Source organism: Urocitellus parryii, chromosome 15 (genome assembly GCF_045843805.1).
Source record: "Urocitellus parryii isolate mUroPar1 chromosome 15, mUroPar1.hap1, whole genome shotgun sequence".
NCBI lineage: Eukaryota > Metazoa > Chordata > Mammalia > Rodentia > Sciuridae > Urocitellus > Urocitellus parryii.
Window position 1 is genome coordinate 10,588,795 of NC_135545.1, and position 72,089 is coordinate 10,660,883.

General features: G+C 41.4%; 2 protein-coding genes and 1 pseudogene across 3 annotated transcripts in view; all 3 read right to left on the reverse strand.

The window, feature by feature from the left end:
• LOC113193303 (uncharacterized) overlaps positions 1 to 1,134 on the reverse strand; it is an 11,326-nt pseudogene extending 10,192 nt beyond the window's left edge. The window contains exons 1-2 of the transcript XR_013342484.1: positions 1,059 to 1,134; positions 241 to 294 (exon numbers count right to left, since the gene is read on the reverse strand). The product of XR_013342484.1 is annotated as an uncharacterized LOC113193303 (transcript). The remainder of the gene's footprint in view (positions 1 to 240; positions 295 to 1,058) is intronic.
• A 16,443-nt stretch (positions 1,135 to 17,577) lies between these two features.
• Positions 17,578 to 33,662, reverse strand: Znf233 (zinc finger protein 233). The gene is given in 8 exon segments (XM_077792794.1): positions 17,578 to 17,615; positions 17,618 to 18,208; positions 18,211 to 18,293; positions 18,295 to 19,015; positions 20,702 to 20,797; positions 32,247 to 32,308; positions 32,393 to 32,502; positions 33,528 to 33,662. Coding segments are annotated over 8 exon segments (1,836 nt in total).
• A 10,171-nt stretch (positions 33,663 to 43,833) lies between these two features.
• Positions 43,834 to 57,402, reverse strand: Znf227 (zinc finger protein 227). Its single transcript, XM_026403729.2, has 6 exons — positions 56,773 to 57,402; positions 55,970 to 56,042; positions 55,493 to 55,554; positions 52,723 to 52,849; positions 51,406 to 51,501; positions 43,834 to 46,649 (listed from the first exon to the last, which is right to left on the reverse strand). The coding sequence occupies exons 3-6, from the start codon at positions 55,550 to 55,552 to the stop codon at positions 44,518 to 44,520; spliced, it is 2,415 nt and encodes an 804-aa protein (XP_026259514.2). The 5' UTR covers positions 55,553 to 55,554; positions 55,970 to 56,042; positions 56,773 to 57,402; the 3' UTR covers positions 43,834 to 44,517.
• Between the last annotated feature and the right edge of the window lie 14,687 nt (positions 57,403 to 72,089).

Genomic DNA, 72,089 nt, shown 5'->3' on the forward strand with positions numbered 1-72,089 from the left:
CACTCTTTCTGGTTGCGTATGATCAAGTAATAAATACTCCCTGCACTTCAGTCTCCTCATATTTAAATAAGAAAAAAAAAATGTACCTCTCCACAGAGCCATAGGGTGGCCCTACATGTATTTATTTGTCTAGAGTCCTTAAAATAAAGTTAGCAATTAAGGTCAAACTTCAGGCCAGAGCCCATGTCCTATAATAGACTTGCAAATCCCTGTAAGAGAAAAAAGTCAGGTCGCACTCACCAGGAGCTTTGCTGCCAGTTGTCAAGAAGTCGACTACCTCTGCCTCCACTCAGGCTGGGGAGAAAAAGCGTGCTGTTAAATACCGGGATCGTGTCACAGGCTTGGACAAAAAAGTTCAATCACGGCCTCCCTCTGCTCAAGCTGGAGACAACCCCACCCTTCCTAAAAAAGAAGAAAGTAGGCACCAGAATGAACGGGTCCTGCAGAGCCAGACAGGAGCCAGAACCCCCGCAGCAGGAGCTCTCTGACCCCAGCCCGGGGCCTCCCGCCCATTCAGGGACGAGGAAAGCCACCATTCACTAGGAGCTCGTAACTGTTTTAAGTCTTTGCTTTGAAGGCCCTCTTGCAATTCTAAACCATGCTATTAGGATGGTTAATTCTAAAGAACGACAATGAGGCCCCCCGAGATCGGGTGAGGCCCCCAGAGATCGGGTAAGTCCCCAACGTGGGCCATCCGAGGAAGTGGCCGCGCCAGCGGTGGAGGGGGGCGGATTAGGCGAGCCGAGAGCCCCGGAAACCCTCAAACCAGGCGACACACACCCTGACCAGGCCACGAACCCGGGGACTCCACCACAGAGAGCCCCAAACGCGAGCAGGCTTCGGGGAAAACGGAAACTGCGGCCGTCACCGCCCCAAAGCCCTGCTCTCCGCGGAGGCTTCCTTTCCCCTAAACCGAAGGCGGGTCATGGAGGGTGCCGGGGGTGGGGGCCAGGAAATTCAGAAGGGCTCCCAAGAGCCAAGAAACTAATCCTAACTACCGAGGCAAAAAGACAGCAACTTCCCACTCAAGGAGCAGAAGCTTCTATAACTCAGCCCACCTTCTCGAAAACACTTCCCGGAATTCACGGCATTCGCCCTTGTAGGCAGAGACACCCGCAGGCCACAGAGCGTGTGGACTACATTTCCCAGAATTCCCAGGACCCGCCTGTCGGAGCGGAAGTACATGCGTGTCCAGGAGCGTCTGAACTACATTTCCCAGAATACTTAAAGAAGCAGTTTCCTCTTCTGCTAACTTGGCTGCTATACTGTTCTGAGCTCAGGGGAATTTATGTGAACTGAGCTCAGTGCTCATGTTTTCCCTCTTCCTCAAAAAAAATTATTCCATGGAGGGAGTAAATACCTTCAAGCCTTGCAGGGTTATTAAAACAAATTTGATATGATCTTCAAGGAATTGACAGGGAATGACTATGGGGACTCAGTAAAGGACTGAAAAGGTGTTTACCATAATTTACAGAATGAGCCAGGTAGCCTGGTATCTAAAAGTAGTTTTTAACATACATTTTCTGTATTGTAAATGAAATAGGAAACCTTTTGGTTTTCAAAGGTCATTATAACATGTTGGAAATACACGCCCTTAAGTCCTGAGCAAGAGATACTGAACAGTTATTTGCAATAACTTGGGCTTTACCTCTGCTGGGATAATGAGGCGTGGCTCCAGGAGTAAGCATTACACGGTGGAGTTGAGTATACTCACCTGTTCATTTGTAATCCTACCTTTGCCCCCCGCCCTTTTTTTTTGGATAGAATATTCTAAGCGGTAGCATCCCCCAATGAAAGCCATCTCCAGAACATACATGGGGCACACTCTCTGGCGCTGTCTCTCATCAGCCTCTCCTCTTGCCCCACCCCCATGGGAGCCTGAGGCCGGGAGCCTGGGAAGCCATCCTGAAGTTTATAAAAATGTATTCCATGACTGCGTGGTATTTTGTGTCACCCCAAATTTACATGAATGACTTTCGTTCAGTTGCCCGTGTTGGACAGGGGCAGCAATTACATTTTTGATAAATTATCCAAATATTTTGCCCAATTTTATTGGATTTTCCCATCATTTTTCCCTCATCGTTTAAGTATTATTCATATACTCATGATTCTTTTTTCTTGCTAATATTTTCTGCCAGTTTTTTTTCTGATTGTTTCTCTTTTTTGCCATGAAAAGAAAATTTTTAAGGCTATGATTTTTTTTAGCTGTATTTTATATATTATTTTTATGTGGTGCTGAGGATCTAACTCAGTGCCTTATACATGCTACAGAAGCACTCACGGAGCCACAATCCCAGCCCAAGAAAAATATTTATAACATAATGTTTAGAAAATATGTTGAGAGGCTGGGGATGTAGCTCAGGGGTAGCATTCTTTCCTAGCATATGTCAGGCTCTGGGTTCATTCCCCATTACAAAAGAAAAAAAGAAAAATAAAATTTTTGATATGTAACTCACAAAATTAGCTTTTTAAAAATGTGCACAACAGAAGTGACATTGCTACATTCACAGCGTTGTGAAAATAACCTTCTTCTACAACATTTCTAGAGGAGTTGGGACCATCAGCCCCACTCTCCTCTGACATCTAGGAAGTGGCAGAGAGGCCACAAATGGAGCTCAGTCAAAGGGTAAATGTCATTAGCCACACATACATAGTGAAATTTCCATAAAATCCCTTTGAGCATTCAAAGTTGGTGAACACAACACTACACCTTGATAGGTGCTGGGAGGATGATGCAAAGGCAGAGAAACTGCACTGCCTCCCCCACCCCCAGGTGCCTCGCCCTATGCACCTCTTTCTTGTGACTCAAAAGAGTTTTATCTGTAGTTATAGATTGGCAAGAGGAAATATAGTCTTTTCCTGAGTTCTGCAAATCATTCTAGGAAATGATTGCATCCAAGGAGCGAGCTAGTCAGTCAGAACTAAAAGAGGCCTGGGACCTCAAGTTTGGACTTGATTAGGAGCAATCATATGAAAATGAGCCCTTAATCTGTGGGTGTGGGAAGCCATTCTAACACGTGATTGGGTGACTCCCGTTAAGGGCCTGAGGCCCGTTGGCTGTGTCGAAGCTTTCCTGGCCGTTTCCTGATGAGAGAGCCCATCCGTGTGGGGGTGTGCCTGACCACTGACCCCGGGGACCCAATCACTGACCCTGACCTTGGAGTGCAGCCCCCCTTCAACCTTCATTGGATGGAATTCTCCCCTGAATCTCTTGTTCCCTAATAAAAGGCTAGTCCCCGGCGTGTTCGTTCTCTCTCTCTCTCCTGCTAGCCCTGAGTAATCCTTGCTGCCCTGCTGGGCGGTTGGAGGAGGGAACCAGAGAGGGGAGCCGTCTAGGACCTAGCAATAGAAATAAGGTAACTGAGTCTGTGTGTTTTATTTCGATCTCTTCTAACTAACTTTATGCCTAGAACCTCATTAATGAAACCATTGAGCAGGCCGCATGGTAGATGTGGGATCTGGTGCTTAGCATCAGAAATGAAATGAATCATTAGACTGGACCTAAATCTGGAACTCACTGTGGAGTCTGGCTCCCAATCTTTGTCACTAGGCTGCTGCTATGACCCACACATCTTGCCCGTGACATGCCCAGCCAAGATCAGCTGTGTTCCCCCACGAGTAGTGAGCTGGCTGTGAAGTGCAAGGAAAAAAAAAATCACATGACACAGAAATAATTCTGGAATTGAGGGTGGGATGGCTCTGCGACCTTAAGGGTCCTGCTTCCACACTAGAAGGAGAGGACAAGTGAGCCCATTTGGGTTTATTTATAACAGGGACATCAAAGGCAGGGATGAGGCCTCAAGGGTGGAGTCTTGCTTCCTGATGTCTTGTGGTCAGCAGATTGATTGACATCTTGGCATGTCACACCCATCTCAGGTGCTGTGGGGGATCTTAGGCAGAGCTTGAGGGGGAGGTTCACCTGCATCTGGCAATCAATCTCTGAGGGGGGTACTGCCACCTACCAGCATGGGCACCCAAATTAGAGGTCTCTCGAGTGAATTTCCTAAGGTATCAAATGAAACACAGACCCACAATTTACCTTTAATTCAAGCCCCGGGATGACTCCTCTGCCCTAGGCCTCAGGCTCCCCAAATGGGAGAGCGAGGAATGTCACGAGAGCCTGGCGAGAGAGAGTGAGCACGTTCCGGAGTGGTCTTTTATTGGGGGGACTCTGATTCTTAGAAATTTCCATCCAAGAAAGGTCAAGAGGGGCAGGGTTACAAGGACAGGTAAGGTAACTCGATCCCTGGGGATGTAGGAAGGCACACCCATGCATGAAGACACATTTGGTGACATTTTTATGACTCTCAAGATTGGGGCCACCGTCTATGGCCACTTTGATGTGGCCAGATCACGGGAATTGACCAACAGAGCCTCACCAATCAGGAAAGGAAAATGCTGGTCACATGACATGGTGGCCTCCCACAAGGGGCAGCTATAAGGCGTTCACAATGCCAGACCGATCCCCTCAGGAGGCTACTATGAGCCACAATCCACACAGCCCATGGACAGCTTGTGACACACACAGAAGAGGGGAGGGTATTCTCCTGGAGTCCATTTTAAGACAATTGAGAAGTGGATTGGTTCCTGTGGCTACCAGGAAAAAAAATAGCATAAGCTTAGAGCTAAAAAAAAAAAAAAAAAAAAAAAAAAAAAAAAAAGCCTTATCCTGTTCTCTACCGTTTGGGAGGTCAGAAGTCCAAAATGAATCCTAGGCAACTAAAATCAAGGACAGGGCAGGACTGGTTCTCCTAGAGGCTCCAGGGGAGGGTCCCATCCATGCTCCTGACAGTCCACAAGGCCCACGTGGGTAGTCCAGGACCCTGTGCCCTCAAGATCCTGAACTGATGTCACCCCTGCAAATTCCTTTTCCCCAGGTGTTTTTAAGGGAATTTTTAGGACATGGGCATCTTGGGGAGCTGTTGCTCAGCCACTGATGAGAGTCGTGAAGGACTCAGAAAACCCAGAGGACCCTGCTTCCAGGTGGCCTGCTTGAGAGAACGAAATGTAGATGAGGCTGATGGGGTTCCTGGAGCCACATCTTTGATGTTCTTCTGCCCACACCCCCAACTTGTGACCTTTTGGTGCCTCCAGCCTCATCTATATGAGGAACATGAGGCTGAGCATATCAAGTACATGGGGGGCCTCAGGGGCACCAGGTAAGCAGTGGCCTCCTCTGCACAGCACCATGGCACTGACTGTAGGGGTGCTGGTCCCCTGGGAGATGTGTGTGTGCGTTCCTCAGTGCTGCTTGGCCCCTCTTTTGTCTCCAGGAGGGTCATCTCCTGCTCTGGCATGGGGAGTTGCAGATATCAAAGGGACTATGGGGTGGCAGCTCAGTGACACTAGACAGGGCTTCTTCCTGGGTCTGACTTTCCAGGTTGGGCCTTGCTGAGCTCCAGTCCTCCCAGCCTCAGCAGGAGGCCACCTGGGAAAGTCTCAGGCTCTTTTCGCTCTTAAAGAAAATGAAGAGTGAGTGAAAGCTCTCTAAGTAAAGATTTTATTTATTGTATTTAAATAGTCACAGACCGGCTCTCCTTTACCTGCCACCAACTTGCTCTTCAAAGCCCCTCTCAGGTGTTGCCTCACGAAGCCTCCAGATGTCTCAGGATATTTTCTAAGCAGCCTGCTTTGCTGCTCCCAGTGATGAGCCTGGTTTAGCTTCACAAGGCCAGAGGAATGAAGAAACCTGATTGCCCACACCAAGTTTGCACTAGCTGTTGATTGCTATTAGAAAATTCAGTCGGTGCAGTTGTTGCACGCCTGCAATCCCAGCAGCTTGGAAGCTGAGGCAGGATGTTTGTAAGTTCAAAGCCAGCCTCAGCAACATAGCAAGGCCCTAAGCAACTTATTAAGACTCTATCACAAAAGAAAAAAATGAAGGGTCTGGTGTTGTGGCTCAGTGGTAAAGCACCCCTGGGTTCAATCCCCAAGGCTCCCCCCAAAAAATTGCTCAGTCAAGTTTATTGCAGCAAATCAAAACCAATTCATGAATCAGGCAGCTTCCTGACTGCAGCAGATTCTGAGAGCTTCCACCACTCATCAGACAGCATTTATAGGAAAGCAGAAGTTAGTCTTCAAAAACCATGTGATTAGCTACAGCCTAGTCAATCCACCAGACACAGGGGTGTAGCTTAACTAGCTAGTTGTTTACAGCCTACTCAGTTATCTGGCTGCAGGATGTTCTGTGACCAGCCAAAACTCAGTTACTAGGATTAAGCTCCATTGGTTTGGCCTGCTGGGCCCAGGGCAGGTTCCAGTCCAAGTTTAACAGGCCTGATATTCCTAGAGCAGAGGATTTGGGGGCGGGCAGCAGTCTCATTTTCTGGGTTGTTCCTCTGAGTTCCTCATGCATCTTCAAGGACATCTGTGGGACATCTTTGAAGATGCTGAATTTTTCCTGTGAAATCTCAAACTTCAGCCCCTGCTCAACCCAGTGCCTCCCTCACAAAGTACCTGCCTGCTCTCTCGCCCACGTTCTGCGTGGGTAGCAGAATTGGGGTCCCTCTTCATGGAGTAGGCTGGCTGCAGAATAAAAGCTAAAAGAAGGAAATGGAAAAAAAACAACCCAGTACACAGTACACAGGAACTAATTTTAAAGAGCAGGGGCGGACGGATCTTCAATCTTAGGGATTAAGTTTTCTCACTGGAAAGAGATGGAGCCTGGGCTTGCTTTATTTATATGCAATAGATACATCAAAGGTTTTCCATGGAATGCTGTTTGCCAAATAAGGTAGGGGATGGGCTGTCCAGTTCCCAATGGGTTACGCCCAACTGCAGAGCTACAAGAGCTGTCTCACTAGTAGAGCAAAGATCTCATACCTTGGGTGGTCTGATACCACAGGAAAGCCGGGATAGTTCCCAATCATGTATCTCCTGGGTGGCTTCCCCCATGCTCTATAAAAGAAAAGCCCTTTTCTGTTTGAGACACTTGTGTATTTGAGATCAGAGCTTTCTCTTTAATACCCTTTTTGAACAAAGTCTCTCCTGATTCTAAATCTGGACTTGTTATTTCACAGTCCAGGCTCACAAGTGAGGACTGCATCCTCTGTATCAGGCAGGCTGCTGACCCACACTCCTGGCACCCTGCTCTACCCTTCCTGACAGGCCAGCCAGTCGCAGTCACACTGCGGGTCTTGAAGTGGCCCTTAGGTGCAGCGCCATTCCCTACAACATGCTCAGCTGTGGTCTGAGAGCCCGTCCTGACCACCCAGGAACTTGGGGTCATCATGCTCATCTGGCCACCAGAGGCAGCCCGCAGAGCTCCATCTTGGCTGGGGAACGTGGACCATCCCTGTAACTCAATTCCACCCCTCTTGGCCATAGTCCAGAGCCAGTGCTGACTGCCAGGGACTTATCCACTGACCCAGAAGAAGTCCTTTCAGGGCCCTGGAGGAAGCCCCAACCCATCTGCACACCTGGTAACTGGCCCCCTGTTCATGGTTCCTGAAGTGGGCCCTCAACACCAGTGCAGAATACTGCTTACCACTGACATGGAATCCTTTGGTGTCACAGGAATCCCTTGGTGTTCCTCACAGAATATTAAAATCCCTTCATAAGACACATATCCATTATCTCAGAATAGAAAGGTATTTAAGAATGAAAACTCTGTTTTCCTGGATTTCATTCAATGTCTCAGGGCAGGATACTGAGTGTAAGGTCAGGCTCCAGTGACCAAAAGGAGGCAGATTAAAAGGCTGCTGAACAAGGCTTTATTGAGATTCACTGCCAGGTGAGACCCTCCAGTCCAACAGAGCAGGTCTGGGGGAGTTGTGTGCAGGCTCAGCTGTATTGGAGTTTTATGGGGGTTATGGCAGGATAGGAGGAATTGGGACAGGAAAGGGAGGCTTTTAAGAGTCCCTTGTCCTCCTGGGGTTGGTCGGGGCAGCTTGCTGAGATCCAGGATTGGTCAGGAGGCCCCACTGATTAACAGGTGGTTCTGTCAGCACCTGATTAGTGTTTCTTTCATGCACACAGGTTGCCTGGTGCTTTGTTCTGTTAGCCACCTCAAACAGACCTAACATACCAGTCTTTTTCATGATATAGGCTGCCAAATTACATCTGGCTACTTCCTGCTGGCTGGGGCGCTGGGGGGAAGTGGGTGGCTCGGGTGTCAGTTGGATGGAGAGGCGACTATAGGGGTGTAGGGGCATCTGGTTGTAGGTCATTCTGGCAATTTCACCCATGTGCTTTCAGGTGAACCTGAAGTGAGAGGGAGCAATCATTAATAGAAACCCTGTGACTAATATAGGAGTGAGAATGGGAGTCAGCCATGTAATGAGGATTGAGTTTAGCCAGCCTGGCCAGGGGTCATTTGATTGTTGCTGTTTAAGACTTTCACCCAGTTGAAAGGATGGAGGGTGTCGACATTCTTTTCAACCAATTCAGTTTTGCTGATATAGTAACAGCATTCCTCTTTCAGGAATAGACAGGTTCCTCCTTTGTCTGCTGTCAGGAGATCAAGGGCTTGACAGTGCTATGATAAAACTTGGGCAATAGATGTTATTTGCTTTTGTAGAGAAGTGAGAGAGGTGGTCAATGATTCTGTCCCTTCCTAAAGTTGTTGTTCAAGCTTCTGAGGAGCGGTTACTGCAGAACCAAGTCCTCCTGCCCCCAGTCTGGAGGCAGTGAGTGAGGAGGGCAGGGAGAATCCAACTACTCCTGGTAGAAAGACGGCTCATCTTTCCCTGGAAAGGGAGGTGGTGACAAGCCATGTTAATTCAGCCTCACTGTACAGAGTTAATTGGGGGACCAAGGTGGAAGGAACACAAAAAGTGAAGGGCATGCTGAGGCTTAGATTTTTGTTAAGGTACCATTGCACCAGGAAAAGAACCCCGGCAGAGCAAAGGTTGGGAAAGAACTCTAAACGACTGGGTCACAGGCTGCTGAACCAGAGGCAGTGCAGCAGCAGGAGAAATTTTCTGATGAGAATTTCCTCAAAGGCTGGAGAGGGGGGTTCCTTGGGGTCTAGTTGAAGTGTGGAGAGGAAGATCAATGGGAATCACAGTTAACAGTACGATCTAAACCTGCACAGAGGAAACAATCGGAAATGTTATTAACTTTGGGTAAATTGAGAAGCTGAAGGCCCTGACGTATTAGGGCCATCCAGAGAAAGGGTCAGCTTTAGGGTGGGCAACTGCATCCAGCTGGGGTTGGAGTTCCCTCTCTTGCTCCTGGATGGTTATGGGAATTTGAGTGCTCCAGATTCTGATAGAGGCCAAGGAGAACTTGGCAAAAGCCCAAGAATAAATTTACCATAAACACCAGAAGCCCATTTAGAGTCCCATGGGTCCCAAATGTTAATTTGGTATATGCTCTTTTCTCATAGCAAGGCTTATCTAGGAAGCGTTTCTTGCATGAATTATAAGGGCACCCACCATAGGTGTCGGGCCAGCACTTACAAGATTCCTCAGTTTGGTCTGATATGAAGCAGAGCATTGCTGCACATAGCTGGGACCAGGTGGCTCCGTTGAATTCAGTACTGTTAAGGGTGACCGCCTGATTGTAGCCAGTGGAAGGGCAATTGCCTTGACCCATAAACAGAGTGTGTGATGTCATCCTGATGCCATGTCACTTGGGTGTAGAAGTGCCATCTATGGGTTAGGATAGAAGCTTGAGAGAGATTAATGATTAGTAAAAGAAGAAGAGGGTTGGCGAGAAATTTTGAGTTTGGTGGGTCCCAGCATGGTGGAAGTCCAAAGCTGGACATTTGGAACAAGTGCCTTTTTAAGGCAGGAGACATGGTACCAGGGGGAGTGGCCCAAGAGCTTGGCTGCCGTTGGGGTAGTAAGTATGACTGTATGGGGTCCCATCCCTCGAGGTTCCAATGATTGAGGATGCAGCTGTTGAAGTAAGACTGTGTCACTGGGTTGAAGAGGGTCCGATTCAGATCCTGGTGTGGTGCTGGGATAGAGGTAACGGATGGCAAAGGAAGACACTGGTCTGCATGTTCTCTTAGGAGTTTGTATAGAACTGTGAGATAGGGCAGGTAGGACACAGGGGAGGAGGAGTGACTGGAAAGCTTTGGTTGATTGAGGAAGGGCACCCATGGAGTAGCTAAAAGGGGCTAAGGCCTGAGGGGGTTCTAGAGGCTGCGTGAATTCGGGTGAGGGCCAATGGCAGGAGATTGGGCCAGGACAGCCTGAGTTCAATAGTAAGATTAGAGGGATGATCCTTGAGAATGCCGTTAGCTCTCTCAACCTGACCCGAGGATTGGGGTTGGTAGGTGATGTGGAGCCTCCAGTGATGTTGAGGCCTTTGGAGACTAGTTGAACAACCTGAGAAGTGAAGGCTGAACCGTTGTCTGACTGGTTGGAAGCAGGAAGTCCGAACCTGGGAATGATCTGCTCAATGAGGATGGAGGTGACAGTGTCAGCAGTTTCCCTGGAGGTAGGGAAGGCCTCTATCCAACCTGAAGAAGTATCAACCAAAGTAAGTAGGTAGCAAAGATTTTTGTGCCTAGGCATGAGTGAAGTCGATCTACTAGTCTTCACCTGGCTGGTGGCCCCTCATCTGATGCATGAGGAGTTTAGGTGTGAGGCTGCCTTGTGGGGATACTGTAGAGCAGATAGAACAGGCCGAGTGGACCTGCTGGAGAGTAGTTCTCATTCCTGGGAAATAAAAGAGGGATTGTAAAAACTGGAAAAGGGGCTTGGGGCTAATATGAAGAGAGTTATGAATGTCCATCAGTAAGCTATAAGCTTGCTGTTTAGAGAGGGCAATTTGATCCCCCAGGAAGATCCAGCCAGCCTCCTGGAAACGGCCACCTCATGTTCTTAGGTCCTGTCGTTCCTGTGGAGAATAGATAGGTTTAATTGTGGTGGCTAGAAAGAGGATAGGGGCTGCTGAGGATTCGGCCATTAGTTCTCATGCTAAGGAGTCTGCTTTGATGTTGCCTATAGCTATAGGGCCAGAGGAATTTTGATGTCCTCTGCAGTGTATGATGGCCACTCATGATGCAGTTGTAGTGTCTCTAAGAGTCTGGTCATCAGAGAGGCATTTACCACCAGGGATCCTTTTGTTGTCAAGAATCCACATTCAGAGGCCCAGAGTGGTCAGGCAAGACAGAATCAGTAGCCCTGGTGTCCACAAGGAAGGTTATGGACTTACCCACTACCTGAAACGTTAGCCTAGGCTCAGCGAGGGTGATGGGAGTCCTTGAGTCTGGGCTTCTTCAAGCTTTTGTGAACCCCAATAGTTCAAGAGAAGGGACAACTTGGATGGTCATGCCCCCATGTGGAGGTGCTGAGGAAGGGCCAGCCATGGGGCAGTCATTTTTCCAATGTCCTGTCTGCTTCCAGGTGGGGCACAGCCTGGAGGGGGGACCATGGCTTTGGGCATTGGTGATCCCAGTGACCTTTGCATCCACATTTGAAGCCCCTGGTGGAGAGGAATGCTGGGTCCCGGTGGAGCTCTTGCTGGAGTCATAGGCCTGGGTTTGCAGTGTTACTTTTTTCTGCAATTGAGCCTGCCTGCCTAGCTCAGCCGATTCCTCCTGGGCATTAGAGACTTTAAAGGCCATTTTCTTCAGATCTCAGATAGGGGTCTAAGGGCACTCTTCAGCCCATTTGGGCTTTTTTTCTAATATCATGGGCCAATTGAGGAATGAAATGGGTTGATAACACTGTAGCCCTGGAGGGAGACTCAAGATCCAGCTTAGTATATTTGGTGAGGGCCTCTGTAAGGTGGTTGAGAAATAAGGCTGGATTCTCAACTGGATCCTGGGTGATTTCTCTCAGCTTATCAAAGTTAACCACCTTGTTGGAAACCACCTGCATGCCCACTATAAGATTTTGGACCATGTGAGCGCAGTGATGGCAACCTCCTTGGCCATCCTGGTAGCCCCAGTTTGGTTTGGTTAGGGGAACAGCTATTTCACCCGTGGAGAGAGTTATATCTGCTAGACAAATTTGATCAGCATGATCTCATGTGGCCTGCTGGATGCAGATTCACTCATCCAGGGTAAGAGTGGAGGGGAGAACGATATAAACATCATGCCAGGTAAGATGGTAAGTCTGAGAGAGGTATTGGAATTCCTTAATATAAGCAGAAGAGTCAGAAGGGAAGGACCCAAGGCACTTTTCAATCTGGAAAAGATCTTGAAGTGAGAAGGGGACGGGTACTCGGACAATCACTTTGGCACCAGCCACGTCCCTGAGAGGACAAAAAAGCTTTGGGTTAGCTGATAAGAGGGCCTGGTGGGACCAGGTGTGGACACTGACAGGAGAAGAGAGGAGTGAGTGGGTGGAGGGATCCATTGAGGGGGAAGGGGAAGAGTTGTATCAGTAGAGGAGGGGGCAGAGGAATCCTGACTGCAGGAGAGGAGGAGGGAGAGGAGGGGAGAAGGAGGGAGGAGGAGGGTCCTGGAGCAACAGAGGAGGAGCTATGGGGGAGCAGGAGAGGAGGAGCTGTGGTTGCAGGAGGAGGGGGAGGAGAGGAGGGAGAGGATTGGCCTGGGTAGGGAGGGGGAAGACAGGAGGGTGGGGATGAGAGCAGCTGGGGGGGGATCTGGGAATGAGGAAGAAGATGTAGAAGAACAATGGGAAAGGGGTTTGGGATTTTCCTTAGCAAGAAAAACTTGAGAGGACTGGTAGAGCAGAGGGTAGGACGGGAGTGAATCTCAAAAAGTCTCCATGCAAGGGGCTTCTTCCCACTTCTCTGTCCAGTGACAGAAATTGTCCAAATCAGTGAGGATTTGAAAAATCAAAAGTTCCTTCTGGGGGTCATTTTGATCCATTGTCTAAGTCCTACTGGAGCCAGGCCACAGTGGAGTAAAAGACCAGCCACTTATGGTGTAGGTCTTGAGTGAGTTCTAATTTGGCAAAATTGGAATATAAACAACCCAAAGGTGTTTGGGGTCTAAGGAGGACTCAGTGTTTCCCATGACCCTCCAGCACTCTTGGGGGTGGGTGGGAACAGAAAAAGGTGTCCCAAATTTTGATCACCCAAGGAATGGATAAGGGCCGGGTGGGGGTTGAGACATCCCTTCAATCCATGGGGGGGCCTAAATGGATCGAAATGGCTCACAAGAGGACTGGGGCCTCTCCACAGAATGGATGGGTGTCTATGGCACGTGCGTGGATAGACCCCCAGGACAGAGAGGGGCTGGAAGGTCAGGGAAACAAGGGAACTTATACCACTTCTGTCAAACTGGATGAAGGGAGAGGGAAAGAAAGAGCAGCTTTGGAATTTCCTGTTTCATTTGAAGGAGAGGGTGGACTCTACCCCAGATGTAAGGTATGGGGAAGGCCCGAAAAGCCCTCCCGGGTTTCGGCACCAGATGTAAGGTCAGGTCCCAGTGACCAAAAGGAGGCAGATTAAAAGGCTGCTGAACAAGGCTTTATTGAGATTTGGTTTCGGGTGAGGTGAGACCCCCCAGCCCAACAGTGCGGGTCCCAGGGAGTCGGGTGCAGGCTCATCCAGATTTGAATTTTTATTGGGCTTAGGGCAGGAGAGGAGAGCTTGGGACAGAAAAGGGAGGTTTTTGGAGTCTCTTGTCCTACTGGGGTTGGTCGGGGGCAGCTTGCTGAGATCCAGGATTGGTCGGGAGACCCCACTGGTTGACAGGTGGTTCTCTCAGCACCTGATTGGTGCTTCTGTCATGTGTGGGTTGCCTGGTGCTTTGTTCTCTTAGCCTCCTCAAACCGACCTAACACTGAGAGGGCAGATATGACAGTATATGGATTCAGCTTGATGTGATGGCAGCCATCTTGATTTGTAACCACCATGATTGCCCCAGAGTTATCCTAGTCTGTTTTTCCTGCACGGTTTCCCAGCAAACTGGACAAAACCATTCGAGTGGCATGTGGAGCTTTATAACCATAATCTGGCTTTATGCATGTTCCCCTTAGATATTAGTTAGAGATCAACCAGGTACCTTCCAGCCAGGATGAAGTCACTTTTTTCCTAACCAAGCTACCTGCTCCTCCTTCTGACCCAAATTATTGGAATTCAATTGGTTTTACTGTCACCCAGGACAAACCTTCCATCAGTAAGTCCCCCAATAAATCATGCCCTGTGAAATTCTGGATCTGCATGTGTCTTTCTTGGGTCTCAAGCACCTTAGAACTGGTCCTCCTACTCTGAGATAGGCTGAAAAAGAAGGAAACCATGATATCAGGCCTGCCAAAGCACAATGCTCCTGGACTAGTTGGTCTGGACATCACTTTATAGGAAGTGTAACATTTAACCAGCTGTGGCCATCCGTTCCTCCTTCTATCAACCAGTTACTCACAGATTCTTTTCCTTGGGAACAAAACAAAACAATTCGACCTCTTTTCTCCTAGGAACAGAGGGCCATCCCTGAGCCCCCAGGCTTGGGGGTTACTCCCATCGGTCTCCTGATGCTTTTGAGTCAAAACTTCATGTTCCTTTTCTTTTCCAAGTTCCCACAAGTACAGTAAGGCTACCTAGGCACTAATTATCAAAGAAAGAAGATTTCAGATTCAGACTTGGAAAGAAAGCTCAGGAAAGATTCTTACTAACAGGGGTACTTCTTTCACTTTCAAAAATCAAGACTCTTTTGGGGCTATGTCCTGAAGAGGTCCCCAAATTCACTCTCTCCAGAAAGGATCCTTCCTAGAGCCTGGTTTCGGTGAATATTCACAGACTTACACAATCAGGCTGGTTGTCTGCCTGAAGAAGCCCACAGTCAACCTGAGTGCTGCAGGTTTCAGAAAATAACAGCTTATCCACTGTTATTTTGCTTTTAAATGCTAGTGACTGTATTTGTCAAATCGAGGACTATTTGGTTCTTTTTAGATTTCAAATATTTGGTGAAATTCCCCATATTTTCAGTGAATATATTAATAGCACCTATTTTAAATTCATGTCTAGTAACTCCACATCACCTGGAGCCTGTTGATTTTTTTTTTTTTTTTTTTTTTTTTGCTTTTCAGTTAATCTGGGTTTCCTCCCCATTCTTGGAAGGTCTGTTAATGTTGTTTTTAGTATCAGACATGGCTTATAAAAATTTGTAAAGGCTCTGTATGGCACCTTTATCTACAGGGGAGTTTTTCTTCTGGTGAGTGAAGAGAGTTCCAGCAGACCCTTGATATCCAGTTTAGGGTTTACCCCATTACCCACGAGGGTCAGAGACATATGCAACCTCAAGCATATGTTTGGAAGACAGCTGCATATCACTAAGTCTAAAACTGATTATTCTTGGACACAGCACTAATTCTAGTTATTTCTCCCAAGGAAATGATAGTACATGAAGATGAATGTCACCATCCTAAATTTTTCATTGAACTGCTGTTCAGAAGACACAATCTGAGCATTCATCAGGATAAACTGGTTAACACGTAATATATCCATATACTGAAATGCTGTGCAATTTAAAAATAGATCAATATTGATAGAAAATGTTTCTAACATTGCATGAAGAAAAATGTTACAGAATTGTATGCATATTATTGTAAATTTGCTTCATAAAATAGAATGTGTCCATATACCTAGCTTGATACTCGAAAAAATATTCAATTAAATATTCAGTTTATGTTAATCAGTGGAGTTTCCACTCATATTGTAGTAATGTTTTTTGTATTATTTTGCTTGTTTACAAACTTCAAGCATTATTTTTTAATTCTAGGAATAAAAATATAATTTTATTCTGGAAAAAATACAGATAGCTTAAGGTTTACTCTCTTATGTGTGGCTAAAATGGCAAATAATAATTATATATACTTATGTTTAGACATGGTATACTTAGAAAAAAGTCAAGACTCTAAATAACTAAGAGGGACAAAAGGTTCAGAAAATCGGCTGCATTGGAAGTTGACAGAGCATCTACTGAATCATGAGTTGGTGTGAACACATGTGGGAACCCACCAGAAGGGTGGAGATGAGGGAATCACAAATAGTCAAACCTGAGCTGTTTCAGCCAGGCCTGTGCCCTCCCATATCTGTATTCTTTTAAATTATGCATACCAGCAGATCTTCCTTTCGGTTTCAGCTGGTTAAGCTGGATTTTTAAAATCTCTCAAAATTGAAAACACCCTAATATAAACAACCATGAGCCCTGGTGGCCCAGAGTAGCATCTGGTGATGACAAAGCAGAGTACAGCTGGCCCTGGATTTCGGATAGTAACGTGACACTTGAGGTGCCACGGAGCTTCAACACCCATTGTCCTGGAAGGTAAGGTCCAGGGAAAAGATGGTGGGAGACTGTCCCACCTGCACTGGACATACACCTGGCTGTAAACCCTTCAACTGACAAACCTGAAAACTACTAAAGATCTGAGAAGTATGGAGTGGTGTCTAGAATGCTCCGTGGGCTGATGAGCTTAGTCCAGTGTCCAAACTGCATGTTCCATGATTTCCCCTTTCTGCACTCCCTTTCCTCATGAAGCTTATGGAATCAGAAGCCTTTTTGTTTCCGTTTGTTTCTGTCACATAAGACCTAAAGAGGACAGTGAAATTTATACTATCCAGAATTTACGGTACCCTGTACAGAGAATATCTTAAATGTTAAGATCAAAAACTAGTCCATTACTCTTGGAGCTAAGCAGAGAGCAGGAGCCAATTGTAGAAATCTTATACAAAGAGCAGACTTGGGCTTTTAGGTATTTTTATTAAATTATCATTTATCTTGAGTTTATCTTTAAGGCTTTTTATAAGAACTCTTAGCACAATTTACTACAACTAACTGGGGTTGGGTTCACAGTTTTGCAAGTGTTCTCCTTATGATAGGTTTTTCCTCTTGTCATGGTTTGGATATGAGGTGTCCTGTGTTAATGCAGGAGTATTCAGAGGAGAACCATTGGATTATGAGAACTGTGGCCTAATCAGATTATCCTAGTTTGAAGGGCTGACTGGGTGGTGACTGCAGGCAGGTGGGGTGTGGCTGGAGGAGGTGTGTCACTGGGGACAAGCCCTGAAAGGTGTATCTTCTCTGCCACCCCTTCCCCGCGTGTGCTCTCTCTGCTTCTTGACCCTCAAGAGTGAAGCAGCACTTCTCTGCCACACCCTTTGGCCATGATGCATTGCCCCACCTCAGCCCCAGAGCAATGGAACTGGCCAGCCAAAGACTGAATCTCTAACAGTGAGTTCAAATAAACTTTTCTCCTCTACTTTGCCCTGGTGGGGCATTGTGGTCACAGCACTAAAAAGCTGACTAACACACCTCTCAAGGTAAACAACTCTAGGACACCGGCTATTCATTGGGCAATGGTTCAAGGTCATGGTCACAGTGTGGTGCACTTGGAGCTCACCTTCTAGTGGATGTGGATTTGTTAGTTTCGTCATTTTACTCCTGTGAAAGCCCTGGGCTGACTTTTAATTTTTAAGGTCTCTATTGCCTATGAAGGCTCTGGGTGGAACCTCTCTGGTTGCATCCTTCCAAGGTTTCTCTGCTGTGGGTTCCCTTGAAAACTGACATTTTAGTCTCTGCCTCAGACACGGTATTCATGCAAAAAAAATAGATTTTCTCCAATGAAATTTGTAAGACTGTAAAAAATAATTTACTCATGAATTCTTAAAACACATTTAAAAAATACTTTTGCCACAAGGATTTTCTGAGGAAAATGAGAGTCTAAGTCCTGAAGAACACCTTTCCTGAACTGATCGTGTGGGTTGGGTTTATTGCCAGTGTGGACTTTCGGATGAACCTGAAGACATGAACTCTGACTAAAGCCCTTCCCACACACAAAGCATCTGTGTGGTTTCTCACCAGTATGGACTCTCCTATGGGCCTGCAGATGTGAGGTCCGGCTGAAGCTCTTCCCACACAGGGTGCATTTATAGGGCTTCTCCCCTGTGTGGATCCTCTGGTGAACATGGAGATATGAGTTCCAGATGAAGCCCTTTCCACACTCCTCACATCTGTCGGGCTTCTCCCCTGTGTGCACTCTCTGATGGGCCTGAAGATGCGAGCTCCAACTGAAGCCCTTCCCACACACCTCCCACGTGTAGGGCTTCTCTCCCGTGTGGACTCTCTGATGGGCTTGAAGGTGAGAATTCCGGCTGAAGCTCTTGTCACACACATCACATCTGTAGGGTTTCTCTCCAGTGTGAATTCTCTGATGAGCATGAAGGTTTGAGGCCTTACTGAAGCCCTTATGGCCTACCTCACATGTAGATGGCTTCCCTCCAGTGTGGACTCTCGGATGGAGAGCAGGATCCTGGTTATGTCCCCTCTCACATGCCTCCCAACTGCATGTTTTGTCTCTGGGGAGGACTCTCTCACAGGGGTCCAGCTTCTCTCCTGGCCGAGCTCATGACTTGGAAGAGAGGAGTTCTCATTGAGGCTCTGAGCACACACCTGACACTTGGAGGGCTCCTCTCCTGGGTGGACACTGATGAGTCTGTAAGCAGGAGCTCAGACCAAAGCCCTCACCATTCTCATTCCTGCAGTGTCTTCCACCCAGGTGAGTGCTCGGATGCAAGGTCAGCAACAAGCTATGATGCATGGTCCTCCCACACTCAGTACACACAAGGGGCTTCTCTCCCAAGGGCAACTGCTGGGGAAGGTCAAGGTCAGAGCCAACACTGAAGCCTTTTCCATCCTCATGGGAGGTTTGCTCTTGTGAGGGTCTGACCCTATGCTGGGGTGATTTCTTCATGAATTCTTTTCTGCCATCGTTGGGGCTAGAAGCTTCCTCTCCTTTGTGTGCTTCCTGGTCATCACAGTCACATTGACACAGTTTATTTTTTATGTCAGTTTGATGGCATCTTCTCTGGTAATTCTGAGATTCTTCCACATTCATTTTTCTTCAGAAATCCCAGGGGGTCCTAATTGGAAACTCTTGCTTTTTGACACTATTGGAACTCTCCCTGTGAAGCTTCACTACACAGATCTCATCTCCAGGAACTGGAACAGAGGCTCCTGTCCACACCTGGGCATCACCTTTTCTTGGCAACTCAGACCTCTTGCCTTGAAGACTTAGGATAAAGTCCTGATTTCTGGTTAATTTACTTGTCAATTGTTCCCATATTTGCCAGCATGTAAGGTCTTCATGTAAAAGGTATCTTAACCCTACTTCTTGGAGAGTCTCTGTCTCATTTTGACCCCTGCATCCTGGAAGGATAAAGAGATTTGGAGAAGAAAATGAGGACAAATAAGAGTTTGTTCAGAGATTTAAAAAAAAAAAAAACATTTCACAAGCTGACCACACTGGGAGAGCTATTCCCCCACTGGACAGGTGAATGTGACTTTATCCTTGCTCTTTTCATGACTATGGAAACACCAAGGTAATCCTATTACCTCCTTAACCATAAGAATAATTACTTAAAAATCCTGCCCCTGGCTGGGGATACAGTTTGGTAGCAGACTGTTTGTCTAGCAAGCCTGAAGCCCGGGGTTTGGTCCTCAGCACCAAACAACAATAAATACAAACTTCCCCCCAATGCAAACAGAAACAAAAACCCTGTTCTCTTTTCTGCAGCAGGTGTGTAGGATCAGCAGCATCATGGTCACACTGACAACCTACACATCACATGTGGCAAGTGGGCCCAAGGTGACAAGAGGACCTGAATCTTTTCATGTTCACAGGCAGATTACCTCCTGATGCCAAAAGATCCCAAGGAGAGAGAGAGAGGGTGTCCTCCATAGAAGTGAACAGAATTTATCTGCAAAGGGAAATATCTCCTCCATGAGATAGTACATTTATTTCCTTTACTTAGCTATTAAACCTACATCTTAAACAAGCATGATTTGAGAGAATTCCCCTTCATTTTGATGATTTCCTGCTATGTGAACTCAACTGGTGAACATTACATGAGCAAAGCCAGTAGAAAACTGATTCCTATGGCTGATACAACTATGGCAATAAAGTATTGCCACTTAATTTGGCTAACTTTCGTAGTAAATCTGAATAGCCAACATTATCTTCTGGGTTTCACAGGTATGTGTCTACGTATACCACAGGATAGACACTCGGCAGATCTAAGAAACAGCACTGTTGGGGTTTAAGTGTGCAGAGTTTAGCTCCCTCAGCCTGACACTTTGCAAGAGCTGTGGCTGTGATTTAGGTCAGCTGAGGCAAGCCTCAGCTAGGAGGAGGAAAAGTTCTCTTCCCCTTATCGCAATTCACAAGTTCTGCATGGTTTGGCCTAGAGGAAGAAGCTTCCTGCATACTGGACCTGGGAACAGTACATTCTAAAGAAGCAAATGCATCCTCAGGGGATTAGATAATGTCTACAAAGAACTTTGGGAGGGTACTTATCAAATGAACAGGAACAATCTGAATTTAGCTCTGTGTACCCGCTGAGACATGGTATTTGGGCAATGTGGGTGAAGTGTTACTGAAGAATTGCTGGCTTTGTTAGAAGAAGAATATAAAAGGAACTTGCAAATAAAGCTCAGCATGCAGTTGCAATTGCTGCCTTGGCTCTGCATCCCCTGTGTCCCGGTGATTTCGTGACCCTTACCCAGGGACCCGAACGCACTAGACGTTCACACAGCACCTTCTTGCCGCTGGAAGGGGCTGAGAAAAGAACAGATTCATGGAGTAAGTGAGTGGGTGGCCAGGTCATGCAGGACACAGAAGGCCCTTGACGGATTTTGGATTTAATTGAGTGAGACTTAAGTCATGGGAGGGCCCGGAGCACAGGAATGACCTAACTGCCTGACAGATCTGGCTGTGTGACGGCTGCTGCAGAGATGGAGATGATGCCAAGGGGTGGGCTGGGGTAGTCTCCATGGATGGGTGAGAAGGGAAGACCCGGGCTGCCCCTGGAAGCCTCAGAGCTCTGTGGCTCTCACCTGAACTCTCATCTTCTTTGGTTTCTGCCTCCATCATCCAAAGCTTCTCCTCTCTTCCCCATGGCAACATCATACCCAGTTTGAAGGGTTTATAGCCTGTGGAAAAAGATAAGGCAGGGCTGGGATGGGCTCAGTGGTTGTCTAGCAAGTATGAGGCCCTGGGTTCCATCCCCAGCACTGCAAAAACTAAAATGAGAAATACCATACATAGAAGTGAATGTCTTAAATGCAAAAAAATTTAATTCCAAGATTGCAATCCTCATGCACTTTAAGTAGCAATTATTTTTCAAAATTCTATTGTGCCCTATTATTAAAAAATTTTTATAATCCAGTATAGACATGTGTAAATCACTAAATCAAGTGACCAGTGGATCTGATGCTAACCAACACCCACTGTTATTACCTCTCCTTTCCTATTTCATTCACTATTCTTGGATACTGTATGTGATTCCTAACAAGTTGTATTTCTACTCCACTGCATTAAAAAATGGTGTAACTCACCAATAAAGGACCACAAGCAATACAGGTCAACTCAACTTTAGAAGAGGTAATAGCTGCAACAGAGGGAATGTCAGAGAGAGAGTTCAGGATATACATGCTACAGATGATCTGGAGTCTCAAGGAAGACATGAGACAGCAAAATCAGACAATGAAAGATCACATTGACAAACAAATCCAGGAAGTAAAAGATCAATTTCACAGGGAGATAGAGGTAATAAAAAACAAACAAATAGAAATCCTAGAAATGCAGGAAGCAATAAACCAACTTAAAAACTCAAAGGACAGTAAAAGGGGGAAAGTAATCAAAGAGGAAAACAAAACAGGTTTAGTAACATTAATAAACAAATATGGCTGGAAGATCAAACCATATCTCAATAATAACTCTAAATGTTAATGGCTTAAACTCACCAATTAAGAGACACAGGCTAGTAGAATGGATCACAAAACAAGACCCAACAATATGCTGCCTACAGGAGACACATATGATAGAAAAAGATATACATAGACTGAAAGTGAAAGGTTGGGAAAAATCATACCATTCATATGGACTGCAGAAACAAGCAGGAGTATCCATACTCATATCTAATAAAATAGATTTCAAGCCAAAGTTAATCAAAAGGGATAAAGAGGGACACTACATACTGTTCAAGGGAACCATACACCAACAAGACATAACAATCATAAATATATATGCTCCAAATAATGGTGCAGCTATGTTCATCAAGCAAACTCTTCTCAAGTTCAAGAGTCTAATATACCACCATACAATAATCATGGGAGACTTCAACACACCTCTCTCACCACTGGACAAATCTTCCAAACAAAAGTTAAATAAGGAAACTATAGAACTCAATAACACAATTAATAACCTAGACTTAATTGACATATATAGAGTATACCACCCAACATCAAGTAGCTACACTTTTTTCTCAGCAGCACATGGAACCTTCTCAAAAATAGACCATATACTATGTCACAGGGCAACTCTTAGACAATATAAAGGAGTAGAGATAATACCATGCATCTTATCTGATCATAATGGAATGAAACTGAAAATCAAGGATAAAAGAAGGAAGGAAGGAAAAATCAAGTATCACTTGGAGAATGAACAATAGGTTACTAAATGATCAATGGGTTTTAGAAGACATCAAGGAGGAAATTAAAAACTTCTTAGAGTTAAATGAAAACACAGACACAACATATCAGGATCTATGGGACACATTGAAAGCAGTTCTAAGAGGAAAATTCATTGCCTGGAGTTCATTCCTTAAAAAAAGAAAAAACCAACGAATAAATGATCTCATTCTTCATCTCAAAATCCTAGAAAAAGAAGAGCAAAACAACAGCAAAAGAAGTAGAAGGCAAGAAATAATTAAAATCAGAGCTGAAATTAATGAAATCGAAACAAAAGAAACAATTGAAAAAATTGACAAAGCTAAAAGTTGGTTCTTTGAAAAAATAAATAAAATCGACAGACCCTTAGCCATGCTAACTAAGAGAAGAAGAGAGAGAACCCAAATTACTAGCATATGGGATGAAAAAGGTAATATCACAACAGACACTTCAGAAATACAGAACATAATCAGAAATTATTTTGAATCCTTATACTCCAATAAAATAGAAGATAGTGAAGGCATAGATAAATTTCTTAAGTCATATGATCTGCCCAGATTGAGTCAGGAGGATATAGACAACCTAAACAGACCAATGACAATAGAGGAAATAGAAGAAACCATCAAAAGACTACCAACTAAGAAAAGCCCAGGACCGGATGGGTATACAGCAGAGTTTTACAAAACCTTTAAAGAGGTACTAACACCTCTTTAAACTAACTAATACTTTTCAAACTATTTCAGGAAATAGAAAAAGAGGGAGAACTTCCAAATTCATTCTACGAGGCCAACATCACCCTGATCCCGAAACCAGACAAAGACACTTCAAAGAAAGAAAACTACAGACCAATATCTCTAATGAATCTAGACGCAAAAATCCTCAATAAAATTCTGGCGAATCGGATTCAAAAACATATCAAAAAAATTGTGCACCATGATCAAGTAGGATTCATCCCTGGGATGCAAGGCTGGTTCAATATACGGAAATCAATAAATGTTATTCACCACATCAATAGACTTAAAAATAAGAACCATATGATCATCTCGATAGATGCAGAAAAAGCATTCGACAAAGTACAGCATCCCTTTATGTTCAAAACTCTAGAAAAATTAGGGATAACAGGATCATACCTCAACATTGTAAAAGCAATCTATGATAAGCCACAGGCCAGCATCATTCTGAATGGAGAAAAATTGAAGGCATTCCCTCTAAGATCTGGTACAAGACAGGGATGCCCTCTCTCACCACTTCTGTTCAACATAGTCCTCGAAACACTGGCCAGAGCAATTAGACAGAAGAAAGAAATTAAAGGCATAAAAATAGGAAAAGAAGAACTTAAATTATCACTATTTGCAGATGACATGATCCTTTACCTAGCAGACCCAAAAGGGTCTACAAAGAAACTATTAGAGCTAATAAATGAATTCAGCAAAGTGGCAGGATATAAGATCAACACGCATAAATCAAATGCATTCCTGTATAACAGCAACAAATCCTCAGAAATGGAAATGAGGACAACTACTCCATTCACAATATCCTCCAAAAAAATAAAATACTTGGGAATCAACCTAACAAAAGAGGTGAAAGACTTATACAATGAAAATTACAGAACCCTAAAGAAAGATATAGAAGACGATCTTAGAAGATGGAATAATATACCCTGTTCATGGATAGGCCGAACTAACATCATCAAAATGGCGATATTACCAAAAGTTCTCTATAAGTTCAATGCAATGCCAATCAAAATCCCAACAGCATTTATTGTAGAAATAGATAAAACAATCATGAAATTCATATGGAATAACAAAAGACCCAGAATAGCAAAAACAATGCTAAGCAGGAAGTGTGAATCAGGTGGAATAGCGATACCAGACTTCAAACTATACTACAGAGCAAAAGTAACAAAAACAGCATGGTACTGGTACCAAAACAGGCGGGTGGACCAATGGTTCAGAATAGAGGACACAGAAACCAATCCACAAAACTACAACTATCTTATATTTGATAAAGGGGCTAAAAGTATGCAATGGAGGAAGGATAGCATCTTCAACAAATGGTGCTGGGAAAACTGGAAGTCCATTTGCATCAAAATGAAACTGAATCTCTTTCTCTCGCCATGCACAAAAGTCAACTCAAAATGGATCAAGGAGCTTGATATCAAAACAGAGACACGGCGTCTGATAGAAGAAAAAGTTGGCTACAATCTACATACCGTGGGGTCAGGCTCCAAATTCCTCAATAGGACACCCATAGCACAAGAGTTAACAACTAGAATTAACAAATGGGACTTACTCAAACTAAAAAGATTTTTCTCAGCAAAAGAATAAGAGAGGTAAATAGGGAGCCTACATCCTGGGAACAAATCTTTACTCCTCACACTTCAGATAGAGCCCTAATATCCAGAGTATACAAGGAACTCAAAAAATTAGACAAAAAAACAACAAATAACCCAATCAACAAATGGGCCAAGGACCTGAACAGACACTTCTCAGAGGAGGACATACAATCAATCAATAAGTACATGAAAAAATGCTCAACATTGCTAGCAGTCAGAGAAATGCAAATCAAAACCACCCTAAGATACCATCTCACTCCAGTAAGAATGGCAGCCATTATGAAGTCAAATAACAACAAGTGTTGGCGAGGATGTGGGGAAAAGGGTACACTGGTTCATTGTTGGTGGGACTGCAAATTGGTGCAGCCAATTTGGAAAGCAGTATGGAGATTTCTTGGAAAGCTGGGAATGGAACCACCATTTGACCCAGCTATTCCCCTTCTAGGTCTATTCCCCAAAGACCTAATAAGAGCATGCTACAGGGACACTGCTACATCGATGTTCATAGCAGCACAATTCACGATAGCAAGATTGTGGAACCAACCTAGATGCCCTTCAATAGATGAATGGATAAAAAAAATGTGGCATTTATACACAATGGAGTATTACTCTGCATTAAGAAACGACAAGATCATAGAATTTGGAGGGAAATGGATGGCATTAGAGCAGATTATGCTAAGTGAAGCTAGCCAATCCTTAAAAAACAAATGCCAAATGACTTCTTTGATATAAAGGAAGTAACTAAGGACACAGTAGGACAGAGTAGGGACGAAGAACAGGAGAAGAAGATCAACATTAATAGAGATGAGAGGGGGAGGGAAAGGGAGAGAGAAGGGAAATTGCATGGAAAGGGAAGGTGATCCTCAGGGTTATACAAAATTACATACCAGAGGAAGTGAGGGGTAAGGAAAGAATAATACAAGTGGAAGAAGTGTTTTACAGTAAAGGAGGTTGAGAGAGAAAAGGGGAGGGGAGGGGAGGGGAGGGGGGATAGTAGAGAATAGGATAGAGAGCAGAATTCATCAGACACTAGAATGGCAATATGTAAATCAATGGAAATGTAATTGATGTAACTGATGTGATTCAGCAATCTGTATAAGGGGTAAAAATGGGAGTTCATAACCCTTTTGAATCAAACTGTGAAATATATCAAAATAGATGTAATGTTTTGAACTACCAACAATAAAAAAAAAAGAATTTAGTGGTACTTGGGAGGACAAGAGCATCAGGGAGAACAAGAGAATTTAAGAGAGCACACTAAATTCTGTGTCCTCCCAGGGCATATTTCCATATTTCTAGCTCCAATATCCCTGACTCACAGTCATACCAAATATATATATATAATATATTCAGCCAGAGCATCCAACTGATTTAAAATCTTTTGATGACTCAAAGCACAGTTCCAGACATCAGAAATAAAATCTCAATCTGCACCATTTAAATGTTAAATAACTGTATTTCATTATTAATACAAATAATATTTTATTCATTACACATACCAAAGAGATCAGAGTTCCATTAAACACAGCTATGACAGCCTTGCAGTGTCCCCAGGATGGAAGGAAATGAGAAAAATGAATATCATCATTTTTAGTGAGTGAAGTAAGAAATGGAAGCAATTTGGGTGGTCAAATGACTCAGTCCAAGTAACTCTTCCAGTTTCTCTTAGCACCCAATTGATCAGAATTGCTTCAGTTTGGCCTGCTTTTATCTCTAACCAGGCTACTTTCCTTTATACCAGACAGGGCTTGTGAGTCCTGCAGTCACATCTTCTATATTGCTGTTCTTTTGTTGCAGAAGAGGAAATATGCTGGTAGAGGAGACTCAACTACTTGTTCAACTTCTCTTTGGCCCTTTTCAGAGAGTTTTCCAAATCACATTTTGAGTTGTTGTTGTTGTTGTTGTTGTTGTTTTTTAAATACAATAGATATTTCTTGGGGGAATTAAAAAACACCTCCATGTTTAAAATAACAATCTTGACAACCCTCCAAAACACTTATTGAAATAATTTCAATGGGTTTCACTACACTAATGTGATCATAGTGGACACAGAAGTTGGGTATTTGGAAAAGCAATCATGGAAAGCTTAAAAACCAACTGTCAAGAGAGAGGTGGCACCTGTTTCACAAGCTTCTGGCATTTTGTCCTACTCATTTGGGACATTAACCCAGTTATAACTTAAGCAATCATTTTTTAGTTTATGCAACCCCCATAAACTATAATCTCCTTGAAGGCTCCTCTTTTTCACTTCTGTGGGCCAGAGTGAAATGCAGTGTATGGCACAAACATAGATCGGATGAATAGATAATTGAATGGATTTTGATGGGTAGGATAGAATATATATATTTCCCAAATATGTCTGACCAGGGTTCCATTTGTTTCTAGAATATCTGTCAATATTCCATGCTATTTATTTTTCTACTTTATGTTGCAGATACAAAGGCATATAGTCCAAAGTTAAGGAAATTACCCTGAATCCAATACTCAGGTCCTCTTTCATTCCTTGCATTAAGAATAGGACCACCAGGTGTCCAAATCAAAACCTAGGGATCCCTCTTAAGGGCTCTCATTTTCATTCACCTTCCACTAACCCTCAATCCTTTTTTTTCTTCTATTTCTCTTTATTTGCTTTTTTTCAACCCTTTATTATGGCTCTGTTCCAGTTAAAGTGGACTGGAGAGGGCTGAGCTGCCAGGTTCTAAGTAGCCAACAAAGGAAACCGAAACGGCACACTTTCAGTTACTTGCTGCCATGTTATAAGCTAGAGGCTAAGTCAAAGAAATGACAGGGCTTCCCCACTCCCCTGCCCCCTTTTCCTCCTTGTTGCATTTCCCGCATGGAACTCTGCATGACTTGAGGGTCTAGGTAGATTGGCATAGATGCGGAAATTTTTCTCCTTGCTAAAGGAACCTAGAAGGAAATCTTCCTGCAGTTATATGGACCTGGGGGGGGGGGGGCAAAGGAAAGTGTAAGGGGAAAGGACTCAGACTGGAAAGGTACTGAAAATGAGTCAGACTGGAGAGAGTGTCTTTGAAACCCCAGGGCTCACAAGTTCTAGACAGAGGAGATAGTTTCACTGAAGACCTCCAATAAGAAGATCTTGGAATGAAGTTGCTGGGCTAGAAATTTGAATATGCATGGAAACATGTTTGGCCTAGGAGGGGTGTAAGACCTTTGACTCAAGACTTCAGACTGAGATATACCTGCTGCATCATGTACTGCCGTGGGGAGGGAGCTTGCTGCATAGGACCTGGCAGGTGAAATCTTCATGATTGTCCTTGCAAAACCATCAGCAGATCCTTATCCAAAAGCCAGACTCCCCAGTACTGCCAGCAGTTATCCATTTAGCATACCATAAACTACGATGATGTACTTTATGATTTCTTATTCATTTCCATAATAAATAAGCTTCATGAGGGCAGGAGAACTTTTTTGTTTGTTTTCTTATTACTAATGTAAAAAAAAACCCACTTGGTACATGGGAGATGATTAACAAATATGTGTTCAATGACTTTTACTTAATTTAATTCATTTTTGTTTTTGTAATTAAACTGTAAATTTCCTTAAGAATTGATACTTTGTTACATTTCTCTCCATATATCCATCCTACTTCTCAGAGAGGATAGTTTAAATATTAAAAGTATACTTTTCAATATTCATTTTAATTTTTTACCGTGAATTTTAAAACAACACATTAAATTACTGTCCAAAACCTTCCTTATTTTAAAATTTGAAATATTTTTAGACAGGTGCCAAGTATTTCCACAATTTTTCTCTTTTTCAAGTTCAGTCTCTTTCTTCTCCTCAACTGTTTTTTTATGCTAATAAAGTTGTAATGATTAAAAAAAAAAACCCACTGCTCTGATTCTTTATTTAAGGGAGAACATCAAAGGCAGGGATAAGGTTTCAGGGGAGGAGTCTTGCAGTCAACAGGTTGATTGGCATCTTGGCAGGCCACACCCAGGCTGGGTGGCTACAGCAGATCACCCCGTCTCTGGTACTGTGTGGAACCTGGCAGAGCTAAATAGAAATTCACATGTGTCTGGGCAGTCTTAACCAGCGGAATTGCTGCTGGAAGTTTCCAGACACCAAGGGTACCATGCCAGTTTAGTCTACGCATAGTCCACAGATGGCTGTCGACAATTTTGTGATTAGACTTGGGTCCCATCCCCAAGATAGTTCATTATGTGAATATTACAAAATCCCCCAAAGTCTAAAATCAAAAACACTCCTGGTGCCAAGCATGTTGGATAAGGGACACACCTGTGCTGACAAACCATCTTAGAAGTGTCAGGTAAGTTTGGTCTCAGGGGTCTTTCCCCTCTGTTCTCACACATCAACTGAACCTGTGCACTCCTGTTCTGTCACAGTCTAACAAGCACATAGGCCTTCTATGCCCTTCCTGGTACTTGGTGAACTATTTAAAGCCAAATTATTAAGAAAATTCATATGTTGTAATATTTCAGACATAGCTGCAGAGGCTGTAATCATAGTAACAATGAATAAAAGAAAAGTAGCCACTCCAAGGATCAAGAGACCAAGAGCTTACTTGGTCTGTTTAACTGGCATGCACCTGTTGTAAAGCATGAAAACCTACTTCAGCCTATCACTTTTCTGAAATCTTAGCTGGCAACAGGACAAAGGAGGGTTGGTGAATGATGAATGTCCTTTTCCTCTATTATGACTAGTGATACAATTGGTTAAGTTGCATTATTTACAGGCTACAAGATATTTATCATCCTTTCTATTAACACTCACATTTCCAATAAACAAAGCATAAAGAGATTAAACATATGCCTGCAGATCATACAGGAACTTCCTTATAATTCCTGCCTACAAAATCAGGCATAGGTCTGTCAGTTGTGCAAAGATTCTGGGGCAGCAATTAGGCAACAAACATCCTTCTAGATGCCACCTCGCTGAAGGTTAGAATATTACCAATAAAACCTCCAGGTGTCACGGCATCCTTGCATAATTGTCTTTGTCAATTCTAAGAGACCAGTCTAAAATATATCCACTATTTCTAGACATTTTGTTGTATTGGCAAAGCATTTGCACAATTCATCCATTTAGAAAGGTGCCAAATTCTATTGTAGAATGATTAGGGCAATAATATATTGGTGGATATTCTATGTAAATAACTGACCTGTATGGGAAAATTTCATCTCAATACTCTTTCTATTTTGAAAACTGTCCAGATATATCAGTATAGTCTTAAATTCTAAGTACCAGCGTGATTGGCTGGTTTAGGTTCCCCATGTTCCGTCTTTTCCTCAAAAGATACCCTTAGGCAGCCAGCATTCTTACCATGGGATCAACATATAGGTAGCTGACCATTATAGTCAATATCATTAAATATAGATGGATTTTCCAATCCACATTGTAAAGTACATTAAGGGTGGAATGGGAATGGATTGGGGAATGGATCCACAGAAGTCTCTTCATAGATTTTTCTTACCTGGCAGCTTGTGAATCTCACATGGCTGTGAAATCTGTGAAACTAAATTGAATGCTCTAGAAAGTCACTGTCATAAATATTGGTAATGAGCTTTCTGTTCTCAAGTTTAGGAAAGGCTTAAGTGCCATGCTGATTATAAATGTATCTGTGTTACTGCAGCCAAGTACAATACTTCCCAATGGGATTGGGAAAAGGTTAAAAATCATCTAATGAGTATTTGGCAGAGCAATAATAATAGCTAGCCTGGATCTTTTGGAGTTACATCACCATATCCAAGATACTCAAAAAAGTAAAACTGATCTTTTGGATCCTACCTCTCTAGCTGACCATATACTTCAAGAATTAAATGGCTTTAATTCTGGAAACATGATTAAACATTCTCCATGGTATATTATTGCAATGTTATCTATGCTATTAGTTCTCTTTTGTATTGTGATGATAGGATTTTGTGCCCTCAGAACAAGAATACAGGAACTTGAGATAATGGCTCATCATTTACTCTTTCAAAGTAAAAAGGGGGAATATGTGGGTAGCTGCCCATGAGCTGTTAAGAATTCTCTCTCAGCCTTGAGCCAAGGGGGTGTTGGTCTGCCATTGCATGCTGTAGGCTGCATGATACAGGTGGCCTCCACCTTCACTCAGTGAAGAAATAAGTCTGTTTTCTCATAACTCTGGACCTGGGCATTACCCACTGGGGCTAGGTCAGCCCATCCCTGCCTTATTTGAAAAACATTTATCAAAAATTCTTTGTTAATTTCCCTATAAATAAAGGGATTCTGGGTGCACACTCTCTCTTGCTCTCTTGCCTTCCAGTGTGACAGCAGGACTCTTAAGGTTGCAGAGACATCTTACCCCCGCTTTGTGAAAAAATTACTTTTGTGTCCGTGTGGTCTTTTTACCACCAGCCCACACCATGCAGAGGGATCCCGATTCCATCACCCAAGTGGGATGTGGGTGATACACGTGACATGAAAATATAACCATTTGCACATTGACACTTTTACATGGAACAATTTAAGTTGCAAAAAGAATCATGTTTATTCTTCAAAAGAATCATGTTTATTCTTCAAAAGGATAAACTGCTACATACTTATAATACAATTCAGGAATGAGAACAATTGATACATGCAATGACACTGTACTAAGTAAAGAACATCAGACAAAAACATGACTGTATTACACAATTCCACTAAGTATGTCAACTTTGATAACAAGGAAATATACATGATAATGTATCAGAGCAGGGGTAGCCTCTGGGGAGTAAGGAAGTGCCTGTAATGAGACTCAAATGAAGTTTTTATTTAAAAAAATTTTTTTATTTGTCTATGGGTCTTTATTGTCATTTATTTATATGTGGCACTGAGAATCAAACCCAGTGCCTCACACATGCCAGGTAAGTGCTCTACCACTGAGCTACAACTCCAGCCCTCGAAGGAAGTTTTTGGGGAAACACAGATGACTGTATCTTGTTTTGGGTGATGGTCTAATGCAATAACACAGCTGTCAAACGGGTGTATGGTTGTCACTTTCTTATGATCTGTGTGACTTTTGTAATTAAATTATATTTCATTTCAAAGAGTCCCATGTGAAATTCTTACAAATCAAAAACAAATTTATTTAGATGCGTGTAGTGTATATGTTTGTTGGTAGTCTCTGAAAGATTACATTAAAAATGGAAAATTTTGGAGACAGGTACATAAAAAAATGCTGGATCATAACAAACTCAAGTGATGCTATTTTTAAAAAAATTGAAAACTACATACACTGTAACTTAATTACATAAAATATATTTTAAAAGCATACATATATAAAACATACAAGATCTATAAAGGTATGCAAATAGTATGGAGAATAAAGATGATTTGTAACTAATATAGTAATGTGTATTTCCCCCTATTTTTGATATCTATGAGTTTCTGCACTATTATTTGCAGAATAAAGATGATAAAACAATTAAAACTAAAAAGTAAACAAAAGCTAAATACAAAAATTTTAAAAATTGACCCCCCAGAAAAACCCAAGTAACTGGAAGGTCACAAATATATCTTCCTCCTTTGTCCTTCCCAAGGCAGAAAAAAAAAGACATTTCATCTTTGAGAGATGTCATTTTAAGAGATGAAAATCCCAACTCCACTCACCTGAAACTTGATCATCTTCTCCTGCTCCTTCTGGGGAAGGGCAGAGTCCTGGGAAGTCAGAACTGGGAAAGAGGAAAGAAGCCATGAGACAGGCCCCAACCCATTTGCTGCTCTGTGGGAATTTCTAAATGGAGAGTAGCACATACCACTGGCCCCGCATGCTGGGGCCCTTGTACGATGAACAATCTACTCTACTCTCAGCAGCAAGCCTCCCTGGACAGTCCTTGTGGCTCTCAAGGTTTTTAACATTCTCTTCCTGGGTGTTGTTGGAAACAAAAGATAGTGGAATGTACCAAACTCTGGAACCAAAGGATCTGTAGTAAAATCTTGGTGCTGCTAATTTGGTCAAGCTAATTACCTCCCTTTCCCCCAAACTTGTAACCTGTAAAACTGAGAAAAATAGTACTTCCCTCACGGGATTTGAGTATGAGTAGATGGAAAAGTTTACACCTGATTTTCTTAGTCTTTGCCTTCAGTCTGTGAGTCCTGTTGGCTATGTTACTTAGTACTGTGTTGTTGTGTAGTAATATTTAATTGACATCAGTCTGTGGTTTTATAAAAGGTACAAACACTTCTCAATTTTCTTTGTGTAGTTAGGAGGGTCTCAGTGGTGCAGCCTCTTCCTCCTACACTCTCTGTGATGAAGAAAAACTACAACTAGGACTGTTGATTTTTTTTCATTTTAAACAAATGTTCAGCAGTCACTTTTTAAAACTTTTCAACAGCTACTTTTTTAAAAAAGCATTCTCTTTTAGTGTTATTTATTTATTTTTATGTGGTGCTGAGGATCAAACCCAGTTCCTCACACATGCTAGGAAGTGCTCTACCACTGAGCCACCACACCAGCTCCAGCAGTCTCATTTAAATGAACAGTAATGACAGATCCTAAGTGACAGAGGTGCTTTGGGTGTTGGGTGTTCAGTGAGCTGATCAGCAGCCTTGGCCATGCAAATCCATAGACACAGGGTCTGAGTTGCTGCCAGAGGCAGGGGGCAGGTAGTAAAGCAAAAGACTTTAAAAAGTTTTTTTTTTGTTTTGTTTTTTTGGTGTGATGAAACTATTCTGGAAACGGGTAGTGGTGATGGTTGAACAACCTAGTGAACACCCCAAAGATCACTAAATTTCACACTTTAAAGAAGTGAATTATATGTGTGTGAATTACAACTTGATTTTTAAAATAGGAGAAAAAAATCTTGTCCCAGTGCCTGCCATGGTATACAAACTCTCAAGAAGGGATGTTCCCATTTAATGGATGAGGAAACTGAGGAGTAGTGCGATTACCTCACCCAGGGTGACAGAGCTGGTGAGAAGAGACTGCATCTGAATCCAGCTGACTTCATCTTCCTCTCTGATCTTTAAGTCTGAAGAGATGACTGGGGTGTCTTTCAGATCAGAAAAGGGGGAGCTGGAGGACATGGACTCTGCTGAGATGCTGAAGCCAGATCATCAGAATCCTAACACTGACCCCTGACTCATTAGCTCTTTGTGCCTCTTTCCATCACCACATCTTCAAAACGGGCATGGCAACAAAGTCAACTTCAGAAAGTTGTTAAGATCACTCAATACAGGAGAATGGATGTTGTTCCTGGGTCTTTCTGCTCAAGCAGGAGCCCACTAGTAGGCATAAAAGCAATGTGGCTATTTCTCAAAACATCCAGTTCCCTTTGTCCTGGCCCTCATTCATCTGCACCTTCCTGCTTTGCTTGGCAGCAAGGTTTTGAAGGAGACCTGACATTACACAGCAGTTATGAGAGAAAAGAGGGCCTGGCTCCATCCTGCTCATGGCAAGCTGCAGGGTCACTTTCCCAGGCCCAAGTTCCCAGCCCTTGCTCATTCCTGGGTTGCCAGGTTCTCTCCTGTCCCTGTTCCCACCACTCTTCCTCCCCAGAGAACCACTTCCTTTTCTTCTCCTGTAATCCCTGCCAAGAAGTCTTCAGAGGAGTTGGGGAAATGATGAGATTAAGCATCTGTTTTTGCCTGTGAAACATGGAACACCTAGGTACCTTTTTGTCCCCAGCAACTAAAATATAACAAGTTCTCAAAAACACAGGGAATCCAAGAATGACTGAAGGCACATGCTCAGGCAAGGACGGTATAAACTCACCTGTGAGGTTTCTTGAAGCTGTAAAACTCTGAGGTTGTCCCTAACTGGGAGGAGGGGAGGATGGACTGTATCATCTCATTTCTTCCTTTGGCTTTTAAAATTTTATTTGTTTTGCCTGAGCAACATCAAGATCATCCTTAAAAATGAAGTGGTTCATAAAAGGGTCAATCATGGGCTATGGATGATGTAAATCCTATCAGTTTTAACAACACCATCAGGTAGTTACATAATCTTCTCAAAGTGTTCTTCTCTGGACATGATTTATATAATTTTAGCACCCACCCCCAACACGCCATTTCCCTTCTTCTCCCATTCACTTTATTTATTTAGCACTCTCACTCTCTAACATAACAATGCACATTTTATTTATTTCCCGTCTACCACCCCCCCTTTGGGAATGGAAGCCTCCTTGTTTTGTTCACTGCTTTTTATCCAGTGTAGAGCATCTGTTAATGCAGCAGGCAGGCAATATATGAGATGCTGAAAAAAAATGAATGATTGGATGAAAAGATGATCAAGATACATTTTACATTAACTGAGCACCTCATTACTGCTAACCAGATTTATTCGTTTCTTCATTCAATAAATCTTCAATTCTGTGTATTAAAGACAGCAGTGAAGAAAGTCCCTGTGCCCATGAAATGGATACTACAGTGGGGAGACAAGTAATAACAACAACCAACAGATCGGGATGAAGGGTGTCAGGGAGAAAGCGATGGGGATATGCCATTTCAGATGGCTTTACTTCTAGTGATGGCTGAGTGACACTCTGTAGATGAATTATCCCCTTGGGCCTCCTCTGTGAATCAGGAATAATAACGGAGTTGAAATGACATGCATCCTCTTACATTAGATGGTGTCACCAAGGGGTCACGCTCTTCAACTGTCCGCAGTCCTTTTTGAGAAGTGGGGGCGGAGGAAGGAAAGGAGGATGGAAGATGATTGTGTCCCTGGTCCAGGATAACTCCCAGTGAGCGACCCCAGGCACGCGACAGAAGGGAGACACAGGCCACGGGTCATCGGGCTCAGCACCACCGCAGGCTCTGCCGTCTTCAGGGTCCAGGGCTTCTCGGGAAGAAGTGACCGCGGGCAGCAGCCGTGCAGGAGGGTTCTGATAAACCTCACAGCCCCTACTAGGTCGGCTACAAGGAAACCCCTGTGCAGGGGAAACGGCGCCGTTGGTAACTACTAGGATCACACGGCCAGAGAGCTGCAGAGCGTGTGCAAAGCGGGGGAAACAGGAGACCCGAGAGCCGGGGAGACCTCAAAGCGCGACCGCGGCCCGCCCCGACTCGGGGACCTGCGAAAGCCCCACAAGCGAGGGGGACGCAGACCGTCGCCTCTGCCGCCAAGGCTTATTTTCCCCCAAGAGTTAGGGCCCAGGAAAGACCCGAGCAGACCTAAGGATCGGCGCTCATTCACCTCCCAGTGGGCATTGAGGAGGACCGCCTTGCCCTCCTGCGGCGGAAGTGCTCAGGCCTGGACTCGGCTCCCGGACTACACTTCCCAGAATTCCGCCACGCGGAAGTGGCTGACGGCCTGGAGCTTCTGGACCACACTGCCCAGAGTAGCCAGCAAGTAGCTCTTATGCAAGGTTGTCACTCTTATTTCTAAAAATTTACAAGTGCGTTTGGTTCACAGCGTCCTCAGCGTTTAAACTTTTCGTCCTTTTAGTTTTACATACCTCCCTTTCCCAGCTCAAAACTGTTTTCATCTACAACCAGCCGCTCTGGAAATCATAAATACAGGAGAATATTTTATTTTTCTATAAGTTAGTTGAACTCAATGAGCAATTACTTTTCAGAAAGTAGGACTGGTGGGTTTTTATTTGCTGGGGTTTTGGAGATTCAACCCAAGGGTTGGCCCATGCTAGACAAACGTCCTAACATGAACTACACCAAGGGGTACAGACTTTTGTCTCAAAAAACAAACAAACAAAAAACCAACCAAACAAAACCCCCAGAAATCGTTTTTTTTTTTTTTTTTTTGTCTTGTTTGCCAGCATCCACAAAAAAGTGTCAGGGTAATTTGTTAGTTTGCAAGTTATGCAAAATCCTGGAATCTTCAATTTAAGGTTTAAAGTCTTCATTAGATTTGGTCCATTCTCTGTGGCAATATTTCTTAGGATGGGCTAGAAATATCTGAAGAAAAGACCCATAACTTACCTGTTGATTTAGTGTTTTCTGCGTTAACAAGTAATCTTCATACACATTTATTTTAAATGGTTGTGCCATATACTTTTTAATGTTCCTTTACTGCACTAGCTAGTATCTCTCATTTATCAGTGAATCCATTAATTAACAGTTCTTATTTGTAAATTTTAAGGAATATTCCAGGCATCACATCTATGCATTCATAACTTTTTAAATTTTTTTTTTAATTTGATAGACTTTGTTTTTATGTGGTCCTGAGGATTGAACCTAGTGCTTCCATACATGCTAGGCGAGTGCTCTACCACTGAGCCACAACCCCAGCCTTCATAACTTTTTTTAATACAAGAATCACTATACTGTAAGGGACAACTCGACTTAGGCAATGCCATTTGGAAACATAGCCTCCATTTTAGAACTGTCACCTAGATCACTCTGATGCAGAACAATGGTCAGCATGACCTAATCCCAGACAATACCCTGTACCCCGTTATCTTGAACTGAAATCTTGAGAAACATTTTGTTCTACATGGAACAGCAGTGACCATGAAGAATGGCATGATGACCCCAAGAATCCTTCTCTGACAACCCTCTAGCAACAGCTAAACTGCAAAAATTTTCCCCACCCTCTCACTCCCCTAGGCTGTAAGCAGAAGACAGGCTCCAATCATGGCTGGGACACCTTTCCTCAGGTTTATCCCAAATAAGCCTGTTACTGTTAAGGCGCTTCTCCTCTTTATTTCCTTCATTAAGTTCTTTCTTCACATATACCTATATCATACTTTTAAAAGTTAGCAGTATTTCTTTAATATCAAGTAATGCTCAGTCCAGAATACCATTTATCCTGTTGTTCCAAAGATCCTGTAATGGTTGTTTTGGTTGAATTAAAATCCAAACAAGTTCCACTCACTGAATTTGTCATGACTCCTAAATCTGTTTAAATCACAATGGTCCTCTCTTTTGTCAGTTATTTGTTGGGGAAATCAGATCATTTGTGCTGTGACATATGCCATCTTATGGATCATTCCTTCTTGTATTGCTGAACTTGTTCTATTTCCATACTTTCTGTATACCAATGGAATACACATCCAAAGTATAATAACAAAAGCAGTACATTGATTTAAAAAAACACTGGAAAATGACTAATCAATGGAAATTGGGAGCCAAGACACATCTATGCATTTGATTTTTTTTTTCATACCAGGGATTGAACCCAGGTGTGCTTAACTACTGAGCCACAGGCTTAGTCCTTTTATTTTTTGAGACAATGTCTCACTAAGTTGCTTTAAGTTGCTGACGCTGGCCTTGAACTTGCAATCCTCCTGTCTCAGCCTCAAGAGCCACTGGGATTACAGGTGTGAGCCACCATGCCCAGCTGCATTTATGATTTTTTAAAGTAACAATGCAATCAGTGGGGAAGGAACTTCTCAATAACATATAGGAATGATAGGCATATGGAGATAAAAAGTATGTGAGGTAATAATACTTTCCTTTAATGATTCCATGAGTTGATTTTAATTAGCACCTATAAGACAGAGGGAAAGAAAGAGGGAGAGCGAAAGCAGCCAGTTAAAATTAAAGGTAAATTCTGAGTTTCAAGGAAAAGTGGTGCAGTGATAATGGATGTGGCTACTCTGGAATTCTATTCACACGATTACAATCACATTACAATTTTATCAGGGCAATGGGCTCGAGGTGGGTTCAATTGAAGCAGCAATGCTAGAGGAGCCACAGGAGCAGCTCGCTGCCCCACTTCCCAGCTAGAGTGACTTTTAGGAAAAAATGGATCAACCAACTTTTATTTTAAAATATATCCCCGAGGCCTGGGGTTGTGGCTCAGTGGTAGAGCACTCACCTAGCATGTGCGAGGCCCTGCGTTTGATCTTGAGCACCATATAAAAAATAAATAAAGGTATTGTGTCCAACTACAACTAAAAAATATATTAAAAAACACATCCCTAAGAACTGTCCTTAACCACGGTGGACCAAGGACAGGGGTTTGTGTCCTAATCACACATCAGGGTACCCCTTTTAAACACTATCTTAACCTCCCATGTATACTAGCATTGATCGACTGTGAAGTGACCATTGCAGGAGATGAGAGAAACTGAAGACTTCTGTGCTTGTGTCAGAACTAGATCTTTCTAACCACAAACTTGTAAGGCTGGCATAAAGACAGTGAGATGCTGTTCAGTATTCCCCACTTGGAGTTTCTGAGTTCCAACCCTGAGTTTCTCAGTTTTAGAAAAACCATATGCCAGGTCTTTCTCTGGGGTTTGAGATCTTGACTTTGACAACAGCAAAGCTTCTTGGGCAGGAGGCCACATATGCTCCACAAATTAATGGATTCTCAGGAGCTCTTCTCATGCCTCAGCACCCTGAGGCAGCATCTTGTTCTTTTATTTGCTGTGTTCTCTTAAGTTAGCACATCAATACAGCCACAACCTTCAAGACCAGACAATGAAAAAGTTGGGAGTCTCATTTCTTCCACTGGATACACCTGTCAATGTTTCTCAGGAGCCTGATGACTTAGAGGCAGTGTCATTTTCTAATCTACATCCATTAATCACTGTAAGTCAGTGCTCCAAGGAAGACACTGATAAATTCATTCCTGAATGCTTAAGAAGTGAGACTGTTAAGAATTCCCTTCTGCAGCACTGTGCCTCTGATAAGCAAAAATTATTGCCAAATTGCTGCATCAGTTTCCAGGCAATGGCAGGGATTCTGAGATTCAGATTTTTTTACTATGTGCATTTTCCATGGTAAGCGATGCCATCCAGGCATTGGAGACATCATGAACTGATCCCAAAATGGAAGTGGGAGCCTTTGGCAGAATAGGACAATGTAAAACTAGAACTCTACTGTAAAGATCAGGTGAAAGAAATGAGCACTCACCTGTACTAAAGACTTGCAGAACTACAGAAACAATTTAAAACTACTGAAATCCACCACAAGCAATATGTTTTTCTATTATTTTGACTCTATAAAGTGCCCTTTGCCTAAAGAAAATGAATTATACTTTGAGGCATTATATTCTGCACTAATTTCCTCAGACTGAATCCAGTAACAAATTATCTCAAACATACGTGGCTCACAGCACCTATGTTTCTCACAATTCTGGAGCTGACAAGTCAGGAATCAAGGTGTGGACAGAGCCACATTCACTGAAGACTCTAGGGGTGTGCTTTTCCTTGTCTCTTCCTAGCCTCTGGCAGTCTCTGAAAGCTTTGGAACTCCTTGGCTTGCCATGGTGTCATCTTGGCCTCTGTCTTCACACAGCCTTCCCCTGTGCACACACCCAGCTCCTCTTATAAGGACACCAGACATTAAATCAGGACCATCATCCCATTCAGTACAACTTCATCTTACTGGATTAAGGATCCTATTTCCAAATATGATCACATTTGCAGGAATGAGGGTTTAGGACTTTTGAACAATAGCTTTTTGGGGAACAAAAAAAGTTAGGTGGAATCCAAAACAAAGTAACCTTTAGCAGCCCTGTAAAAGCACACACACAAGGACTTCTGGCAGGATATTTCTTCAACTTGGTTTTGTTTCAGAAGGAGAAAGCTGTTTTAAGTTGGGAGAGACACCGTATTGTAATATTTTACCTCTAATGTGGATAGGGAACTATTTTTGGTATTTTCTACCATAAATGTCTTCAACTCAGAAGAATTTTTTCATCCCAAAGCATTTTCTAAGTTTCCTGTGACACAGTCTTGCCCCTGTGATTTTTAAGAGTGTGTGAATTTTCCAGTTTTCCTCCCATTATTGATTCACTTCAGTTAATTGTGGTCAGAGAATATATTGCATATGCTTATCATTCTATTGAGACCTGAGATTTATTTTTATTTGGACCTGTGTTATGGTCTAGTGATCTATCCTAAAAAATATTCCATATGCCCATGACAACAATGTGTATTGTAATTTCTATGATAATCACTAAAACAACAATAAAAGAAGCATAATAGGTCAAGTATGGACATAATATGAAATCATTAGAAATTTCAAATTAATTGGTGAAGAAGATATAAGGAGGAAAGGGAAGGGAGAAAAACCAGAAGGCAACTAAAAGTATGGGTTAATATCTGATCATGTCAATAATTACATGAAACATGACATATACACACCAATAACAAGGCAGAAATGGTCACACTAGAGAATAAAACAACAATGATCTAAGCTAAAATGGCTATATTAATATTAGGCCAACACAAATAAAAAGAAAGCTAGAAACTGGGCCCATTAGTGCACTTCTATAATCCCAGCTAACTGAGGCAGGAGGACTGCAAGTTTGAATCCAGTCTAAGCAACACAGTAAGGCCCTGTCTCAAAAACAATAATAAAACAGAAACAAACAGAAAGGAATGGTGATATTAAAAGTAAACAGGGCCTGGGGCTGTAGCTCAGGGGTAGATTGTCTAGCATGCATTGAGGCACTGGGTTCCATCCTCAGCACCACATAAAAATAAATAAAATAAAGGCATTCTGTCCATCTAGAACTACAAACAATTTTTTTTAAATAAAAAAATAGAAGTAAACAAAGTAGACACGAAAACAAGAAAATTAACCTGGGAAAAGAGGACCCCTGAATAATAATAAAAGGATTAATTTCACTAAAAAGGTATAAAATTAAATGTGTATACACAAAACAACAGAACTTCAAAATACATGAAGCCAAAACTGGTAGACTGAAAGACTAATCAGATCCACAATTACAATCAGAGACTTTGTGCTCACTGGTTAATGCAATAAGTGGAAAGAAAACCAGCAAGGATACAAAAGTCTCAATAACTCTATTAATAAACCTCACCTAACATTTATAAAATGTTCTAGCCAACAACAGCAGAATATGCTTTTTTCTCCAATGGCAAATGGAACATACATTAAGATAGATCATATTCTGGGCCACAATAACTGCAATCAATTTAAAAGAACTGAAACAACACTAGTATGTTCTCAGAGTACAACAAAGTGAAATGAGAACCAATTACAAAATAATCTCAGGCAAGTCCCCAAATAGCTGGAAATCAACCCTTGGATCAAAAAAAGGAAGTCACAAGGGAAAAATGGAAAAAATCATTAAAGTAAAAAATAAAATGTGAAGCTAGGGCAGCATTTAGAGGAAAATTTAGAGCATTAAATTCTTATATTGGAAAAGAAGAAAAGCCTTAAATTGGTTACCTAAGTTTGTACCTTAAGAAACTAAAAAGGAGAAAATTAAACACAAACCAAAAAGAAGGTAGAAAATAATAAAGATAAAAAAGAAATTAAAGAAGAATAATAGTCAAAAAATCAATAAACTATGAAAAGAAAAAGTAGAAATTACTAACTGCAGGACTTAAAGACATGATGACAGATCCTAATGATAGTAAAACAATAAAGAAAATTATGAACAACTTTATGTCATGTGACAATTTGGGTGAAATGGACAAATTCCTTAAAAGACACAAATCCAAAAAGAAACAAGGCAATCTGATTATTCCTGTATCTAACAACACTGAATTCCAGCTTCAAATGAAAAAAAAAAAAACAAAAAACTTCCAAAAGAACAACAGGTCTCAACTCTTACATCTATCAAACACTAAGGACACCCTTCTCCACCACCAATTCTGCACAAATACTTTAGGAAAATAAAGAGGATAGAACACTTTCCAACTCATTTTATGAGGCCATCATTATTTTGTTACCAAAATAAGAAAAAAATATATGACATGAAGACAACAGACCAATAATCCTTATGCAAACTCAATATTAACAAATAGAATACTATATATGAGAATGTATCATGATCAATTGGATTTATCTCAAGAATGCAATGTTACTCCAACATTTGAAAATGAATGAGTAATAAGTAGAAAAACTACATGACTATTTTAATAACATGCAGAAAAAAAGCATTTAAGAAAATGCAACATCCATTTATTGTGAAAATTTTGCAGCAAACTAAGAACAGAGGGATTTCCCTTAACTTCATATAAAGGCTGTGACAAAAACCTCCAGCTAATATAACACCTAAAAGACTGGGCTGGGGACATAGCTCAGTGGCAGAGCACATGTCTAGCATGCACCAAGCTCTGTGTTCAATCTCCAGTACCACAAAAAAAAAAAAAAAAAAAAAAGACTAATTTCTAAGATCAAGAAAAAGGACATTACCTTTCAGCTCTTCCATGCAACAGCTTTTTGGAAGGCTTAAAAAGTGTAATAAAGATGTGAATCTGCAATATGTATACGGGGTAAAAATGGGAGTTCATAATCTGCTTGAATCAAATGTATGAAATATGATATGTTAAAAGCTTTGCAATGTTTTGAACAACTAATAATAAAAAAGTATAATAAAGAAATAAGCAAACATGCAAAAAACAAACTGGAAAAGAAGAAATAAGTATCTCCATTTTCAGACAACCTGATTACATAGAATCTATTTAAAAGGTACAAGACTAGTGAGTTTAGATAGGTCTAGAGTTCTAGGAGTACAATATTAATATAAATAAAATGGATTTCTATATACTAGAAATAAACAAGTAGAAACCTGTAATATTAAGATTTCAGAAAACTTTTCACTACAAATCTAACAAAACACAAGCAATACCTGTGCACTGAAAAATAAAAATCACTAATGAAATAAAACACCTAAGTCAACAGGAAGGAGATAGATGAATGGGAAGACCCAAACATGCCAAGTCTTCCAACACACTTCCCATTAAAAGCCATGTAGGTTTTTTTTTTTTTCCAATCAACAAAATGATTCTCCAAATTACATGAAAAAACAAAGAACTGGAATAGCTAAAGCAATTTCAAAAAAGCAAAGTTAGAGAACTCATGCTACCTGATTTAGAGACTTACAATTAAGCTATAGTAATAAGTGGCATTGGTGAAAGAATTAAGATCTTAAATATCAATATTAAATTTTCCTGAATATTATAGCATAGCTGTTTTAAGTAAATATTCTTATTCTTAGGAAAATATACTTTGTATTGAGTGTAAGGGCAAGATGACTGCAATATATTCTTGTGTGGTTAAGAAAAAAGTGTGTATACATAGGCATCAGTAAGTATACATATGCACATCCAGATAAGTGAAGACTGACTCAATTGTGTTAAGATGAATCTGGGTAAAGGGTATATGAGAGAATTTATATAAATTTTACAGTTTTTCTAAGTTTCATATGATTTCAAAATAAAAAAATATAAACATATGAATCAAAATCTCATCATTTAGAGATAATTAGAAATATCTATACATCTATACCTTTTCTTAAAAAAATAGGATTTCACAAAGACTCATGTTTTACGTTTTCTCAGATTAATAAATTCTGAAAATCTTCCAACCTCTGTAAATACAAATTTACTTTCTCTCATTTAGTGTTTGTATAGTATTCCATGCAATGATAATGCATAAAATACCTTGGCAATCCAACTGGTTATTTGTTTGCTACTAAAACAATGATTCAATGACTATCTTTTCTTATATATCATGGCAGACATAAATTTACATTTGAAGATCAAAAATTCATCTCTGAGAATCTACTACTTAATTATACCCCTTTATACTACATAAAATAATCATGTTGTACATCCTTAGTGACAGGAAATTTTTAGTCAGCAATTTTATTTTTCCATAGCTTTACAGCTTTTTAGTAAAAATAATGACCACTGTAAGTATAAAAGGAAAGTTAAAGGAAAAATAGTTCAAAACCCTTCCTGATCAAAAATAATAACTAGTTAACATATGGCAAATATCCTTTTATACAATACCTTTGAGCATAGAGTCACACTGAAAGATGGTCATTTATATTAACTGGATCTTGCCAACAAGATGCAATATCAATTTCTTCCCAAAATTTGAATTCTAGTCCTGTTACTCTGGTTGTACGTCATCATTTTAAAGTATGTGTTAGATTCTGAGTCTGAAGAAAACCCCTTCCACTCTCGATATTTTAATAGGGTTTCATCACCAGCAACAGACTCAAAAAACTTGAAGTTGTACATTCTGGCAGAAGTCAACAAAAAAATTTTCATTTCTTGAGTTTTTTGCCAATGTGGACTTTCTGGTGGTATGTAAGACGAGACCGGTGACTGAAGTCCTTGCCACAAACGTCGCATTTGTAAGGTTTTTCTCCAGTGTGGACTCTTTGGTGGGCTTGAAGGCGTGCACTCTGACTGAAGCCCTTCCCGCATTCCTCACATTTAAAGAGTTTCTCCCGGGTGTGAACACTCAGATGGACTCGAAGATTCGAGGGAAGACTAAAGGCTTTACCACACTCCTCACACTTATGAGGTTTTTCTCCTGTGTGGACCCTCTGGTGATGGCGAAGATTCAAGCTCCTACCGAAGCCCTTCCCACACTCCTCACACCTGTAAGGTTTTTCTCCAGTGTGTCCTCTCTGATGGTATATAAACTGTGAACTGTATCTAAAGCCCTTTCCACACACATCGCATTTATATGGCTTCTCCCCAGTATGGACTCTCTGATGGGACTGGAGGCCTGAGGACTGACTGAAGCCCTTACCACATATACCACATTTGTATGGTTTCTCTCCAGTATGGACTCTCTGATGGACCCGAAAATCGATGGCCTGACTGAAGCTCTTATCACACTCCTCACATTTGTAGGGCTTCTCTCCTGAGTGGACTCTCTGATGAGCATGAAGATTTGACCTCCAGCTGAAGCCCTTCCCACACTCCTCACATTTATATGGTTTTTCTCCAGTGTGAATTACCTGGTGAAGTTTCAGATTTGAACTGTAACTGAAGTCCTTGCCACACACTTCACATTTGTATGGTTTCTCTCCCGTGTGGACTCTCTGATGGGTTTGCAGCTTTGAGGACTGACTGAAGCCCTTCCCACATATTTCACACTTGAATCGTTTCTCTCCAGTGTGGACATTCTGATGGACTTGAAGATTTGAGGCCTGACTGAAGCCCTTACCACACTCCTTACATTTATAAGGTTTCTCTCCTGTGTGAACTCTGAAATGGATATGAAGATCTGTATTTCGGGTAAAACCTTTCCCACACACCTCACATTTATATGGCTTCTCCCCAGTGTGGACTCTGCGATGGCATATCAGTGGTGAATTGTGGCTGAAGCCCTTACCACACACATCACATTTGTAGGGTTTCTCCCCAGTGTGGACTCGCTGATGGATGTGGAAATGTGCAGCCTGAGTGAATCCCTTCCCACACTCTTCACATTTATAAGGCTTTTCACCCCTGTGGACCCTCTGATGGACACGGAGATTAACACTCCAGCCAAAGCCCTTGCCACACTCTTCACATTTGTATGGTTTTTCTTCAGTGTGAACTCTCTGATGGCACTGAAAATTGGAACTTTGACTAAAGCTTTTACCACACTCCTCACATTTGTAAGGTTTCTCTCCAGTGTGAGTCCTATAATGAATGATGAGACCTGTGCTGCTACTGAATCTCTTGCCACAATTGTCACATCTATAGGACTTTTCTCCTGGGTTAGACTGGTGAGAATAAAAAGGGTTCTTATTGAAGCAATCACCAGATTCCTGACCCTTACCCAGTTTCTCTCCTGGGTGAACTCTCTGATGAGCTTGCAGGTATGTGTTCTGACTGAAGCACTTCTCTCCTGTGTGAACCTTCTGATGAAGGTGAAGCACTGGACTATAATGGACGCGCATTCCACACTCACTACATGGATGTGGTTTCTCTTGAAAGGGTAACTGCAGATTGGAGCCACAGATATCGCTCCTGCCACATTTGTCGCATTTGCAGGGCTTTTGCTCTGTCTCATTTTTAACGTGTTCACTGATTAGTGATTTCCTCATCAAGTCTTCACTCAAATGCAGACTGCTTTTCACATCAATTTGCTTATCTCTACTGAGATTCTGTGACTTGCTCAGATATGCATTCTGGCAAGAATCCTGGGTTCTTAAAGTTGAAAACTCTTCATTTTCAACATACCTGGAACCATTTCCTTTATGGTTCTTTATAATGCTCTCACTTTCAAAAACCTGAATGGAATTACCTTGTGATAACTGGAAATTCTTCTTCTGAAGACATCTGGTTAATTCACTTGCAACCTGTTTCCAGATTTGCCAGCAGGATAGCTCTGCATGTGAAATGTATTTTAATGCAAATTTTTGAAGAGTTTCCATCTCATTTTTTCTTGTATTGCCTATAAGAGAAAGCAACATTCAGAAATAAGGACAGGTTAATACTTTCTTTAGAAATGTTAGAATTTCAGAGTAGGGGCCAGATTAAGTAGCACATGCCTATAAACCTAGAGTCTCAGGAGGCTGAGGCAGGAGGATCACAAGTTGAAAGCCAGGCTCAGCAACTTAGTGAAATCCTTTCTCAGAATAAAAAATAAAAAGGGCTGGGGATGTGGCTCAGTGGTTAAGTGCCTCTGGGTTTGATCCCTGGAACCAAAAAAAAAATCACAGTAAGGACAAAGGATAAGGCCTTAATAAGCAGGGGAAGAGTCATCTTGTCCTTATAACATCATTTATCCTTTTCTCATGTTTTTCATCCAGATGGAAGTAAAGAGTGGATCAAGAATCTTCTAACTCCAACGTGTAAAATGTGGCTCATTTCTAGAAGTGTAAATATGATGTTTACTATGAGAGCCACAAGCTTGAAATCAGATGGTTTCAAGACAACAAAAAAACAATCCACATTCCAACCACAATAACATAAATTAAAAGCTTATTTACCTTTTCTTTGGGCATAAAATAGTACTTTAGGTTTTGGTAGAAATTATATTTCAAGAAAAATTTAGGAAATGGGGCTGGGGTTGTGGCTCAGCAGTAGAGCGCTCGCCTAGCACATGTGAGGCCCTGGGTTCGATCCTCAGCACCACATATAAATAAAATAAACATATTGCGTCTAACTACAATTAAAAAATTTTTTAAAAAAGAAGAATAATTTAGGAAAGTGGTTGGAATACTAACATGCATTGTTCTGAAACCTGGTAATAATTCAAGTCTGTAAAAGTAAAAGAAAAGAGAAAGCTAATCTTGTACAATGGAAAAAGAAGTTGGGAGAAGAAATAAAACAGGGCATAGTGCAGGCTCTCAAAAATCAACCCTGAAGAGAGGAATTATATTTCACTTGGAAAACTCAGATTTGTTGATTCTCTCACTCCCTTTAGGTCTATGTTCAAATACCTTCCTAACATTCAATATAAAAATAATTCCACATTAACTCCTATACCTTCGATCCTTCCCATTTTCCTTATAATGCTTTATCTCTCTCCCTCTCACAGTGCTGGGGATGCAACCCAGGGTCTTATGCATGTTAGACAAGTGCTCTACACAGGGCTCCACCCGCTAGCACCAGAAAAGCATAAACTCTGTTCCCCACTGTAATTTGACTTTTATCAAATTGTTGAGATATGTTAGTATATTATGAAATCAATTCTGTAATTTGTGACAAACAATTTTTTGAAAAAACAGAACAAAAACTTAAGTGTATTACAAGCAATAAGAGTACCACTAAAGCTGGGCGCAGTGGTGAGCATCTGTAATCCCAGCAGTTTGGGAAACTCAGGCGCAAGGATCCCAAGTTCAAAGCTAGCCTTAGCAAAAACAGAGGTGCTAAGCAACTCAGTGAGACCACATCTCTAAATAAAAAATAGAAAGTAGGGCTGGGGATGTGGCTAGTGGTCAAGTACCCTGAGTTCAATCCCCAGTATCCAAAAGGAAAAAAAAAAAAATACCAGTACACACAAGGTGAGGTGGTAAGCACATCTACACTTTTATCCCAGCTATTCAGGAAGCTGAGGCAGGATTGCCTGAGCTCAGGATTTTGAGACCAGCATGGGCAACACACTGAGACCTCCATATCAAAAGAGTACCACTATACAGAGGCTGGGGTGGTGGCTCAGTGGTAGAGGCTTGCCTGGCATGTGAGGCACTGGGTTTGATCTCTAGCAAAGAAACAAACAAACAATAAAACCCTGGCTTAAACTATTTCAAAGAGGAGGAGGGACCTTAATTATATAATTAATTTGCTTAAATGGAATTATATCCTAATAATTTAAACTCTGAAAAACTATCAACAGGCACATATGCAACTCTGGATATGGTGACCTGAATAATCCACCTCCGCAAACCAGAGATGTTCAACTCCTGATCCTGTTAATGGCCAAAGGGACTTCACAAATATGATTAAATCAAGGATTTCAAGATGGGTAGATTATCCTAGATTAGCAAAATGAGCTCAAAGTAATCACAAGATGGAGGCAGGAGGGAAACTTCTCCCATTTCACGCTCTGCACCTCTCCCTTTAGATATTTTTGATCTGTGTTCTTTTGGCTGTAATAAAACTGCTAAATAAAGCACCTTCCTGAGTTCTGCAAATCATTCTAACAAATTACCAAGGGAAGCCCCAAATTTGTATCTAGTTGGTCAGAAATGAGTCTGAGAACCCCTGGACTTACAGCTGGTGCTGAAGGGTGGCTTGTGTAGGACTGTGCCCTTACCCTGTAAAGCCTGGCCTTGGAGTGTTTGACATCAAAAGTCATTGCAACATGTGAAGAGCTTCTCACACTGTCTACCATCAACCAAGATTAACACCAACAAGGTTTAAATCATGCTGGAAATCTTAGGTAGAAATTCCATAATTTTTCCTTTTATAGTCAGCACTCTGCTCATCTCCACAGGTATGATAGTGCACATGGACGCTGAAAATGTCCAATCCAACACTGCTAAACTTAAAGTGTATTACAAGCAATAAGAGTACCACTAAAACTGCATATAGGATATGACTATTTAGATATTACAATAAAGGGAGGGGGAAAGCAGGAAGCTGGCTGTACATAGGGTGGTCTTCTCTAAAATGTGGCAACTTGAAGTTACTATGTGGAAACTGATGAATCATAATGCCTAGTACACTGGTATTGATAATAATTACCAAGAGTTCAATTACAGCCTGATAATTGTGAATAAGTTTTACCTTCTAAATTTAGAAAGTCTGAATCTCTACATACCTAAAAATGTCTACAAAATTATAATTGTATAGTAATTATGTTATAATTACCTAAACATATAATTATATTTATAGATTCACTGTAAAACAAAGTTCCAAAATTACCCATTAATCACTCTAGTGTGTTCTAAATCAATGAGCTATCTTTGGAGTAATAGGAATGTAAGGTCCATTTGCTTCCATTCTTCTCTGTAAGTTTTTAAGAATCGCTATAAAAATAAGCACGGTAATTTGTGCTCCTGTGACCTACAGGGAATATATAGATTATATAATTCCTGGATATTATTGGCACATGGGGCATGATTACAAAGTCCTTAAATATACTGATATTGAAGAAAAAAAGGAAATCTTTGAAAGGGGGACAGAAAATGCCGCCTGATTTGTTAAAGGACCTTAATCTGTTAGGTAAAAATGAAAAATGACAATACTTAGGACTATAACCCTTGAGGTTGTTTGCATATGAAAATGAGACCCAGTCAAGTGAAGCAAGTATCTAATAATCCTGACACATTAATCATGATGCAGCATGTAGACTAAAAGGGAGACAGACAAAAGAAGAGTGGTTATATTCATTAACCACTCACAGAATTCAGGGCTTCATCTGGTGTGCTTGCAGACAAGCCTCTATTTTGTTTTGGGGGTTGGAAGAGCATGTAAATTTACAGCCTCTAGGATGAACTAATTTTTACTTTTAATTTTTAAATAGTAGAACTGAGAAATACACAAATTAAAGAGGAAAAAAGAGAAACGAAGTGAAGAATGCAGTGAGAAATGAAGGAGTGAGAAGAGGGATGAGGAGGGCAAGGATGAGCTAGTGGAAGAGCACGGTGGCTGGCAGCACGTGGGCAAGGCAGCCTTCAAGCAGAGAAAGGCTGGGGTCACAGGCTGGGGGAGCTGCAAGGGGAGCTTTCCCATTCCTGTGCCAGTGAATAGGAATTACGTTAATAGTTCATTCTTGGGCTGGGGTCATGGCTCAGTGGTGGAGCACTTGCCTAGTATGTGTGAGGCACTGGGTTCGATCTTCAGCACCACAAAAGATAAATAAAATAAAGGTGTTGTACCCATTTATAACTAATATATAGATATTTTTTTTCTTTTCTTTTTTAGCTGTCCATAGACCTTTATTTATTTATTTACTTGTGGTGCTGAGACTCAAACCCAGTGCCTCACACATGCTAGGCTAGTGCTTTACCAATGAGCCACCACCACAACCCTAATAATTCATTCTCTCAGCAAGTATTTACCAAGCACGGAAGGCCCATCAGAGGTTTTTGTGGACAGCAAAAAATGGAACTGCCAAAATCCCTACTCTTGTGGGATGAGACAGATAATAAACAAGAAAATAAAAAATATGTCATTAGGTAATCAGTGTTTAGACACAAAAGAGATAAGGTAAGGGGATGGAGAGTGGAAGGAAGAAGTTACTTTAAACAGGACAGACACAGAAGGCTTCTCTAAAGGATGAAAGTTGAGGAATGACCTGAAAGGAGTAAGGAAGGGGCTGGGCTGGGCTGGAGGGCTCTGCTGAGGTAGGGAACAGAACTAGCCAAAGCCGTGAAACAGAAGAACTCAGAAAGTCCACGCCAAGGGGACCCAAAGGCCAGAATGATCTAAGCAAGAGAGAAAGGATAGAAATAGAAACTTGGGGAGGATACGAGATCAGACAGGGTCTTACAGCCCAGTCTGAGTGACAAGAGAAGGCTTTGAAAGGGGTTGAGTAGAGGAGTGGCATGCTCTAACTTTTTTATTATTTTTTAAAGAATCACCTGGCTAGTGTGTGGCCACAGATTATACGAATGTAAGGGAGGAAGCATGGAGACCAGCATGGTGGTGTTTGTCATTTTCCAGGTGAGAGGTGATGACACTTAGATTACGGTGGCAATGATACATGTGGTGAGAAGCTCACTAGCTCGTGTCTGAAAGAACAGCTACACAGTTCTCACCAAAATAGCTACTTCTCTGGGTTTCTGTCTCCAACATCCAAAGCTTTTCTTCTGCTTCCAACTGGGACACCATATCCACTTTGAAGGGAAGGTACCCTATGAAAAGGTAGAGATACATATATTTAAGGTGAACACACAACTAAAATACATTTTTGCCTAAATCATATAATCCTCAGTGGTATTTTAAGAACTTTTTTTTTTAAATCAGGAACTATAAGAAGAAACTTAGGTCATGCCTAGTTCTCAGATGATATATTTGACATATATATGTATTAAATTACACTTGGCCAACACTGTCTTTCCCATCACTTATTCAAAGCTGTCACAGCATGGGCTGTGGTAGAGAGCTTGCCTGGCATGTGTGAGGCACTGGGTTCGATCCTCAGCACCACATAAAAATAAATAAATAAAGGCATAAAAAATATAATAATGGGCTGGGGATGTGGCTCAAGCGGTAGCGCGCTCGCCTGGCATGCGTGCGGCCCGGGTTCGATCCTCAGCACCACATACCAACAAAGATGTTGTGTTCGCCGAGAACTAGAAAATAAATATTAAAAATTCTCTCTCTCTCTCTCTCCTCTCTCACTCTCTCTTTAAAAAAAAATATATAATAATATTTCTTTTTTTAAAAAAAATTGTCACAGGGATGGGGTTGTGGCTCAGAGGTAGAGTGCTCGTCTAGCATGCGTGAGGTACTGGGTTCAATCCTCAGCACCACATAAAGTAAAATAAAGACACTGTGTCTACCTATAACTAAAAAATAAATTTTAAAAAATGCTATGGATGAAATGTGAGTGGTTTTGATAAGGAACTGATATAATCTGCCATCATATATTTCATTGAAATTGCCAGTACAAAGCCCTAAGTTTACTTCATGACCCAGGAGTGATTTACCACCATAATTTGAAAGATAAAATATAGAAGCACAGTTGCCCTTCTACAGTTCACCTAGAACATCTCTCAACTATGGCAAGACTTATCCTTTGCACTGGTGAATTCTGGGTTGTGGAGCGTTACTCTATGCATTGCAGACCCACATCCCTGGTCACCACCCGTTAGATGTGACAATTGTGTCCAGACATTGCCAAATGTCCTCTGACAGAAAAATCACCGCAGCTGAGAACCAGTGATTCAAAAGAAAAGAATTTCATGTGAGCAAAACCACCACTAAAACCTATCCCTATCATCCCAGACATTAGAAATCACTTTGCCATCAAGAGCAGGGAACCATTTCAAATGGGACAAAGCCTTGAATATCTGAGGACACAGAGATACTCGAGAGAGTTGAAGTTCAGTGTCAGAGGTGCCTGTCCTCACCCACTGCAACCAGGTTCTTGAAATTCTCCACCATTACATCTTGGTACAGCTTCCTCTGAGTAAGGTCCAGCAGCCCCAGCTCCTCTGTGGTGAAGACCACAGCCACATCTTTGAATGTCACTGCCTCCTACAACATCAAACACACATAGCCTCAATTTTGCAGTTCCCTCAGAAAGAGTGCAGTACAAGTGTGGCACAGTGGTGCACACCTGTAATCCCAGCAACTCAGGAGGCTGAGATAGGAGGATAACAAATTCAAGGTCACCCTCAGCAATTTAGCAAGACCATGTTTCAAAAAAAAAAAAAAAAAAAGAAAGAAAACAAAAGTCTAGGGATATAGCTTAGTGGTAAGGCATACCTGGGTTCAATCCCCAGTACCACCGAAAACAAACCAAAAATAAGTATAGCATGAAAAGGATAAAGAGGATATTAAAATAATAATAAGTACATACAGATTTGAAGGGATCCCAGTCAGTTTGTTTAATTACTGTCCCTCCTTTAAGGTCCCCTACCCCCTCCCCCAAATTTTAAACTCTTTATCTGTTTTAAATGTTTGCAAAGTTCATAGGCCTTCAGCAACCCTCTAGGACAGTATATAGCTCTTCCTGGATGCTTCCAACTGCCGACTCACAGTTGGTTCAGGGATCAGCTCTGGACTCTCAATGCTGTCTAAATCACAAGGTGCTGGAAAAGACTAGGTAGGTGAATACATGTAAAGCACTTAAGACTGCACCACAGGGGCTTGGAAACTGAACAATTCACATCCCTGCTATAATCTCTTTCATGCCATTGTGAGTGCACGGAACAGTATTCCTTGGAACCATGTATATTTAACCAATCCAAATAATATACAATTAGTCCTATGTTTTTACCTATAATCAATACTTCAAAGATTCCTTTATGGAGATCTTAGCAAGAAGAAGAGAGAAAAAAAGAGAAAGAGAGAAAAAGAGATATCTTGGCCAAGAAGCAGCAATTGCAAAGTCATAGAACAGTCACTTTTAAAACTCTAAAAAAAGAATAGCAGAATGTCCCCCAGAAAAGTTTTCTCAATCCACTTTTCTCATGAATACAAGTGTTCTTGCATCTTTAAACTCGGCCAAATATACCTTAATTCTTTTTTAAAAAAACATTTCACAACATAAATAAATCTCTTTCTTAATATTCATATACATTATTGATACTATTTTTTCATAAATTCACTTTCTTTTTTCAAGAAACCCCTATTTTCTTCCCCTCATAATCCAATTGGGTTTTATCTTACTCTTTTTAGCTTAGAAGGTACAGGATTTAACTAAGGAATGCTCAAGCACTAAGCTACACCCCCATCCCTTTTTACTTTTTTATTTTGAGACAGTTCCACTAACTTACTGAGGCTGTGATCCTCCTGACTCAGCCTCCCAAGTTGCTAAAGGTACAGGTGTGCACCACCACACCAGGCTATCCTACTAATCTTAGCAGGAAATTGAACTGTGGACCTTTATTTTGTTTAAGTATATCCCACCAGTTGGTTATTGTCTTGTAATATTGTGCCTGATATCTTGTGCTGAAGAAAAATTTAAAATACTTATATTAAACTGAGCTTAGGCATCTTAGGTTTTCAGAATGACTAAGACCCACACCTAGCAGAGAGGAGACAAGCCCTTTGGCAAGACCCATATGAAGGGCACCATTAAAGTTTATGTTTCAAAGGGTCATGCCAGGTGCACTCCAGGTTCTGAAAAATACTTTTGCCTTGTCTACCTCTTCATGAAAATGGAATGACAAGATATTCCTACCCAACAGTCAGAAGCTTCAGAGTCGAATGTACTGGTGACCTGGGGAAAGGTGGGCAGTTATATGATATTCCCACACCCTTGTCTTCATGTTTAAAATGCAGATAAATCACCTACATATTCTCACAGTGCTCTAAAGAATAAAGCAACGACAGAAAGAACTGACGAGGTATTTAAATACTATTAGACCTACCTATATACAATTGCTTTGATAAAATAAATATAAGAAAAAAATAGATGAGTGACTAAAACATACACACACACACACACACACACACAAAGAAAAACTATACATAGAGAAAATGTTCCTATAGTGTTCCTTAAAATGGTGAAATTCTTAAATCTCTTAAAAAGTTTGAATAGGAATAATTTATTTTTTAAAGGGCATTCCAATACAACAGAATATAATATAGCCACTGAAATACATTTGATATAACTAAATGAAAAAAATAGTCAAATTTTCACCTATTCCATTACTGCACATATATAGTGACATGAACTTGAAAAAGGAATATGGGAAAATAAAAAGAACTAGTTTACAAGCAAGAGAGCAATATAGATTATTTTGTTCTTAAAGTTTCTAATATCTTTTCAAATATTTTTTGTAAAATAGTGAAAATAATAAATGAAACAAAACACAAACATACACACACACCTAGCATACACTGTGCACTCAAAGACCTGTTATTTTGCAGGACACAGTGGTGTATGCCTATAATCCCAGCATCTTGGGAAGCTAAGGCAGGAGGATTACAAGTTCGAAGCCAGCCTCAGAAACTTAGCGAGGCCCTAAGAAACTTAGCGAAGCCCTAAGCAATTCAGCAAGATTCTGTCTCAAAAATAAAACATAAAAAGGGTTGGAGATGTAGTTCAGTGGTTAAGTACCCCTGGGTTCAATCCCAGGTCAAAAAAAAAAAAAAATCTGTTATTTTCCATCAGCCTTCCCAAAGAAGAGAAAAATATATACCTAATTCTTGAGACACAGAATCCCTTACCTGAAACTTGGTCATTTGTTCCTGTTCCTTCTGGGAAAGGTCAGATTCCTGAATAGGCATGTCTGAGGAAGGATGAAGAAGCTATGAGATATGAGATACAAGTTAGAGCTCCCACTACCTCATGTGGATTTTTGTGGAAATTATAGAAGAGTACGAGTGCCCCCACTTCCAGATAGATGCCACCACATAGTTCCATAATCAGAGCACAAGTAGATTCCGCCTACTCGGAGGCCTGTCAGCTCAATGCCAATTGGCAGTATGACCAAGGAACACACCAAATGCCACCTACTGTAGGAATTTCTGAGAAAGGTAGGAGATGAAAGGCTAACATGTGGGCTAAAAAGATGTTGTGTTCTGGAGCCAAATGCCAGGTTTAGTTTCTAGAAATGACAATTCTGAATAGCCCAGAACATGTTAAGAACTCTCTGTGCCCTACTTTTGTCATGTGTCAATGAGGACAACAAACATGGTACCTACCTCATAAAGCAGCTCCAAGTATTAAATGAACAGATGGAAAGTTCTAAGAACCAGGAGTCTCTTTCTCTTGTAGCTACAAAACAAAACAAATAGATATTTTGCATCCTAAACTATACTTGCAAACACTGTTAGTCTATAAAATCACCTTTAATTTCTGAAAAGTCTAACCCTGATTTAAAATATCTTCTTAGTTAATAATTTGTTGCCCACTGATTATATTTTACTGATACTGGTATCAGTTTTCTAAAAAGTACCGTTTCATGGTATTTCATGATATCAGAAAAGGACCCCTTTAATGATTTTTAAAAGTTAAAAGAATGGCATAAGATTGCAAATTCTAAGCCAGTTGAGGATAACAAGAAGGGGGGAAAAATGAACCACACACACACACACAAAAAAAAAAAACTGTCAAAAACGTAGACCAAAAAAGAAGAAACGTGAAGTGTGGTAAATTTAAAAATATATACAAATATAGTAGAAAAGAAATACACTTTAAGAAACAGATTCAATATCCCTGACTGCTCTTTAAAAATCCAACTGCTTTCTAAGAAACGTTTAATGACAAAAAAAAAAAAAGTTTGAAAGAAAAGGAATGGAAGGAGATACTGAGCAAATGTCAAACGCAAGCTTCGGCAGAGCTCATGGTAGAATTTAAGAAAGTGGCCTAATGTCTGTGATGTGCTCTAAAAGACTACAGTTAAAAGGGGAGGCAGTTTGCAGCAAATGTTGAAACTGGTGGTTACTTAAGGATTCAGTAAATTGGAACACGACTTATTTGATGTGAAATCAAATTCAGTACTTACACCAATCTACATAGTCCACAGGAGAATGTGTGGACGTCAGGGTGAGATGTTATTAATAAACTCACTTCTGAGCCCTACGCAGAACTCAGGTATTCGACAAAAATCTGGTCATTTTCCTCCTGATAATTTACAGAGAGAGAAGGAAACCCGGCTGATGGCAAGAGACGACGGAGCAAGGACGTGCCTTCGGTTCAGTGGCAGCACCGTCCCTCCCTCCAGCTCCGATTCAGGGGTGAAGAAAAGGCTGCGGTGAAACGACGCCCTCGGCTTCCCGGAGGATGCGGCGGCGGGTCGCGGCTTCTCCCAGGCGCCGCCGCCGACCTGAGCGTGGACCGGAGCCTCATCTAACTAGGCTCCTCCGCAGGACCTGCCGGCTTTGCCGCTCCCCCAGAGGAGGAAACAGCGCAGAGATGGCAACGCGAGCAGTCTCACACGGACCGCAGGAGCGCGGCTCCGTACGCGGGGAGGGCCGAGGGGATCCACGCTTCTGCCCTCCGCCTCTCGGCCTCCCCCGGCGGCCGCGACTTATCCATGTTCAACCGCCGGACTGGTGGCCGCGAGACTCGCGCTCAGGCTGAAAAGGTTCCGCGGGTTGCTGTGGCTGCAGGCCGGGCGGACTCACCTCCCGGACCAAAATATGGTGACTGCCTGGCTTTCCCCGGCGGAAGCGGCTCAGACTACCCAAAACGCCTAAACTACACTTCCCAGAAGCCCCTAGGGGAAGGAACGCTGCGCGTCTTCTGCTTGATGACTTCCGGACGGAGTTCTGAAATACCTTTCCCAGAAGGCCCAGAGGGGGGGAAATGGAATTCCCTCTTTCAGAGAAAAAAAAAGTCTCCAAACTCTCGGAGGTTCGGGACTACGACTTCCAGAATCCTCTTCACGACTTCCAGTCCTTTTGCCAACCTGAAGCAGTTCCTGTTGACAGAGTTTAGGTTTTTCTCACTAGCGAATAAATAAAAAGTAACAGCAAATATGAAAGTTGGAGATTGTGAGAAACATATCATGTAATCCTTTCCTAATAGAATTACACCCAGCACTACCAAGAAAAAAAAAAAGCATACCTTTTTAATTTTCAGTGTTTACATTTAACAGGATTAACCAGTAGGAAAGATATTTTTTAGACACAGAGAATCAAAGACCAAAAATATGCAATGGATGCAGAATATTTTGTAGAATTCCACTTTTGTTAGTAGCATAAATAATTCTGAACTGACATGTTGAGCACAACTACACATAGAGTAAAACACACACACACACACACACATACACGCACAAGCTTCAGCATAGACTTCTATATGCACTCTTCAAAGTAATTGAGGCCACTGGAATCGTTTCTCAGGGAATTTCTCACTTGAAAAATGAACAAATTCATTAACTTCATCTTTTTAACATATTGTTTTAAATAGTTATACATGGCAGTAGAGCGCACTTAGTACATTATATATAATGTATAATTTCTCATTCTTCTGAGTTATGTGATGTAGAATCACACCAGTCCTATAAATATATATGTACATAAGATAATAATGTCTGACTCATTCTACTATCCTTTCCTTCACTTCCCTCCCTTCACTCCCCTCTACTACACTAAAGTAACTCTATTCTTCCCGCCCCACCTCCCTTGTGAATTAGCATCCGAATATTAGAGAAAACATTTGGCTTTTGTTTTTTTTGGATGGATGATATTCTCCATCTTCATCCATTTACTGGCAAATGCCATAAATTCATTCTTCTTTAAGGCTAAGTGATAGTCCATCGTGTGTGTGTGTGTGTGTGTGTGTGTGTGTGTAAAACTTATCACTTTTTTATCCATTCATCTGTTGAAGTGCACCTAGATTGGTTCCATAGTTTATCTATTCTGAACTGAGCTGCTATAAACATTGATGTGGCTGCATCACTATAATATGCTAATTGTAAATCCTTTGGGTATAAACTGAGAAGTCGGATAGCTGGATCAAATGGTGGTTTCATTCCCAGTTTTCTGAGGAATATCCATACCACTTTCTGCTGAGGGCCATTGCCAAGTAGGTATGACGCATGGATATTTCCTTGCCATCGTACCCCAATGTTAAATGGACTTGTCTTGGAAATTTGCTGCGACCTTGCATGTGTGTTTGAGAAAGATGACCCTGCTCAAGGTGATCGAGGGTGGATCCAGGTTTGAGGAAGTATCCTGCAGGTTTGAGGAAGTATCCCGGTCCTTGGGTTTAGGGTGTTCCCGGTTTAAGGTGTTTCCCAGTTTAAGACAATAGGGCTTTTAGGGAAGTTGGAGGTTGAAGATTATTGCTGCTGGGATTAGGGTGTTCCTGCTCCTTGTTCCCGTTGAGTTCTCGTGAGAGTCAAATGGGATTTGAAAAAAGCCTCCTGGAGTAGGGGAATTGTGCAGCAGAACTTGGATTTCCCCAGAACCTGTTTGTGTAGAGGCCGGTGTGAGTTCGGGAATAAAGAATTGCTGTTTGAATCTACAAGGTGTGTGGTGCCTCCTGATTCTGTGCCAAGCCGAGACACTGGCACTTTCCACAATGGTTGCACTAAATTTTCATTCCCACTAGCAAGGTATGAGAGTACCTTTTGCCCCATGTTGGCTTAACTCGGACTTCCTTAACAAAACTCCTAAGGCACAAGAAGTAAAATCATAAATCGATAAATGAGATGGATTCAAACTATTTAAAGCCATTTTCAGCTTGTCTAGTTTCAGAACCCATGGACTAGATCTATCAGGGGCTTTATTTCCTGTAAATATATTTCTGAAGATCTATGCTTAGTTATTATCTGAGATTGCAAGTATTAGGGTAGCTTGGATTCTTAGACAAAAAGGAGGACTCCTTATTGAGATGCTGGCCATGGTCATCATTCTTGAAAGTGTTCTTCAAACCATATACATGACTATTTTCTATGAATAAAAAAAAAGTACAACATAGATTATGAACACAGATTTGAGGCTCCAACTCTCGATTCAAATGGAAATTCTCTTCTTATTAACTATAAGTCTCTAGCAAACAACATAAACTCTATAAGAGTAAATGAGGGGCTGGGGTTGTGGCTAAGTGGTAGAGCGCTTGCCTAGCACATAGGAGGCACTGCATTCAATTCTCAGGACCGAATATAAATTAATAAAATAAAGGTCTATTGACAAATAAATAATATTTTTTTAAAAAGAGAGAGAGTAAGTGGGGGTTGGGTATGGTAGTGCATGCCTGTAACTCTAGCGACTGGGGAGGCTGAGACAGGAGGATCTGCAAGTTCAAGGCCAGCCTCAGAAAACCATCAAGATCCCACGCAACTTAGTGAAACCCTGACTCAAAAATTAAAATGGGCCAGGGATGTGGCTCAGTGGTAAAGCCCTTCTGGATTCAATTCCAAATACCAAAAAAAAAGTAAATGAAAAAAAATTTTTTCCTTGCCCAAAGAGTCCATTTTCGTTTCCTTTTTCTTGGAGCAGTGTCATAAGTAATCTAGTGCTTCTGAATTCTTCCCATAACATTTGATACACATGTAAAACTTCTTAGAGGCTTAAAAAAAATGCCGAAGTTTACAGCCCAGAAGTGTTTTTTTTTTTTTTTGAATTTTTAACATTTTTATTTTTTAGTTCTCGGCGGACACAACATCTTTGTTGGTATGTGGTGCTGAGGATCGAACCCGGGCCGCACGCATGCCAGACGAGCGTGCTACCGCCTGAGCCACATCCCCAGCCCCCAGAAGTGTTTTTCAAAGGTCTGGAATTTGTCCCCTTGGAATATAATCCCTTTTTCAGATTGCCTAGCATAAGATGCTCTGCATATCCTCATTCAGTAATAAGATAGCTTTCTTTCTTGTCTGCACTGTGTAGGAAGAGTACTACTTCCATTTCCTTAACTTTAGAGGAAAAATGGTGGTGCCTACCTCATAAAGCTGTTTCGATCATTTAGTGAATTAATTCCTCTAAATTGATACAGGGCTGCTGCACCACCTCAAACATAAGAATAGGGCATAAAAGCAAAACGATGTAATGCTAAGAATGGCAGAGCAGACACAAAGGTGAGGGAAGCCATTGGGAACAATGAGAACATTGCAACCAACACGGTTGGCGACACGCGACCCAGGCAGTCCTCCACCCCGGAATGAACAGTGGGCTCCAAAAGGAGGCTCTGCCCAGGGGAAGGCGAACCGCTCCCAGATCCATCCTCGAACCCTCAGTGGCACGGGAGCTTCCCAACCAGAACCAGAAAGCTTGAAGGGTCCCTCCCAATCAGAGTAGCCCCCTAGACACTTCCCACAGCGAAAGAGTCTTCTTCCGACTAATAGGAAGCCTCTGGACCAATTCCCAGAATTCCCCAGTCCAGCAGCCAGAAATGGAAGTGTCTGCGGGCTATGCCTCGGCCGGACTACACTTCCCAGAATGCCTCTGCGGAAAAAAAGGCAGTTGAAACCCCCTGGGGGCGGAAGTGCCCTGAATTTGGGGGCATTCCTGGGAAACCAAGGCGAAGCTCAATAAAGTTTTCCCATTTTAGGTTGGTAGCACGTACTGATGTTGTTATTGAAAGTTTAGCTAGGTTCGGTGGGCTCGGAGAGGAAGTTCGTTGGGAAGCAAAGGTGTGCCTGTTAAGACCTCAAAGAACTGCACAATATTTGTAAGGATTAAAGAGAAAGGGAGTCTTGAAAGTCTTCGGGAGGAATTGGAGCTAACTTCAAATTTCAATACGTAAAGAGGGATGGTGCTTTGTTTTGTTTTCTTTTGTAAGCATTCTCGTGTACTTAGCAGAAACAAATGAAAATCCTATCTAGAGAAAAGAGACCATCTTTCCTAGACCTGAAATTAATTTTAAAATTTAGTAGTATTGCACAGATTTAGCCTAGAAGATTAGAAGACATACATAGAACTTCATAATAATGAATTTCAAATTGTCAGGAATAGCATGAAATTGTCAGACCACAAAGAAAATCACAAACTCATAATCAGACTGGTTTTCAGTGTGTATTTAGAAGGAAACATAGAGCCTTAAAAGAAAATGCAAAAACATAAGCTAGTAGGGCACCATGGCACAAGCCTGTAATCTCAGCAACTCAGGAGGCTGAAGCAGGAGGCTTGAAAGTTCAAAGCCAGCTTCGGTCATTTAGTGAGGCCCTAAACAACTTCAGTGAGACCCTGTCGCTAATAAAATATAAAAAGAGGATGGGGATGTGGTTCAGTGGTTAAGTGCCCCTGGGTTCAATCCCTGGTACAAAAATTAAACAAAAAATAATAATAGACTAAAAAGTAAGTGAAAGCATATCCCCAGTGAACCTATCTAAGGAATTTCTAAACAAATTCTAAAATACATACACAGTAAATATATGAAAGGAAATGATGAAGAGAAGATTCATAAAAGAGAAAACAAACTATAGTGCATTTAGGGCTGAGGTTGCAGCTCAGTGGTAGAGTGCTTGTCCAGCATGTGTGAGGCACTGGGTTCGATTCTCAGCACCACATATAAATGAATAAATAAAAAATAAAGGTCCATCATCAACTAAAAAAAAATATTTAAAAAAAAAAACAAAAAAAACTATAGTGCATTTAAAAAAATGCCTGCAATGCCAGCTACTTGGGAGGGTGAGGCAGGAGGATAACAAATTTGAGATCAAACTGCAAAATTAAAAAAAAAATTGAAGAGCTGTACCTCAGTGGTAGAGCTCACCTGCCAGCCCCACCCCAGTTTCTATCCCTACCAGTAGAGCAAAACAGAAAGAAAAAAAGAACATAATAATGAATGTGTTTCCTTAATGTGCTCATTACCTGTTGTATGCAGTAAAAAATGTCATATTCATATATATATATATATATATATATATATCAGAAGTAAAAAGGAAACACCATTAAAGAAATAAAGAAAACATTATGAGAAACATTATAATGGTACATTTGAAAATATTTCTGAATGTATATAAATTCCTAGAAAAATGTCACCTAAAACTAAAACATACACAATTGCACATAATACTTGGTGATAACAGGTTAAAATTTTATCTCAGAATGAGAAGACAATGCTGAATAACATCACTTCTAATCAATTGTACTGTATCAGGCTGGGGTTGTAGCTCAGTGGTAGAGCACTTGCCTGGCATGTATGAGGCCCTGGGTGTGATCCTCAGCACCACATAAATAAATGAAGTTATATTTAAAAAATTGTACTGAAATTTCTATCTAATCATGTGTATAAACTTATTTGTCAACCCTGATAATTTATGTATAAATCATTTTGTATTTTCTAAATTGTAATATATCATGTGTAAATGATGACAATTTTTATTTCTTTTTTCTAATACTTATACCTTCTTCTATTTTTTCTATGCGCACTGACAATATTTTCTTGTAGGCCATTATCACTTAAAAAATTGTTTGACTGAAATATTTTTTAAGACCACTGTCTCCTATATTGCCTAGGCTGTCCTTGAACTCATCTTTCTGAGTAGCTGAGATTACAGGTGTGTGCCACTGACCCTGGCTTGACTGGAATATTTTAAAGCAAATTGGAGTGCTTCTTTTCAGCATAAGTAAGCTGAAATTCTGGAGAAATTGTGTAAAAATATAATAGTTTTATTTTATATTTATTCCTATTTCCTATTCTTATTCCCTCCCCTATCCCAGGATATTATTTTGTTTGATGTTTTTCTCTTTGTATGTGTCCTGGTGCAAAATGTGTTTTGTATGGGGCTGTGGCTGTGGCTCAGTAGTAGCATACTTGCCTGGCATGTGGGAGGCACTGGGTTTGATTCTCAGCACTACATGTAAATAAATAAAATAAAGGTCTATCAACAACTGAAAAACTATTTTAAAAAAATGTGTTTTGTGCACATATTTGTGGGAAGCCATTCTAACACATGATTGGGTGACTCCCATTAAGGGCCTGAGGCACTTTGGCTCTGTCGAAGCTTTCCTGACCCTTTCCTGATGAGAGAGCCCTTCCGTGTGGGGGTGTGCCTGACCACTGACCCCGGGGACCCAATCACTGACCCTGACCTTGGAGTGCAGCCCCCCCTCAGCCTTCATTGGATGGAATTCTCCCTTGAATCTCTTGTTCCCCAATAAAAGGCTACTCCAGGCGTGTTCGATGTCTCTCTCCTGCTAGCCCTGAGTAATCCTTGATGCCCTGCTGGGCGGTTAGAGGTGGGAACCAGAGAGGTGAGCCGTCTCTGACCTAGCAATACAAATAAGGTAAATGAGTCTGTGTTTTTATTTCGATCTCTTCTAACTAACTTTATGCCTAGAACCTCATTAATGAAACCATTGCGCAGGCCGCGTGGTAGACATATTTTTAATTTACATAGGTATATATTGTCATAAAGCTAATTGTCTTTTACTTTCTTTACTCATAAATATATTTAAAGATTCATCCATGTTTCTCCCATATACATAAAGATAAGGCTTGAAACTTCCAGTATTACCATCTTGGTCTTCCCAGCAAAGATACTGGGCACTCTGGGCAGGTTGAGAAATCTTCCTATGTCTTCTAAATTCCAGGTGCAATATGTAAAGACCAGCTTTGGGGCCAAAAACTGCAAGATAAAAAGATTTATATGCCCCAGTATCTACAATACCTCAAAATTTTTTATGATTGATTTTAAGTTCCAGTAGGGGGCACGCCTACCAGATTAACCAAGCCCAGTACACTCTGTCCAGGAACCCAGAAGTTGAGGTCTTAAGAAGGCTGTCCACGGAAAAGAAAGATAAAAGTACTAATTGTGCCAGTACAGCTTTTGTAGAGAGCCAAATGGCATGTTCTGATTTCATAGTGACTGTTAGCTCATCTCTAAAATCCAAATCGATAACTCCTCCTGGCATTACCTGAATTCCTTCTTTAAAATTATTTCATCCCACATTTAGGCCTATTTTATCTGGGGGTAATGGTCCATGGATTCCAATGGGAACTCACTATGGTTTCATTTCAGCAGGGGTTAAGTTTATTACCACAGCTGGTCATAAAAGTACCGTCTGGGTGGAGGTGGCTGGTAATAGTGATGCTCCGCCATGGCTGGCTGTGATGGCATCAAGGCCTGCCACTCTGAATCCTCCTCCCACACATACTGCAGAGCCCCCATTATTTGTTAGGCCTGGGGTAGACCCCGCCCTCCATTTTTTGGCCCCAAAGGCGGCAGAAGTGAAGTTAGAAATGCAGGTGGGCCACCACCATATCTGTTCTCATCCCCCCTGGTCACTCGGTTTTCTGTCTGGTAATGCTGCCAATGAAGTTTTTGCCCTATTGCACAGAGATTTCCAGTCCTGCACCAATTGCCCAGTCCTGCTACGATTAAAACACCGCCCATGATAATGGCATCTCTGGGATTGGGCTGAGTACCTGTTTTAAAGTTGCGGTAAGCATAAAACCTTATAATTGCATAAGACCAACATCCACACAGAGGTGAATAAATTCAGAAATTGTTCCTTTCTTCCAACTGGTCGGAGTATGTACTGACAAACCGTATTGGCATTTTCAAATGCTAGCTGTTTAACTATGAATTCTGAGGTATTTGAATCTCTGATTGACCTGTTAGCTGCCTGGTACTGGCACGCTATGAAATCAGAGAATTGTTCTTCTGATCCATGCTTTATCTGGCTAAAATCTAAGTTTGCTTCATCCCAGGAAGATATCTGGAGCCATGCTCTTTATGCACATGCAGTGATCTGATCATAAATGGCTAGATTATAATTCAATTGTCTCTCTAGGTCCGCAAATTCCCCAACATCTCCAAAAGGGGATCAAAGCCTTGCCTCTTATTCCTCTCAGCCTGTTCAGTACAATAATCAGTCTAGTGAGATTGTCAAAGGAGATAATCACCCCCAGAAAGGCAAGCCTTTGTCATTGAAATCCAGTCTTTGGGGGTTAGAAACACGTGGCATAATAAATCAAGCAGGCTTTGCACAAAGGGTGAGTTTGGACTATAGGTACCACAAACGCTTTTGAGCTCCCTTAGAGTCTTAAAGGGAACTGCAGAGTGCACGCAGACATGCTGGTTTTGTTAATCTGATCAAAGACTGGAAAAAGCTGAAAACTTGTAATATATTCCCCTGCTTCCTGTGCTTTTCTAAGGCCACGTTGTAGGGGTGTAAGCATGGTGATTGCCAGTTCAGAGTAATTATTGAACCCTGTTCTCCCGCAGAAGAGTGGCTGAATTTGGATGGCAGGTGCCACGCCAGCTAGATGTAATTTAGTAAAACCCTCCTCCAGGTCGTCCTCACCTTCTGATTCAGTCCCCTCAGAATGTGACTCTTTTTCATCTGTATCTTCCTGTCCATCTTGTTCCTTTGCATTTTGTATCTGCCTCACCAAAATCTGATTGGAGCTAGTTTCCTCTCTGGAACATGCCCCGTGGTGCTCCTCCAAATTGCTGGGTCTGACCAGCTCAGAGGAGATGAAACTTTTGATTTTAGGTTTCTAAAATGGTCCAGACCTTCTGAACACTCTCTATTGTACTTTTTTTAAAAAGAGAGAGTGAGAGAGTGAGGGAGAAAGAGAGAGAGAGAGAGAGAGAGAGAGAGAGAGAGAGAGAGAATTTTATTAATATTTATTTTTTAGTTTTAGGTAGACACAAGATCTTTATTTTATTTTAATGTGGTGCTGAGGATCGAACCCAGCACCCCATGCATGCCAGGTGAGCGTGCTACCACTTGAGCCACATCCCCAGCCCTCTCTATTGTACTTTTAGACAGCTTGGCAGAGAGGCAGCCTTTATATAATTTTCTACCTAGCCTCTCCCAAGTATGTAAATCCGGTGAGTCTTGCTGACAAAACCACGGGCACACTTCGCTAACCGTTTTCAGGAACTGAGCTAGCTAGGTCCTTCTGACTTGTTTACATCTCTTGTTGGTTATTGTCTCCAGAATTATTAAATACATTTCTTTATCTGAAAACATGGAACTGCCCATGATAATTCTTTAACAACTCTGGCTCTGAAACTGTCTGCTTCCTCTGTGATCCCCTAAAGAATCACAGTTCACTAAATTTTTATAGCGCGCTCTCTCAGTCAACCTGGAAATTCACCCCCAAGCAGTCCCTGTTCGGGCGCCACCTGCTGCCCCCCCCAGGCCATGGGGGCAGCTGAACTTAAGGTTGCTCATGTGAATTTCTAGGGACACCAGATAAAATAGACACGCACTTTACCTTTAAACAAGCTTCAGGATGGCTCCTCCGCTCTCAGCCTCAAGGTCCCCAAATGGGAAAGCAAGGATAGTCATGAGAAAGAGAGCACAAGTACATTCAGAAGTGGGCTTTTATTAGTAGGACCCTCATTCTTAGAAAGTTCCACCCAAAAAAGGTAAGAAGGAGTGGAGTTACAAGGGACATGTGAGTGTAATTGAACCCAAGGGCTGTAGGGCAGAGCCTACGTCTGAAGACACATCCTTAAACTTCCATGATGGGAGCAATGTTCAAGTCACTACAAAATGTAGTGATGGTCAAAGCCTTCCGCTCTAAGACAGAAGATGCGAATCATTCAGAGTGGCTCCCCACATCTGATCTTGTAGGAACTTCTGTAGGCAATTTAATAGACATGGTCCTATTAGGAGAAACATAAAGAGGACTAATAGGGGTCCTATGATGGGGAGGAGCCAAGGCCATACTTGACTGAACATTCCCCATGGAGACTGTTGGCCTAGTTACTGTCTCCTCTTTTCTAGCTGTTCTTGTCCTTCATTACTCCCAGGAATGACTGTGTTTGGGTTTAACTGTTTTTGTTAGGTGTTTAAGATCAAACTGGTCAAAATGGACTTTGTTTCTATCTATTGTTAAGAGTCAGCCAAGTTTCCATAGGGGTTACTCATGGGAGAACTTGAGAGCAGCTTCTTAGTTCTGCTAGTGCCATTTGCACTAGGATGGATCCAGGTCTTGCTTGACCATGTGGCTTCCCTTGGAAGCATCAGGAATGTCTCCTTTCTCCAATGACCTTCCTATTCACAGCAAGTGCACTGATTGACTTTTCATTCTCTAGTGGTCTCATTGATCTCCCTGATCTGGAGGTTATGTGGCCCAGAGTTGAAAAGCTCTTTAGAGAAGTCCCCTGTTCCCTGTATTCAGACTGACTCAGAGGGTAAGAGCCAAATATTGATTAATTTAGACCTTTTAATTTAGGTCTTCATCTTAAACATCCAGCAAGTCAGTCTCACCAGTCTTAAATTAAGAGTACTGCACTTCAACTGAAGTCTGGCCTACTGTGTAGTCATTCTGACATGTAATAAGATAGGAGGCAGAGCCTTATCTCAGGTAAGGCAGGGCTCATTATAAATCTTAGATAAAGTGTTTTAATATTGAAGCTGATCTTTGCTTCTTAAATATCATTTTGAAAATTTACATATATTGTTCCTTGAGGTCACATGAATATTGGCTAACAAAATATGATATTACATTTAAATTGTACCCCAGTGTATAGAACTTTATATTAATCTTATTGATAATAGGTCCAGTTATAGAACATTAAATTATATAAATAAATCTCCACTATCTTATTCTTATAAGCCTAAAATTACCATGCAACTATTTGGAGAACACTAACTTGATATAATTCTCTTTTAAAGCTTCAATCTTAAAGACATGTACCTGGAAAATATGAACATACTTAATATACAAAGAAGAGTAATAGCACCACAATTACATTGATGTTTTTATATTAATCAAATTTAGCTCTTTAAGAAATAACATATTACAATATTGCAAACTAACAGTGTTGTTTAACCACCATTGTATAATCCTTAATTCCTTCAAAATTACTTGCTCAAAAAACATATATAGCCAGAACTTACAAGGCATTTTGTTACCCTTTCTTACCAGAATAGCCCTCATTCCATGTGTCAGGGAATATACAGGCCTTCTTTATCACTTACTTAAACCCTCTTATTAATCACATAGACTCTCTTATCCAAAAACACTTTTTTTCCTTTTATTAAATATGGTTTCCATGCCTATAATCTTCTGATTTCTCTTTCCCATCTATTAATTCCTTCTATATTCACACTTTTGAAACAATCCTTGTAAATTTCTGAATATAGGCAATTTATTCCATTTTAATAAGAAATATTTTGTTATTTCTAGTATACAGTTATGCATATGTCTAACCAAGATGTCTTTTGTGATTACTTCTTCCTGCCTACAAAGTACAATCTGCAGTGTCGTGTGTGTGTGTGTGTGTGTGTGTGTGTGTGTGTGTAACACATAATTTTTTCATCATATTGGGTCGGTATGATGTCCTGGGAAATGGAGAGACAACTAATATTTCTACAGACTAGAGTAGAAATCAGAAATTATAGAAAGAGCCAGATAGTAAAGGTTTTAGGCTTTTTAGATTCACAACTTTGCCATTTTAGTACAAAAACATCCATGTAAAAAGTGGTCATGACTATGTTTTAATGAAATTTTATTTACAAAAACAACTGGCAGCCAAATTAGGTCTGTGGACCACAGTTTACCAAACCTTGGATAAATGTGAAAATATTAGGAAGCTGATGATACCTTAAGCTGGGACTATAAGAGTGCATTGATGTCCTTATCAGATAAAACTAGACTTTGAATATTTACTATTAGGTGTAATGAAGAAAGCACATATCAGTTTAAAGCTATGTCAGTGCCAGCACACATGTTGATTTGCTCCAGCAATACCACCACATCCTGGAGTTGCAACTGGTATCAACTCTAGGTTAAATTTAAAATAATTGCCTTGTGTACAATCAGAGAATTGAAATGTTGTACTACATTTGTGTTTGATGAGTTGAAATGCATTCTGCTGTCATGTACAACTAAGTACAATACATAAATAAAATAAAAACAAATAAAATAATTTCCTGTTATTCTCTGAGACTCACTTATCCTCTGCATAAGTCAGAGTGAATAAATGAGGGTGTTACAAAAATCATGAACCCTGAAACTTTCAAGATACTGCTGATGGCACTGATCCCTCTGAACGTCGTTTTCATTTTTGTTTACTATTTTGGTACATACAAGGCATTTTGTTACCCTTTCTTTCCCTCATCCATGTGTTAGGGAATCAATACAAGGATTCTGCAAGTTGTTGAGTATTTCTATTCCAACTCTGCATTCTGGAGTTTGGGAAATAATCATAGGATTGGTTCAGGGATTCATTCGGACCTGAGCAAAAACATCCATTAACTTTTTTGTTGTCTCTAATCTCTCTACTAACTGGAAAACCACAATGACATTTTGGGGTTCTAAAAGTTAATGTCAATTTAGCAGTAGTTTCCAGTACTAACTCTGAATTCTGATTTGTTCCCATGTACCTAATATATATACACACAAACTATGGCTGCAAGTCACTTTTTGGGGGAAAGCTAGAATGATTTATAGTAGTAGTAGTAGTTTGGGTAGCATATCAAGGGTATTTCCTCAAGAGGACCTGATCCGCCCTTCATTCAAGGTACTCTGGAAGTGGGAACTCATATTACAGAATTTAGATGAAGGGACACAATTCTCTCTTAAGTTGATTTACCAGATCTAGAGCTTTTCCAATTAACCAAATCAAGATTTCTAATCTACTTTAGCCAGAGGAATGCCACAGTCAATAAGTGAATGCAGAAATCTCTTCCTATTAACCCATTCTGATGATCCTTTGCTTTTCTGATCATTATGATAAGCACAATTACTTTGTCTCTGCCAATGAACATTCCAGGATCCCATCATCCTCACTGATGATTCCATCATCAAGTTTCCATTTGTATGTCAAAATTTCCCACTTTTATTCCTGGTCCATAAGAAGAGTCGCTACAGAGCTCTCTGAGATGTTAATGATCCCCTCCCCAGGGAATTTCTCATACCTTTTGTAAAGAGTGTCCTCTGGACACTACACTCCCAGACCCATACAGGGTTGGGTAAGCAGGTTTTCTATGTCAAATCTCTTCCAGATTGTCAGCATTCCTATGTCTTTGTATACCATCTACAACAGTGTTCTCAGTTGGGAGTGATTTTTGCCCTCTGGGGACACCTGAGTAGGTGTCTAGACATTTTTGTCTATTACAACTGACATGCATGCATGGGCATTTAGTGGTTAGTGGTCAATGATGCTGGCAAACATCCTATGATGCACAGATAATCCCCCCAAAACAGAGCTATCCAGTCTAAAATGTTGATTGTGCCAAGGTCGAGAAACTGTTCTATGACATACTTACAAAGTTCTAGTGTTTTAACTTAAGGGTTAGCCAACTTATCTTTTCAACAAACTGTTGAAGACATCCCCAGGTGCTCAAGTTAACATAGTGGGTCTGCAATCACTGTTCAGTGTATCCACACCAACAAATCTATCACTGTATTCTTTCCACTGAATTCTATGTCTTAAAGTACAAAACACACACACTCTCCCTCCCTCCCTCCCTCTCTCTTTACACACACACACACAGGTTTGCAGTACGGGGGACTGAACCTAGGGGCACTCTACTATTCAACTATATCCCCAGACCTTTTTAATTTTTGAGACAGGGTCTTGCTAATTTCTGACACTGGTCTCAAACTTGGGATCCTCCTGCTTCAGCCTCCTAAGTAGTTGGGATTATAGGCATGTGCCACCATGCCCTGCAACCATATATTTTTCTAAGGTTTCGATTGATACAAAATCTAAAAATCATTATTTTGACTGGCCTAATATAATGTCACAGTTATACTTTTTAAAAAAGTTTCATTTTTATCTTATTTATTTGTTGTTGTTTGTTTGTGGTGCTGAGGATCGAACCCAGGGCCTCACTCATCCTAGGCAAGTACTCTAAGACTGAGCCATAACCCCAGCCCCCATAGTCATACTTTTTGCCTGAAGACTCCTTTCCTCATTGCCTGTGAGAACTTGAGTCTAAAAATATTAGCGGTAATGGAGGCAAGTCTTAAAGATCTATAGCTCCTTGCAAGACCAATTATCTTGGGAAAGGTTGTTATAGGTTCTTCAGTCCATTGAGTGGGGAGGATGGAGCTCCTACTAATGGCAAAGGAGGGGCTTAGATAAGTGTGGAAGTAAAAGCCCTCAGCCCTATTGCTGTATGTTGCCATTCCAGTTTTTCAGGATTCTCTACTTAAAATGATGTCTTGTGACCTAAGGCCTGTTTGTGAATTCAATGTGTTGCCATCCAACCACTGACTGAATTTCTTATTGGTACCTCTATTCTCAACAACAAAGATATGCTGATACTATATAAAGTTCCCTAAAATATTTCTATGTAGTCAAACTCAAAAATAGAAAAACCTTCCAGAGGTCCAAAACTCAAGGCCATGAAGGCCAAGTGGGAGTTGAAACTCAATAGCCCATAAAGGCCAAGGAAGCTAGACACACAGCTAGAAGTTTAATCCTGCCCATAGATGGGAGTCAAGGTCAGAATA

What these genes read in the sequence shown, in the direction of transcription:
- Znf227 (XM_026403729.2), bottom strand. Translation starts at nt 55,552, where the DNA reads ATGCCTATTCAGGAATCTGACCTTTCCCAGAAGGAACAGGAACAAATG. An exon ending in AACAAATGACCAAGTTTCAG is followed by an intron (nt 52,850 to 55,492) that starts GTAAGGGATTCT and finishes TTGATGTTGTAG; the next exon opens with GAGGCAGTGACATTCAAAGA. An exon ending in CAAGAACCTGGTTGCAGTGG is followed by an intron (nt 51,502 to 52,722) that starts GTGAGGACAGGC and finishes ACCTTTTCATAG; the next exon opens with GGTACCTTCCCTTCAAAGTG.